This window comes from Triticum urartu, chromosome 6 (genome assembly GCF_003073215.2).
Source record: "Triticum urartu cultivar G1812 chromosome 6, Tu2.1, whole genome shotgun sequence".
Lineage (NCBI taxonomy): Eukaryota > Viridiplantae > Streptophyta > Magnoliopsida > Poales > Poaceae > Triticum > Triticum urartu.
The window spans coordinates 248,445,923-248,518,011 of record NC_053027.1 but is presented as its reverse complement, the minus strand read 5'-3'; positions in this window follow the sequence as shown (position 1 = coordinate 248,518,011).

Sequence of the window (72,089 nt, the reverse complement as noted above, 5' to 3'; positions counted from 1 at the left end):
AGGTGGCACTGAAGCTGCCGCTGCTGGTGGAGATGAAGTAGCTCTTGTATCTGATACTGGCACTGCAGCTAACCTCTGACTCCTTGGCACATGCTGAAAAGCATCCGTAGTTGCCTTCCCTCTCTTCTCCTCTGCTTCCTCCTGGAGCTGCTCAACTGAAGTTTGTACCTCAGTCACCTTGAGGTAAAGATCATAGAATTTTTTCCTAACAATCCTTTCCAAGCTCTCCTGATTCCGAGTCAGGGTGGCCAAGCCCTTCTCAATCCTTAATGTTGCTTGTATCAGATAACCTAGCTGATCTTGTTTGCTCTTTAAAAAAAACCTGAGATGCTTCCTCCGCACTTGGCATCCTTGCAGCCTTTTCCGCCTTTGCCTTAGCTCTCTTCTCTTGTGCTTGTGCTGATGAAGGTTCATTCTCATTCATCACAACTTCGTTATCTTCAAAATATGGGTGCAAGGGTAAATGCTCCTTGTCCAAAAAAGTAAGTACCTGTGCCCATCTTTGAGTTGATGAGCACCTGAATGTGTGGAGCATACACACAAGATCTTTTCTAGTCAGTAGCTGTCCTCTTGATTGTCTCCACAATCAGACTCATGACCTTGAATTTTTGTGGTACATCAAAGATTTGCAGCAAGTTGATGGAATGTCCTCTAATCATCTTGTTATCTCCAGATTTGGGTAATAGAGTATGCTTTAAGATGGTGTTGATAGTAGGCAGACCAGACAAAAAATAGTGCACAGATCCAAGCTTATGTGTCTCCAAAGCTTTGTTATGGATCTCCTTGTACATGTTTGCCATTGAGTTGTGGTATTTCTTCTTTTTGGCATAGACATCCAAATCATCCTCTTGCTCTTCTGGGGCATTGATCAACCTGGCCCACTCATCTACAGTTGATTGGTACCTTGTACCTTCAGATGTCCACACGATGCTGCCATCTGGATAGAAATGAGCAGTGGAGTAGATTCACATAATGAGCTCATCATTCCATTTGGTCAACTTTTGACCCACAAACTAATCAACTCCACAAGCTTTGAAGCTTTCATGTACACCTGGGAAGAAGTCTTCATTCTCATCAATGAATTCCCAATCGACCCATTTCATATCACAGACAATAGGTTTCTTGTCAAGAAGAATGGTATCATAGAAATCTTGATGTTCTTTGGTGTGGAACCTATAGTCCACTGAAGTTCTCCTTCTTATAGCATATGGATCAGACTGCCTCCAAAGTCTCAATCCAACATCCTTTCTGATGTTCATGTCCTCAGCCACTGGATGAGTGTCATTGTGTTCTAGAATCATCGGTTTCAGTTTTCTCAGCACTTGGGCTTTTGCATCTTCTTCTTCAGCTTCAGGCACTGCGGGCTTGTTATTTTCTTTAGCAGGAATGTTTCCGGTGCTTCTCTTGGGTTTAGAAGGCTTATGAGCTTGAGCTGTTGCTTTGGGAGCAGTTTTGGGCTTTGATGTTGCAGCCCCTGACTTGATTGCATCTCCCATGAGCTTTTGAGACTTGGGTGCTAGAGCAGCATTCTCTTCATCTTCTTTTAGATCTCTCATTATGGAGGATCTACCAAGCACTCTGGCAGTGGTCTTCTTGACCCTCTCCTTCCTCTTCGTGTAGCCTCTCCAGTTGGCTTAGAGGTTTTAGCAGTTGACGCTCTGACCTTTAAGGTTGGCACCCTCTTGGCAGGGGCCTTCTTGTGCAAACCAGGCTTTGTAGTTGCAACAGTACCATACTCTTTCTTTAGCACCTTCTTCTTGGAGCTGACTTCCTCCTCAGTGGCCACATAGTCCTCATCCTCAGAATTTGAGGTTTTCTTCTTCATTGACCTGGTGGCTGCCTTAGGAAAATTACTGGGAGTGCTCATGCTGCCCTCATCATAGCTGTTTGAGGGACTAGTGCCCTCACTCAATTGCATTTGCTCTTTAGATCTGTTTTGGCTGTCACTTTGGTCAGACATCTTGGCAAGCACACTGACAGCAGTCCCTGTGAATAGATATAGATGAGGTAGAATAGATGAGCATCACAAAGTGCAGAGTTTTGCAAAACAGATGAGTCAAAAACTTAGTTTTAGTTCTCCACAGAAAGCATTTCGGAACTACCGATTTGTAAAACTCGGTGATACCGAAGCAACTTTTGGAGCCTAAACTAGCGAACTCGGTCAGACCGAGTCACAGTTCGGTGGCACCGACATTGCCAGGATTTCACAGAGAGTCGAACTCGGTCGCGCCGATTTGCAATTTTCGGTCAGACCGAAAAACTCATGTGCAATGGCCTAAGCCAAATTGGTGAGACCGATTTCTACAACTCGGTTGGTTCGAGGTGAGTTTGGCGGAGACCTAACCCTAAATTTTCGAATCAAACCTAACCTAAAGGATGTTTTCTCTGGATAGATTGTTTTCATACGTGGAAAAGATCATGGCAAAGCAATGTGCTAGGAATCGGAGTAAGGAAATAGCACAAAGTATCGAACCCATACCCTAGTTTGGTGGGAGTTCGCTACGGCGACAATGGCGGAGCAGAATTCCGTTGATGGTGACGGAAACCAGTGGCGGGAGGTCGCTGGTGGCGAGGAGACGATCCGGGGACCCGAGGAGAAAGAGCAGGATACACGTGGGCTGAGGGCTCTTGAAGAAATTTCCAAAATCTCACCTCTGGAAATATATATCCCGACCCTGTCGGTGTGACCGAGTGGAACAACTCGGTGGCACCGAGATGCAGAATCGCAAGCGGTTACTGCAATTCGGTGTAACCGAAAAGTTCAAATTGGTTGCACCGAGATGGAAAACCTAGATCAAGTTGGTGAACTCGGTGTGACCGAAGTGAATGACTCAGTCATACCGAAATGCACAAAGAGGTTTTGGTAGTTTAATCCTATGACAAATCGGGAACTCCGAGTACTCCTCACATAGAGTGGTTCGAGTCTGACTTGATCAAACTTTGTGATGTAGCATGAATAGAGTTTGAGACGAGAAAAGCATAGATAGCTAGAGTTGTTCTTAGGCATTCTTGTCCATCCATTTGGCAAAAGAGAAAAAGCCAAACAATCAAGGCAACAAATGGATGTCCTCGAATGAGTAAAATATGCAATCAACATGCTCACTCAATAAAATGGCAAATGAAATATGTGGCAAAGCATGCACAAACATTCTAGCATCTATCAAGCAATTGGCGATGACTAGGTCATCTATATATGAGTATATTGACTTAGGAGTCAAATGAGAACATTTGATCGTAGGTCATACTCATCGTTGAAGCACGAGTGGTGTTACCACTTTTACATAAAGCATTATTGTGTTCACACCATTAGAGTTGCTTTAGCTCAATTGATTAGAGTAAAGCTCCCCCTAGATGTGATACCCCCTAAGAGGGATGAACTAACCTTGGGTTTTGTCGATGATGACTTCATGTAGACGTTGAAGATGTGGATGGTCAATGTTGATGTAGATCATTTGGAGAAATCCATGGGAGTGAGTTGCACTTTCAATACCTACACGGGTTAGTCTCACAAGGAACAAACAAGGATATCCATAGACATAGAGTGATGTACACACAAGATGATGTCCATGATAGCATTAGGTTACCTTGTCCCTCGTCTTCCCAAAAAGAGGGTTTGTGACTCCTTGAACTAGTGCAAGATGTGGAAGTTGTTTACACTTGTTCTCGCCAAAGTGATATAAGTGAAGTATGTTGGCGGAGTCACCCTCAAGAACTCTCTAGTTATTCTTCTTCGGGATCCACATCATCTTGATGGGAATCATTGGATTTGTAGTCATACTTGATGTAGTAGAACTTGATGTAGTCTTGGGAACCCACTTGACCAAGGCCTTAGGAGCTTCTTCAAATGCATCAATCTCCTCTTGGAGCTTGTCCTTGCCTTTTTGCTTGTGGTCTTGTGGTGGAAGATCATCTTGAGCTTGTGTCCCTTGGAAAGAAGTAGGATCATACTTATCTTGTTGAGGAACAAACTTCGTCGTGGGGTATTGATATTCTTCCCACTCAACTCCATCGGCATTGAACTTTCGTTCAAAACCAATACCTTGATTCTTCCGGTGCCTTCCTTGCTTGCGTACACTTTCCTCAAATTGCTTACTTCCGGCAAGACTCTTGTAGAGACCTTTCTCTATAATTCCCTTAAATAGGATATTTTCTTGCTCAAGTGTAACTTGGCTAAGAGAATCATTACTAGAATCAAGAGAACTACTAGAGGCAACAATATTGGATTTAACATGATTGTTGCTACTACTATAAGAAGAATCTTTCTTACTCTCGTTGCTAGATTTAACTTGTGGCATGTAAGTAGACAAGAGTAAACGCTTGGCAATTTAAGAAGAACTTTTCTTGCGAAGATCATCATTGATTGCCTTTAAGAACCCATGCTCTTGATCAAGGTTGAGCTTTTCAAATTGTAACTTCTCATGAGTATTTAAAAGTTCTCGATGATTTTCCAAGGTAGTTTCATGAGCTAACTTAAGAGTGTTTAGTTCTTTAGTTAGACGCTCAATATCCTTCATATCATCATCATTCATTTTATCTTGATTAGCATGATTAATAGCAAGTTCATCATAGTTTTCATCACTAGAGTTGTCAATGAGTAAATCATCATCACCTACCAAATCATCTTCATCACTATTGAAATCAACATACTCAGGGTGTGATACCTTTGGTCATTTAGCCATGAAGCATCTTCCAATTCCTTCATTTGGTGAGTCAAATATGTCATAGGAGTTGGTTGACACAAGTGCTAGACCAGCAACACCTTCATCTTGAGTATATGAGTCAGAGTGATAGCTTCTCTCAGAGTGATTGTCGAAGTCGAAGCCGAATACCCATTCACCAACATGATCTTGATGTCTTCGTTTTGTGTAGATCCTTGATGATTTGTCCTTCCTTTCCAAATCCTTGCTTCTCCGTGATGTTCTTCGTTCATAACAGTCATCTCTACTCCTTGTCTCTCTAGGTAGTGATTCTTCTCTTCTATTTCTCCTTTTGGGTGAATCTTCTCTTCTTTTGTAGGGAGCCATACACTCATTGGAGTAGTGTTCGGGTCTTCCACAATTGTAGCAATTACGTTCACGACTGGAAGATCTGTTGTCATTGTAGGACCTTGACTTCGAACTCCTTTCCTTGCTTCTACTCTTGAAGAACTTGTTAAAGTTATTCACCATTAGGCTCAATTCTTCATTGAAGGCTTGTTTCTCACTTGATGTAGGATCATCACATGAGGCTTTGTAAGCACCACTTGACTTGTTGTGAAGCTCTTCCTTATCCTTGAGTGACATCTCATGAGCAACAATTCTTCCAATGACGTTTGTTGGCTTGAGATGTTTGTAGTTGGGAATCATTTGGATCAATGTGCACACGATATCATATTTTCCATCCAAGGCTCTTAGGATCTTCTTGATGATGAATCTTTTGGTCATCTCTTCACTTCCTAAGCCGACAATCTCATTTGTGATGAGAGCGAGCCTAGAGTACATTTCAGCGACACCTTCACCATCCTTCATTTTGAACTTGTCAAGCTGACTTTGAAGCACATCCAATTTGGATTCTTGACGGAGTCGGTACCCTCATGCATATCAATCAAAGTATCCCAAATTTCCTTGGCATTCTCAGGATGGCTGATTTTGTTGAATTCTTCGGGGCACAATCCGTTGAAGAGAATATCACAAGCTTGAGCATTGTATTGTAGCATATTCAACTCTTCCGCGGTAGCTTCACGGTTTGGTTCTCTCCCATCAAAAATTCACCTTGCAAGTCAATATACACAATAGCCCAAACGGCGGGGTTATGTCCAAGAATATGCATTTTCATCTTATGCTTCCAACTAGCAAAATTAGTACCATCAAAGTAAGGACCTCTACGGTGGTAATTTCCCTCGCTAGACGCCATACTCTCCTAGGTTGTGAAACCAAGGCTATGATCACCAAAAGCTATGGAAATCAAGGCAAATGGAGACCAAAGCTCTGATACCACTTGTAGGATCGAAAGTATGTCTAGAGGGGGGGTGATTAGACTACTTGACCAGATAAAAATCTAGCCTTTTTTCCAATTTTAAGTCTTTGCAGATTTTAACAACTTAGCACAAGTCAAGCAATCAACCTACACATGCAAGTCTAAGAGTATAGCAGTGGAATGTAAAACACTGCACATGAAGGTAAAGGGAGGAGTTTGAAGGGAGCAAACACAATGTAGACACGGAGATTTTTGGCATGGTTCCGATAGGTGGTGCTATCGTACATCCACGTTGATGGAGACTTCAACCCATGAAGGGTAATGGTTGTGCGAGTCCACGGAGGGCTGCACCCACGAAGAAGCAACCTTGTCTATCCCACCATGGTCATCGCCCACGAAGGACTTGCCTCACTATGATAGATCTTCATGAAGTAGGCGATCTCCTTGCCCGTACAAACTCCTTGGTTCAACTCCACAATCTTGACGGAGGCTCCTAAGTGACACCTAACCAATCTAGGAGACACCACTCTCCAAAAGGTAATAGACGGTGTGTTGATGATGAACTCCTTGCTCTTATGCTTCAAATGATAGTCTCCCCAACACTCAACTCTCTCTCACAGATTTAGATTTGGTGGAAAGAAGATTTGAGTGGAAAGAAACTTGGGGAAGGCTATAGATCTTGATTCAAATGGTTGGAATGGAATATCTTGGTATCAACACACGAGTAGGTGGTTCTCTCTCACAAAATGAATGTTGAAGTGTAGGCACGTTCTGATGGATCTCCTTTCTAATGAAGGAAGGATGGAGGGGTATATATAGCCTCCACACAAAATCTAGCCGTTACACACAATTTACTAAACTCGATGGGACCGGATCAGAAAACTCGGTTGAACCGATTCAGTTAAAAATGTGAACGTTAGGCTTTTCGATGGGACCGACATGTCAACTCGGTGGGACCGATTTCATTAGGGTTAGGGCAGGTCGGATTTTGGGTTCTGACAAAACCTTTGAGGTTTGAACACTGGGGTGTGCACGAAGATCTCCCCCCCTCTCTAGCTCGCACACTCAATGATCTCACAGACTCAAAGAACACGAGACACAAGATTTATCCTAGTTCGGGCCACCGTTGTGGTGTAATACCCTACTCCATTGTGGTGTGGTGGATTGACTCTTGGGCTGAGAATGAATGGTTACAAGGGAAGGATAGCCTCCTGAGCAGAGGTGTTCTTGTGCTTAGTGAACTGGTGTGAGGCTAAGGATGGAATGGCTCTGATCCTTGATGCCGATCCCCAGCTATGGTGGTGGCTAGTCCTATTTATAGAGGCCCTGGTCCTCTTCCCAAATATTGAGCGGGAAGGGATCCCACAATGGCCAATTTGAAGGGAGAAAACTAGTACAAGTTATCCTGACAAAAGTAGTCTTCGCTTGCCAAAGGCTCTGGTGGTGACGCCGTCTTGGGCTCCATGGTGACCTCCGTCCTGCCGTCCTGCTGGTCTTGGTCTTGTTGCACCGATATGGAAAGCTTTGCGTGATGCCTTGGAACTCCTCCCCTACACTCGCCTCCTTAGCACCAAAGAGGAAGCGAGGACACTGCGCTTGCTGGCGCCCGCCTGGTCTTGATCGTCATGGCTTACGTTGATACGTCGCCAATGTATATATAATATTTGATTGCTTCATGCTATATTATCTACTGTTTTGGACATTATTGGGCTTTACTATCCACTTTTATATTATTTTTGGGACTAACCTATTAACCGGAGGCCCAACCCAGAATTGTTGTTTTTGGCTGTTTTAGGGTTTCGAAGAAAAGGAATATCAGACAGAGTCCAAACGGAATGAAACCTTCAGGAACGTGATTTTCTCAACAAAAAAGACCCGGGAGACTTGGACCCTACGTCAACAAACAAAAGAGGAGGCCACGAGGTAGGGGGGCGCGCCTACCCCCCCCCCCCCCCCCCCCCCCCCCCCCCCCCCCCCCCCCCCCCCCCCCCCCCCCCCCCCCCCCCCCCGGGGGGGGGGGGGGCCCCCCCCCCCCCCCCCCCCCAGGCGCGCCCTCCACCCTCATGGGCCCCCTGTTGCTCCATCGACGTACTCCTTCCTCCTATATATACCTACGTACCCCCAAACGATCAGATACGGAGCCAAAAGCCTAATTCCACCGCCGCACCTTTCTGTGTCCACGAGATCCCATCTTAGGGCCTGTTCCGGAGCTCCACCGGAGGGGGCATCGATCACGGAGGGCTTCTACATCAACACCATAGCCCCTCCGATGAAGTGTGAGTAGTTTACCTCAGACCTACGGGTCCATAGTTATTAGCTAGATGGCTTCTTCTCTCTTTTTGGATCTCAATACAATGTTCTCCCCCTATCTTGTGGAGAACTATTCGATGTAATCTTCTTTTTGCGGTGTGTTTGTTGAGACCGATGAATTGTGGGTTTATGCTCAAGTCTATCTATGAATAATATTTGAATCTTCTTTGAATTCTTTTATGTATGATTGGTTATCTTTGCATGTCTCTTTGAATTATCAGTTTGGTTTGGCCTACTAGATTGATCTTTCTTGCAATGGGAGAAGTGCTTAGCTTTGGGTTCAATCTTGCGGTGTCCTTTCCCAGTGACAGCAGGGGCAGCAAGGCACGTATTGTATTGTTGCCATCGAGGATAACAAGATGGGGTTTTCATCATATTGCATGAGTTTATCCCTCTACATCATGTCATATTGCATAAGGCATTACTCTGTTTTTAACTTAATACTCTAGATGCATGCTGGATAGTGGTCGATGGGTGGAGTAATAGTAGTAGATGCAGGCAGGAGTCGGTCTACTTGTCTCGGACGTGATGCCTATATACATGATCATGCCTAGATATTCTCATAATTATGCTCAATTCTGTCAATTGCTCAATGCTAATTTGTTCACCCACCATAGAATACTTATGCTCTCGAGAGAAGCCACTAGTGAGACCTATGGCCCCCGGTTCTATCTTTATCATATTAATCTCCTACTACTTAGTTATTTCCTTTGCTCTTTACTTTTCCTTTATTTTACTTTGCATCTTTATTACAAAAATACCAAAAATATTATCTTATCATATCTATCAGATCTCACTCTCGTAAGTGGCCGTGTAGGGATTGACAACCCCTATTCGCTTGGTTGCGAGGATTTATTTGTTTTGTGCACGTACGAGGGACTCGCGCGTAGCCTCCTACTGGATTGATACCTTGGTTCTCAAAAACTGAGGGAAATACTTACGATACTTTGCTGCATCATCCCTTCCTCTTCGGGGAAAACCAACATAGTGCTCAAGAGGTAGCAAGAAGGATTTCTGGCGCTGTTGCCGGGGAGGTCTATGCAAAAGTCAACATACCAAGTACCCATCACATACCCTTATCTCCCGCATTACATTATTTGCCATTTGCCTCTCGTTTTCCTCTCCCCCACTTCACCCTTGCCGTTTTATTCGCCCTCCCTCTCTTTATCTATTTGCCTCTTTTTGCCCGCTTGCTTTTTGTTTGCTTGTGTGTTAGTTTGCTTGCTTGTCGTTATGGCTAGTCCCTTATCTTCTTCGTTGTCTCCCGAGAGTGAAATCCTAAATTTTAAGCAAAGGGGGGGGAGAAAATCTAAAAGATGCTTGGTATAGAATTTGCAATGCTCAAAATAGATCCACTAGGAAGCAAGCTAATTCTGTTCTTCTTCGCAATTTTTATGTAGGCATTACTCCTTGGCACAGATATGTCCTTGATACTATTACTGGAGGGAACTTCTTGGGTAGCCATACTTTTGATTCTTACAATGCTATGATAGATTTGTTTGGCTCACCCCCTCTTTTGGTTAGTGGAACTGTATTCACTTTGGAGCATGTAATGCAAAGACTTTAAATTATTGAAAATAAGGTTGCTACCATAGAGTTAATTGAAAATTTGGATAAAAAGATCCACAACCAAATCTCTCAATATGTATCTAAAGTAGGAGTCACTTTGAAAAATATTAAAGAGAAGGAACCCATAGTTAATGAGAAAATAAATCACGATTCCACTAGAATTGATAAACTTGAGGATATTATTACCAACTTGGGAACCACTTTTTCTTCCGTAAAGAACACTCCAAGTCCTCCCGCTAAAATTTCCAAGCTTATGTATGTTCCTAAGAATAAGGGTGAATCCTCTAGTAAGGAAACTGCGGATCTCAAATCTATAAGTGTTCATCCCAATCTTTTTGCTATCATTAAGGAACCATTTGTTACAAAAGATTTTTTCGATCTTGTGCCTAAAAATTTGATAATAAATAAAAAGAAAGAAATTCCTAAATATGGTAGATGCCTCATTGAAGAATTTCCTACCAAATATGGCAATACCTAGATCTATCCTTGCTTGGTATGCCTATCTAGGGGCGTTAAACGATAGCGCTTGTTGGGAGGCAACCCAATTTTATTTTTATTCCTTGCTTTTTGCTCCTGTTTAGTAATAAATAATTTATCTAGCCTCTGTTTAGGTTGTGTTTTTTGTGTTTAATTAGTGTTTGTGCCAAGTAGAACCGTTGGGAAGACTTGGAGAAAGTCTTGTTACACTTGCTGTAAAAAACTGAAACTTTAGCGCTCACGAGAACTACTGCCATTTTTATTTGGAAAGTGCTATTTAGTCAATTATTTTTGCAGATGATTAACAGATAAATTACTCACGTCCAGCAATTTATTTTTATAATTTTTTTTGGAGTTCCAGATCTTGCGCTAGCTACAGATTACTACAGACTGTTCTGTTTTTGACAGATTCTGTTTTTCATGTGTTGTTTGCTTATTTTGATGAATCTATGGCTAGTAAAATAGTTTATAAACCATAGATAAGTTGGAATACAGTCGGTATAAAACCAATATAAATAAATAATGAGTTCATTACAGTACCTTGAAGTGGTCTTTTGTTTTCTTTCGCTAACGGAGCTGACGAGATTTTCTACTTTAAGTTTTGTGTTGTGAAGTTTTCAAATTTTGGGTAAAGATTTGATGGATTTGGAACAAGGAGTGGAAAGATCCTAAGCTTGGGGATGCCCATGGCACCCCCAAGATAATCTAAGGACACCTAAAATCCAAAGCTTGGGGATGCCCCGGAAGGCATCCCCTCTTTCGTCTACTTCTATCGGTAACTTTACTTGGAGCTATATTTTTATTCGCCACATGATATGTGTTTTGCTTGGAGTGTCTTGTATGATTTGAGTATTTCCTTTTTATTTTACCACAATCATCCTTGTTGTACACACCTTTTGAGAGAGCCATACAAGATTTTGAATTTGTTAGAATACTCTATGTGCTTCGCTTATATCTTTTGAGTTATGTAGTTTTGCTCTAGTACTTCACTTCTATCTTTTAGAGCATGGTGGTGGATTTGTTTTTTAGAAACTATTGATCTCTCATGATTCACTTAGATTATTTTTAGAGTCTTAAATATCATGGTAATTTGCTTAAAATCCTAATATGTTTGGTATACAAGATTAGTAATAAAACTTTCTTATGAGTTTGTTGAATACTATGAGAAGTTTGATGCTTGATAATTGTTTTGAGATATGAAGATGGTGATACTAAAGTTGTGCTAGTTGAGTAGTTGTGAATTTGAAGAATACTTGTGTTAAAGTTTGTGATTCCCGTAGAATGCACGTATGTTGAACCGTTATGTGATGAAGTCGGAGCATGATTTATTTTTTGATTGTCTTCCTTATGAGTGGCGGTCGGGGATGAGCGATGGTCTTTTCCTACCAATCTATCCCCTAGGAACATGCGCGTAATACTTTGCTTTGATAACTTGTAGATTTTTGCAATAAGTATATGAGTTCTTTATGACTAATGTTGAGTCCACGGATTATACGCACTCTCACCCTTCCACCATTCCTAGCCTCTCTAATACCGCACACCTTTCGCCTGTATCATACATCCACCATATACCTTCCTTAAAACAGCCACCATACCTAACTATTATGGCATTTCCATAGCCATTCCGAGATATATTGCCATGCAACTTTCCATCGTTCTGTTTATTATGACACACTCCATCATTGTCATATTGCTTAGCATGATCATGTAGTCGACGTCGTATTTGTGGCAAAGCCACCGTTCATAATTATTTCATACATGTCACTCATGAGTCATTGCATATCCCGGTACACCGCCAGAGGCATTCATATAGAGTCATATTTTGTTCTAAGTATTGAGTTGTAAGAAAAATAAAAGTGTGATGATCATCATTATTAGAGCATTGTCCCAGTGAGGAAAGGATGATGGAGACTATGATTCCCCCACAAGTTGGGATGAGACTCCGGACAAAAAAACAAAAAAAAGAGGCCATAAAAAAGAAGAGAAAAGGCCCAAATAAAAAAAAGAGAGAAAAAGAGAGAAGGGACAATGCTACTATCCTTTTACCACACTTGTGCTTCAAAGTAGCACCATGATATTCATGATAGAGAGTCTACTATGTTATCACTTTCATATACTAGTGGTAATTTTTCATTATAGAACTTGGCTTGTATATTCCAGTGATGGGCTTCCTCAAAATGCCCTAGGTCTTCATGAGCAAGCAAGTTGGATGCACACCCACTTAGTTTCTTTTTGAGCTTTCATATACTTCTAGCTCTAGTGCATCCGTTTCATGGCAATCCCTACTCACTCAGATTGATATCTATTGATGGGCATCTCCATAGCCCGTTGATACGCCTAGTTGATGTGAGACTATCTTCTCCCTTTTTGTCTTCTCCACAACCACCATTCTATTCCACCTATAAGTGCTATGTCCATGGCTCATGCTCATGTATTGCGTGAAGATTGAAAAAGTTAGAGAACACCAAAAGTATGAAACAATTGCTTGGCTTGTCATCAGGGTTGTGCATGATTTAAATATTTGGTGTGGTGAAGATGGAACATAGCCAGACTATATGATTTTGTATGGATAACTTTCTTTGGCCATGTTATTTTGAGAAGACATAATTGCTTTGTTAGTATGCTTGAAGTATTATTATTTTTATGTCAATATTAAACTTTTGTCTTGAACCTTTTGGATCTGAATATTCATACCACAGGTAAGAAGAATTACATTAAAATTATGCCAAGTAGCACTCCACATCAAAAATTCTTTTTTTATCATTTACCTACTCGAGGACTAGCAGGAATTAAGCTTGGGGATGCTTGATACGTCTCCAACGTATCTATAATTTTTGATTGCTCCATGCTATATTATCTACTGTTTTGGACATTATTGGGCTTTATTATCCACTTTTATATTATTTTTGGGACTAACTATTAACCGGAGGCCCAGCCCAGAATTGCTGTTTTTTACCTGTTTTAGGGTTTTGAAGAAAAGGAATATCCACGTGATTTTCTCAACAAACAAGACCCGGGAGACTTGGACCCTACGTCAAGACACAAAAGAGGAGGCCACGAGGTAGAGGGCGCGCCTACCCCCAGGCGCGCCCTCCACACTCATGGGCCCCCTGTTGCTCCACCGACGTACTCCTTCCTCCTATATATACCTACGTACCGCCAAACGATCAGATATGGAGCCAAAAACCTAATTCCACCGCCGCAACTTTCTGTATCCACGAGATCCCAGCTTGGGGCCTGTTCCGGAGCTCCGTCAGAGGGGGCATCGATCACGGAGGGCTTCTACATCAACACCATAGCCCCTCCAATGAAGTGTGAGTAGTTTACCTTAGACCTACGGGTCCATAGTTATTAGCTAGATGGTTTCTTCTCTCTTTTTGGATCTCAATACAATGTTCTCCCCCTCTCTTGTGGAGAACTATTCAATGTAATCTTCTTTTTGCGTTGTGTTTGTTGAGACTGATGAATTGTGGGTTTATGATCAAGTCTATCTATGAACAATATTTGAATCTTCTCTGAATTCTTTTATGTATAATTGGTTATCTTTGCAAGTCTTTTCGAATTATCAGTTTGGTTTGGCCTACTAGATTGATCTTTCTTACAATGGGAGAAGTGCTTAGCTTTGGGTTCAATCTTGCGGTGTCCTTTCCCAGTGATAGCAGGGGCAGCAAGGCACGTATTGTATTGTTGCCATCGAGGATAACAAGATGGGTTTCCATCACATTGCATGAGTTTATCTCTCTACATCATGTCATATTTCTTAAGGCGTTACTCTATTTTTAACTTAATACTCTAGATGCATGTTGGATAGCGGTCGATGAGTGGAGTAATAGTAGTAGATGCAGGCAGGAGTCGGTATACTTGTCTTGGACGTGATGCCTATATACATGATCATGCCTAGATGTTCTCATAATTATGTTCAATTCTGTCAATTGCTCAACAGTAATTTGTTCACCACCATAGAATACTTATGCTCTCGAGAGAAGCCACTAGTGAAACCTATGGCCCCCGGTTCTATCTTTATCATATTAATCTCCTACTACTTACTTATTTCCTTTGCTCTTTACTTTGCCTTTATTTTACTTTGCATCTTTATCACAAAAATACCAAAAATATTATCTTATCATATCTATCATATCTCACCTTCGTAAGTGGCCGTGTAGGGATTGACAACCCCTATTCGCGTTGGTTGCGAGGATTTATTTGTTTATGCAGGTACGAGGGACTCGCACATAGCCTCCTATTGGATTGATACCTTGGTTCTTAAAAACTGAGGGAAATACTTACACTACTTTGCTGCATCATCCCTTCCTCTTCGGGGAAAACCAACGCAATGCTCAAGAGGTAGCATACGTCATTGGAACCTCGCGAGGTTAGCCTTGCCTTGATCTCTCCGCCCCTCGCGAGCCTGCCTGGTAAGGACGCCCCTGAGGAGGTCTTGCGTCGTCCACCTCACGAGGCTTGGCCCCTCGCGAGGGTCTTGGGTGTTTGCTCATGAAGATGGGCCGTATGGGGCCGCCGTAGGAGCCACACCGCGGGCCGCAGGCAGGCACGTCTGGGGACCTGCATTCCCAGAACACCGATAGTAGCCCCCGGGCCCAAAGCACGCTCGGGCTTGGCTTCAAGGCGAAGCCAAAGGGCAAGTGCGGAGCGCCGTGGGCCCCAACAGCCTGCGGCCTTGGTCGACGTGTGGCGACTAACTAGACGTGGGCGTCTCCGCTTCCCCACGCAGCCTTGGCAACTGCCCGACTTGAAGGGTCCTTGCTGCATGCAGGAAAAAGATCATTATTACCTTAGATCGTGGAGGCTGGTGGTTGGCCTCCCCTTGGCTATAAATGGAGGTGGGGCGGAGCCTCCATCACCCGTCTCTCCTCTGCCTCTTCCGCTTCGTCTTCCTCCTTGCTCCATCGCCTGCAGCGACGCCCATGGCGCCTGCAAAGAGGCTCTCAGCCACAGAGAAGGGGAAAGCTCGCCAGGAGGGGCCTGGCTCGCTGCCACCCAAGAGGGGGCACGGTCGCCCTCGCAAGCACACTATGACCCCTGCCGCGGCACCTCGGAGCCGCGGTGGCGCCTCTTCGCGTGCTGCCAGCCGCCTAGGTCACGGCATCCCTGTTGCAGAGGTGAGGCGTTCCGTGGTTGCACGTCCTCCCCGGCCGCGCTTCCACTCGGCGGAGGTGATGCCATAGTTCATCGTGTGGTCGGAGAACCCGGCTAGCACATAGCTTTAGCTCCCGCAGTTCTTTGTTGGCGAACTGCCGTCCGCAGGTTCGGGCGGTCTCTGGCTGCAGGCGGACGGTTGCTGCAGCAGGGCTTCATGGGTCGCGGTGGAGGTCTTTGCCGCAGGGAATGCGGTCCTGGCCCGCGGCTGGCAGACATTCGCCCGCGCGCGTGGGCTGGGCAGGCGGTGTACCCTCCACTTCAAGTACGACGGCGATGTGACCCTCTTCGTGAGGGTGTTCAGGGAAGATGGTCGCCGTGCCGGGTGCTGCAGAGAGGACAAAGACGGTGACGAGGTGCTCGACCTTGGCGATGGTCGTGACGAGGAGGGAGGCGGGCCCGACCATGTCTCGTCTGGCTACAGCGACTCTTCTTCCGGTGGCAGCTCCAACAGCGGCGGCTACGGCCAACCGCCACGCCGCCGCGCCCGCTTCGAAGGTGGCAGCGGGTCGGCTCGTCGCCGCGCTCCGGTGAATCGCGAGGAGGGGTACGAATGAGCTCAGGAGAGTGCCGCGAGCCCGTCCTCGTGACCTGCCGCAGGAGCACGTCCTGCTTTTGTTTCGTTCTTCCTTTCCTTCCCGCATTAGAGAAAGACAAGTATGGGGCCCCGTGGGGGCGTGCAACAAACTATGATTTCCGGGTTGTTATGTTGTGTTTATCATTCATGTCATGTGTTGCAACATCAGGAGTTATGCATGTTCGTGTAGAATGACTTAGCTCGATGCACCTGAAGTAGATCCCGCTTCGCGAGGCACGCGTTTCTCCGTACCTGATGAGGGAGAACTGCGAAAATTTGATAGGAGACCCGTACCTGGTCCACGTTGATTCAGCCTGCTGGCTAGCGCGCGTCACCTGCACATGGCCACGTCCCACCGCCTCATGTCGTGATACCCGAGGGGCACGGATCGAGGGGGGTGCGCCAGCTTGCAGCCCGAACGAGGGTGCCTTGTGAAAAATAGACCAAACGCTCACGAGGGCCCGAGGGGCACCCGTCCAGCCCCCTCGCGAGGGACGCGAGAGAGGGTACAGGCCAAACAAAACAGGGGCAGAATCGAAGGAAAAAGATCAGCAAGCAACACCAGAAAGCGAATTTCGATTAAAGAGGGGCAAGCCAACTACAGAAAGAAAATGAAAAGCCGCGTCCGGCACCTAGTCTAGTCTTCTTGTCTTCTCACCAGCGCGGAGCTAAATGCTGCCACCAGTCGTGGGAGGGAGCCCCCGAGGCCCGAGGGCGGCACTCCTAAGACTCCGGGGCGTGTACAGCCCCACTCATTATTACATGAGAGTGTCACGATCGGAGATTCTTCATAGGCACTGGGCCTTGCTTCACAGGCACCGGGCCTTGCTTCATGGGTAGAACTTCCCGAGGTGCTGGATGTTCCAGGCGTTCTAGATGGGGACCCCGCCCTGCGTCTCCAGGCGCGCGGCGCCAGGCCTGGAGACGTGGGCGACCCGAAGCAGGCCCTCCCACATGGCTAGAGCTTGTGTAGCCCTTCCCTGGAGAGCACCCGCCTCAGGACAAGGTCACCCACCTCGAGCGTCCTGGAGCGGACGCTACGGCAGTGGTACCACCGCAGCGCCTGCTGGTGCCTCGCAGCTCAGAGCGAGGCTTCACGGCGGCGTTCCTCCCCCAGCACGAGATCCATCCCCCGCATGGTGTCCTGTCGCGTTTCATCAAACGCCAGGACCCGCGTAGAGCGATGGTTGACCTCGTGTGGGAGAACCGCTTCTGCTCCGTAGACGAGGAAGAATGGGGTTTCGCCTGTCGTCCTGGTGGCGGTGGTGTGGATGGACCACAGCACGGACTGGAGCTCGTCGTGCCAGCCCCTGCCACAGGCCTCGAGCTTCTTCTTGAAAGTCCTGGTCTTGAGACCGCTTGGATGCTCTTTTGGCGATATCATCGGCCTCTTGGTTAGTGCCACGTGGCAAATGCTGCAGCCCTAGGCCCAAGAACTGCTTCGCCATTTTGCGTACATCCTTGAGATGTGCCTCCATATGCTCGTCCTTTGGCTCGTACACCTTGTTGGAGAAGTTGACGAGGAGCCGCGAGTCTCCCTTGACGGTGAGGCTCTTCACTCCCAGGGCCGCCGCTGCCTTGAGGCCGGCGATGAGGCCCTCATACTCTGTGATGTTTTTGGAGACCTTCTCGCCTCGCTGGAAGCAGAGCTACACGGTGTAGTACAGTTTGTCCTAAGTGGGTGAGATGAGTACGGCTCCAGCCCCCGCGCCCTGGCACGTGAATGCGCCATCGAGGTACATGACCCACCCGTCTGGCGCTTAATTCCCTGGTGAGAGGGATCGGTTTTCGCTTTCTTCGAGCTCCGGTGTGTCGGTCCATTCTGCCACAAAACCAGTGAGCGCGGCCCCCTTCATGTCCCTGGTTGTGCTGAACTCCAACTCAAACGCTTGTAGCTCGATATTCCACTCCACGACTCTCCCCGCAGCATTGGGGCTCCCGAGTTCTCTCTCCAATGGGAAGGCTGAGACGACCTTGATGGGGTGACCTTGGAAGTAGTGGCGCAGCTTACGCGAGGACACCAGGAGCGTGAGCAAGAGCTTCTGAGGCATGGGGTACCGCGCTCTCGCATCTCGCAGCACTGTGCTGACAAAGTATACTGGGTGCTCGACAAGGGTGGAATAGCTGATGGAGTTTTTGGCTCTTGGGGACTGAGGTGTTTCCTGTGGATCTCCAGCTCCTGTGGCTTGACAACTAGCCAGCCCAGCCGTTGCCTCAGGAACATCGTCTTGGTGTCGTGCAGCCTTATCCGGCTCGGTGGCCTCATTTGGCGAGCCCTTGACTTGGGGCTCCTCTTTAAGGGCCACCAGCGCCGCGCTAGCGGAATGGGGTGCAGCAGACAGGTAGAGTACCAAGGGCTCACGAGGACGAGGCGCCACCATCACCGGCGGGCTGGTCAAGTATCTCTTCAGGTCTTGAAATGCTAGGTCGGCCTCTGGGGTCCACTCGAACGGACCCTTCTTCTTCATCAGCTTGAAAAATGGCAAGGCGCGCTAAGCGCCCCAACGAAGTCATGCAGCCTGCAAGCTTCTGCATCTCTCTAAGGTTTTGTGGTGGACTCATGTCTTCGATTGCCTTGACCTTCTCCGGGTTGGCCTAGATCCCTCTGTTGGATATGAGGAAGCCCAGTAGCTTGTTGGAAGGGACATCAAACACGCACTTCTTTGGATTGAGCCGCAGCTCCACCTGGCGCAGGCTCGCGAAGGTCTCCTCCAGGTCCTGAATCAAAGTTCTTGCCTCCCGAGATTTCACCAGAATGTCGTCGACGCAGGCCTCAGCGTTCCTCCCGAGCTGCCACCCCAAGGCGATGTGCATCAGCCGCTGGAAGGTTGCTCCTGTGTTGCGTAGTCCGAATGGCATACAAGTGTAGCAGTATACCCCGCATGGGGTTAAGAAAGCTGTCTTTTCCACATCTTCCACTGCCATCTTGATCTGGTTGTATCCTGAGAACGCATCCAGGAAGCACAGCAGGTCACACTCCGCAGTGGAGTCAACAATCTGGTCGATGCGCGGTAGCAGAAACGGGTCCTATGGGCAGGCCTTGTTGAGGTTGGGGAAGTTGACACACATGTGTTCCTTTCCTCCTTTCTTTGGCACAACGACTGGATTCGCCAGTCACTCTGGGTACAGGACATAGCGAATGACGTCTGCTGCCTCTAGCTTACGGGTGTCTTGAACGATGAAAGACTGCTTCTCTGTGGATGTCGCCTCGCCTACTGCTTCACAGGGCGCACATTGGGGCACACCATCTGATGATGTTCGATTACTCTTCTTGGGACCCCAACTAGCTGCTTGGGCTCCCAGGCGAGTACTTCCTTGTTCGCTCGAAGGAAGTCCACCAACTCCTTCTCTTGAGCTGGGGCATGGTTGGCGCATATGATAAAGGTAGCGCCAGAGGCCTCGTCCACGTCGACTGGTATCTGCTTCGTCTTGGCATGACCTTGAGTGAATGGCTGCTTCTTCTTGGTCGACGCAGCCCCCTTAGCCTTGGGCATGGCCTTGTCAGTCGGGCAAGCTACCGCCGTGGCCCTGAAGGCTAGCTTGAGGGCCGCCATAGCTTCCTTGGTATCCCCGTCCACGGTAAGGACGCCATTGCTTCCTCACATCTTCATGAGGTTGTAGGCAGGATGGGTCGCCGCCATGAACTGGGCCAGCACCGGGTATCCGAGTATGGCATTATACGGCAAACCGATGCGGGCGATGTCGAAGTCGATTAGCTCGGTGCGGTAGTTGTCGCACGTGCCGGAAGTCACGGGGAGGCGGATCTTCCCCAGGGGGTTGGAGGAGCCACCACCGACTCCGGAGAAGGACCGGTTGGGGCGGAGCTGCTCGAGCGGTACGTGAAGGAGACTAAAGGCCTCCGTAGAGAGCACGTTGAGGCTAGCGCCGTCGTCGATGAGGGTCTTGGTGATGGTTACACTGCATATGGTCGGCGTGCAAAGCATTGGAAGCACACCCGAACCGACGGTGTTGACTGGGTGATCTCCTAAGTCGAAGATCAGGTTGGCCTTTGGCGCCTCCCACCCCGGGGGAGCCCTCTGCCGCGTGGAGGCAACGCTGATCTGGCGAATGAACGAATTGATGTAACGGTCCGAGGGTGGCGCTTGCGAGCCACTGAGGAGAGCCGCGACGACCGGGGGTGCTGGTCCCCTGAAGTGCACGATGAAGAGGTTGCGCAGCTCCTCCCAAGAGGCCACGGAAGATTCTGGCAGATGGAGTAGCCAGGCGCGTGGCATGCCAGCGAGGGCCATCGGGAACCAGTTGGCCATGATCTTGTCGTCGCCTCGGGCCTCCAGGACAGCCTCCTCGTACGCCAGCAGAAAGGCCGCCGGATCCGCCGCACCATCATAGTGGGGAGGCATCTCTGGCTTGAACTTGTGTGGCCACTGCACTTGCTGCAAGATGGGGGTGAAGACCCGGAGCCCCCCGGCGCTGCGGAGGGCGCCCGTCGATCCAGTCGGGGAAGAGGCGGCATCCATGGGAGCCGGTCGGAGAGGCGAGGTCGTCGAGGGGCGACGCTCCAGCACACCCATACCTGGCGCACCAAATGTCAAATTTCGGGTTCTGGCAAAACCCTTTAGGTTCGAACACTGGGTGCGCACGAAGATCTCCCCCCCCCTCTCTAGCTCGCACACTCAACGATCTCACGGCCTAGCTTCGACGGACTCAAAGAACACGAGACACTAGATTTATCCTGGTTTGGGCCACCGTTGTGGTGTAATACCCTACTCCGGTGTGGTGTGGTGGATTGCTTCTTGGGCTGAGGATGAATGGTTACAAGGGAAGAAAAACCTCCTGATGAGAGGTGCTCTTGTGCTTAGTGAACTGGTGTGAGGATAAGAATTGAATGGCTCTGATCCTCGATGAGATCGATCCCCAGCTATGGTGGTGGCTATTCCTATTTATAGAGGCCCTGGTCCTCTTCCCAAATATTGAGCGTTAAGGGATCCCACAATGGCCAATTTGATGGGAGAAAACTAGTACAAGTTATCCTGACAAAAGTAGTCTTCGCCTACCAAAGGCTCTGGTGGTGACGCTGTCTTGGGCTCCACGGTGACCTCCGTCCTGCCGTACTGCTGGTCTTGGTCTTGTTGCACCGATATGGAAACCTTTGCCTGATGCCTTTCAACTCCTCGCCTGCGCTCGCCTGCTTAGCACCAAAGACGAAGCAAGGACACTGCGCTTGCTGGCGCCCGCCTGACACCCGCCTGGTCTTGATCATCATGGCTTACGCCATTGGAACCTTGCGAGGTTCTCCTTGCCTTGATCTCTCTGCCCCTCGCGAGCCTGCCTGGTGAGGCCGCCCCTGAGGAGGTCTTGCGTCGTCCGCCTCGCGAGGCTTGGCCCCTCGCGAGGGTCTTGGGTGTTTGCTTATGAAGATGGGCCATACGGGGCCGCCGGAGGAGCCACGCCGCGGGCCGCAGGCCGCAGGCAGGCAAGTCTGGGACCCCCATTCCCAGAATGCCGAAAGGGCATAACATACTCTCGGTGAGATCGATTACACAAACTTGGTGGGACCAATTTTGGTAATGATCTAACCAGAGATTGGTCAAGCAAACTCGATGGGACCAAATCGCTCATTTCAGTGAGACCGAAATGTTACGAAAGGGAAACAGAGAGTTTGCATTGTGAACTCGGTGGGACCGATCGCTCATCTAGGTTGGACCAAGACGTTACGAAGGGAAACAGAGAGTTTGTAATCCCATCTCGGTGAGACCAAAGTGACTAGGGTTTGTGGCAGTGGCTATGTCAAGTGAACTCGGTGTGGCCGGATAGAACATTTCGGTGGGGCTGAGTTTGAGTTTTGATTTGGGACATATGTGGATATGTGAAAGTGGTTGAGGATTTTTGGAGCATATCACTAAGCATTTTGAGAAAGCAAGCCATTAAGAAAGACTTCATCCCCTTTTAATAGTATTGGCTTTTCCTACGGACTCAATGTGATCTTGGATCACTGGAAGTAAACTGTAGACACTGGTGCGCGTCGGTCCTAAACAAATGGTTTTTAACCCCTTTCCGCGATGGCATTGGGAACCGTCGCCAAGTGAGTGTTGGCGATAAGGGGGTCGTTCCCACACGACCCAGAAACCGTCGGTGATATGCCCTCCTGGCACACACGTTCAGCAAAATGAGGTCTTGTGCGACCGGCGAGCACTGAAATACAGAAATACATACAATAGAGCTAAAAAAAAACAATTATACAGCAAAATTGTTTCCAGTCGCAAGTACATCCCACACAGTCAGTGCCCGCTAAACGTTTATGTTCATATGCACATCCCACACAGTCGCTCCTAGGAAAACGTTTCCGTTCACAGGTACATCGCACACTTTCCCGTTAAATCGTTTGCGTTATTGAATGTATCACACACGGTACATAGAAGAAATTGTGTGGCGAAGGCTGTCCATCACACAAAGTTTTTATGTGGAAAACGTTTGCGCAAGGTGGCCTAACGCAGACAGTTTTCAAGAGAAAGTCGTGTGTGATTGTTCATTGATCCAACACGGTTTATTCCTAGAAACTGCGTGCGTTGCCTGACGTCATCGCCCATGGTATTATTTCAACAACCGTTTGCAATAGCAAAATCCAATTAGCAGGCTAATTATCTTATTATTCATAATCCATTTATTAATCTAATTGACATTTCATATTAAGCACACAATATATTTCATATCCATATTAAGGAAGCAGAATTTCATAATTGAAATACATCAGAGTACAACATGATATAGCTTCAGCACTCAGCTACCCCATTAAACAACCGCACCACTAGCAAGTTCCACATGCAATATGTAGAACCTTTCGAAATTAGCACCATAGACGGTATATAGACAGATGCATCTCATCTGGAAAACTGCTGAAGCAGAAGGCGAATATTGAGCCTTCATTCATGTTGAAGGTCTTTGCAACTTTAGGCCAGTGCCTGTGGATGATTGACCGTCCGTCATTCGTCCTCTTCAGGAACACTTCAATATTGAACCGTTGGTGTTGTATGAAAACCTTCCTCGCCTCCTGACCATAGAGGTGGTTTGAGAGGTAATCATCAATGAACTGCTTTGGAAAGACCTGAAAACAAGGATGTGCATAAATATCTTCTCTATATTGAAAATGGGGCAAAGGAATAAAAAAGGCAAGGTATAATAGTTAGTACCATCTTGTGGTGAACTGATGTCCTCTTCATTGTGCAGACAAATATCTTGTTGTTTTTTGTCGCAAATTTCTTTATCCTAACCATCTTTCTGAGTTTCTTGATTTGATTGATATTCATGGACAACTCATTTCCCCATATGCAAAAGGGTTAAATAGTGGGTCAAAACCTCTAACAGCAGGACCTACGTGTGTAAGACCAAATTGTTAAAAACCTAAATATTAGAATGGTTCTTACAATTGCACAATAATGTGCTATTAGACAACGGACCATGCACGTGCTAACCTCGATTTTAAACCTCGGTGCTTCCCATTGTTTCCGGCAACACATATAAGGTAGTTAGTCATCAGGTTAAGTAAGGGTTCGCATGCTATCAGTAAAATATGTTGATGACAAATAAGCACATTGCAGATTCATCAGATTAATTCAAGCCACACGGAAAACCCATTTACCCAAACCAAGCATGATTAAGAATTAGGAAATATAACACTTGTATATGTTTCTCATGTATTAAGTGCAACCAAATTCGATTTATTCCTCACATGCACAACAATACAAAATTCTACCCACGATAATTGGACATTGCATTGCAGAATTGACCCAAGCAGTTAACTAAACACCACAACAAATGAACCAAACATTAATTGAGCACCACATTGTACAATATAACATACTCCTAATAGAAGATCAGACAGTTAACCAAACAGTTAACTACATCCAATTGTAGCAATTGTATTTGTTTCTCATGTATTTACTACAACCAAATTCAATTTATTCCTCACATGTTATACAATAACAGAATGCACTCACAATTTTGTAAAGATAAATTTGATTTATTTCTCACACGGAAGACAATACAAAATTGAAGCCTGAAGAATTGAACATCCCATTTGCAGAATTGAACCAAACAGTTGACTGAAGACGACAACTAATTAACAAAACAGTTAATAAGTGAGCACCACACTGCACGACATATAGAACATATACACTTGAGCAACAGATTGCATGGTAAAATTAGATAGCACAATGCACTAGAATTTGTGATGGAAAGGCAGGAGCAGCACACGCAATGGGTAAACCGAGCATGCTTAACCGGCGTAGCTAGCAAATGGCAAGGTGCTCCTTCAAGATCTGGGGGTCAGTACGAACGGCAGCTGACGGTGTCCTGGACTAGGGGGTACTCACCACGTCGTCTCCCGATCTATTAGATTGGGCCGAGGACCCCCGTGGCCGTATACTCATGGGCCAGTTCGGATGGCTACCGCATACAAGGAAGATTCCACAAGACTTGGCGATCAAGACAAGGACTTCTTCCCACCGGCGTATTCGGCTAGGACTCTTGCTATCCTAGGCCTCCGGTGCATTATATAAACTGAGCCAGGCTAGTCGATAGATATACAATATACAACATACAATCATACCATAGGCTAGCTTCTAGGGTTTAGCCTCCTTGATCTCGTGGTAGATCTACTCTTGTACTACCCATATCATCAATATTAATCAAGCAGGAGTAGGGTTTTACCTCCATCGAGAGGGCCCAAACCTGGGTAAACAAAGTGTCCCCTGTCTCCTGTTACCATCCGGCCTAGAAGCACAGTTCGGGACCCCCTACCCGAGATCCGCCGGTTTTGACACCGACATTGGTGCTTTCATTGAGGGTTCCGCTGTGTGATCAACAAAAGGATCGATGGCTCGCCTGCAGATCAACTGCGACTTCGGCATCTTCGTCACCAGCTCGACTGGTTACCTTGGTTCAACCAAGAATTGCGCCCCGTGTTCGGATCACCATGTCCGGACAAGGGCCTTCATCAAACATCAACTCCGATCTCTATCAAGATCACGGAGGAATCATCTATGGAGCTTCGGGGCTCAACGTCAACATTGCCCTCAAGCGACCATGCTGTTTTTCTAGACAGCGAACTCGTATCTGCCACCACCACCTCCTCGAGTATCTCTTTGACAATCACTTTGGTGGAATTGTGCGGAATTGAGTCTACAACAACCCTGGAAAATTTCGTCGAGTTCCGATGGAGGAATCTCTGGCAATCCACGATATACCGGAGCCCTGTCAAATCTGAACGGGAATCTGGACGAGTTTAGGGCGTGGTTTCCAGCTTCTAACTCGGACGTCCTTTGAAAGATCCAACCGTTGATCGGCTGCGGAATTCCTATATCTAGCACCTCTCAAAATTTCAGCTAGATCCGATCGTCCAAACTCCGGGAACCTTCCGATTGGTGCATCACTTTTTGGATCTGTTTTCTGAGCGAAAACGAATCTGACCCGAGTTCGTCTTTTTTATGAACAGGATTTCGGACATCCCTTTTGAAGGAAGTTTTGTATGGGGTATTGTGTTTTGTTCCCGAACACATCCCACTAACTTTAAGATCATTTTAACATGATCTTCAACATCATGCTGGTGTCAAACCAGTTTGGCAATATTGCTCCACGGCTGCCGACCTGCGCTATACACGTCGTCACTTTGTTGAGCCGAGCTCAACTTTTTCGGATCATCATCTCGGCAAGCCGAACAAGAGTCCGGCATCGCGAAGGATAAATCATCACCAACATCGCCGCCCACGGATTACACGGAGCGGGCATACCGGCATCACCGCACGGTCGCTTCATCAAGCCGGCATCAACCATGTCACGACCTGCATCGGCAGGGCCGAACTATTGCTTCTTCAAGCTGGTGTCCATCACGCCGACCTACTTCGACTCATCGGCTGAGATCGAGGCTTCGCCATCTCTTCATCAACCTACTCCGGTAATGGGTGTGCGGATCGAGTCCCAATTTTGGGAATCACCTTCCTTCGGATTGCTACAACAAATAAACCAGGTGCTATTAATCCTACTATTTTTTGCTTGTTTGGGTTCAATTTTTCCCAAGGAATTATTACTCTGATTTGTCCATCATATGTACACAGGTCTATGAAATGGTGGCTGCATTAACGATGGTCGCATGGTGGTCCGGTCAGTCTCCGTACATAGTCCGGCGAATGCCGCGTCCGGAACTCGGACCGACCTGTGAATTCAGGCTTTGCCACGCCTTTACCGCATCACGCCGATGCCCTGCATCGACATTGACTTCGACGCCGGGCCATATTTCTTTTATTACTCACTTTGCATAAATTATTTATTATGCAACACTTTTTTAATTATCATTATTACTATTATCTCCGGTTTGCACTATTTTTTGTGCACAGGAAAACGATCCGGGGACTTCGGCGTCACTCCGCCGGTCTGCATTAACCGTGCTATGTCACCACTTCATCGTATCGAGCTCTCCGCTCCGCCACCTCGGGACCGGCTTGGGGGATGGAACCTTGCCCCGCATCAAGCTCGGACCGCGTCATCAATACCGAACACATTAACCAGCTAAGTCGCTTTCATGCTCAAAGCTTTAATTTCTAACTTGTGTTCGGTTCGACCAAGCATTATACTTTTTTGGAAAAAGTTGCTTGTAAATTTTTTTCGTTGTCCAAACTTTGTTTGTGAGACACAAATTCAAGGGCCCAATTCACTTGGGGGTTTCCTTTATGAAGCTTTTCCTCTTGCATGTGATTATACTTGTACGGCTTCGTTCCTTGTTCGTTTATTATGCCACAATATGCACCACATTGACTTAAGCGATTTGCAAGCTGGGTTGCCTCGCTCCTGTGTTTACCCCTACGTTCCCGATTGTTCGGCTAGGGAGTAAAGGGAGCAACTCTGCGATTGTCACGATTGGGTCACCCGAGCCGGACCTCAGACTGAGTGAAGCCGAAAGCTAGCACTCTTATAGTTATTCAATGATGGTCGGCACACAACGGAACTCATGAGTACAAAAAATCTATTGCACAAGTCTCATAATAACAGTGAGCACTGTAGAAAGGTATCGGTGGGGGTACTATTTTCTTCGAAGATGCTTCTTACTCTTCGCAGTAATATAGCATAAGTTCCCTGAGCGCGCTTTGTCTGTTACAGCCTTATGGCCTGATTGCCTGGTTATTGGAAACACCGTCGATATTCTCGACCGATGGAGTACATAACACTTTTCGGTCCATAACCGAAGAGGGAGAAGCCGACGGTCGGTTAAGACGCGTTTAAAGTTCGGTTGAACATAGATATGATATAAGTACTTCGGTACATGCAATCATTCTTCTACCCAAGTCACTTGGGGGCTCTTAAGTTTATTTGAGCCGTTTTATAATAAGTGCTCTTCTTCTCAGTCGTTGCAAAGTTCTATTATTATTATTATTATTAGTAGTAGTAGTATTTATCACTCCTTTTTTCGACGCGAGTGTGCGGTCACTAGCCGGGGAGCCTAATTTCTCTCTCAAAGCTGCTAGAGTTTAGTTTGCTAAACTGGCCTAATGAGAAGTACTCCGCCCTCGGGATAGGAGGTTGAAGCCGTAGGATGACCCGCTCGAAGTCTTGAGATAGGATGTGTCATGTTAAAGCACGACAGAAGCACTTCTTTTTTCTAAGACCAATTTTCGGATTGGTACCGAACACTTGATCTTGTTCGGACGTCATGTTTTTACTGACGTTTCTTGGTTTTCCAAGCTTTTTGGCACTTTTAAACTATTTGTGCTTTTCCAGCATTAGTCTCGCAGTGCAACACCGGACACCTTTAGGGATTCGGCAAAAACATTCTCAGATATTGCTATATATGCATCGGTTTCGAATTGTGTCTTCGGTCAATAGTTGGGTTGCCCGGCTCCTGCACTTGCTTCCTACGTTCCGTTTTGTTTGGCTAGGCGTGCAAAGGGAGAACCACTGCGATTGTGCTTCCAGCTCACATGGTTAAGCACCTTAGTGGAGAAAGCCAAAAACTGACTGTCACAATAAGCGTAAACTGGTCAGCGATCCGATGACTATGACGGGCCATTCATAACATTGGCCGAAGTGTTTACGGCTTGACCTCGACTGTCGCCGAACACTACCGGGGGCTATTAACTGGCCTCGCAAACTAAATCCTTGATATTTTGCTCTTACATTCGAGCTGAGGTTTCATGATCATGCTTAGCATGACAACCCAAAGAAAGGAACCGATAGCGGGACTATTTTCTTTGGAATACATTTCTTCTGTTAAACAGTAATATAACATATCTCTCTGCGTACCTTTGTTTATAAAACCGTGTGGCCAGATTGCCTTGTTTGTCGTAAATCTTTGCCCTCATAAAGGCTTTATAAAGTAGGACAAACACTTCTCGGCTACTGGCCAAGGAGGTGGAAGCCGATGGTCGGTTAACAAAGTTTTGTACAATGCGGATCTGAGCATTAATGATGTAAAGTACTTATATACATAGAGTCATTACACAAAATTTGTGATTTTACTATGGATATTGATCCTTAATTCGGCCACCCGTGCCCGCATTAAGGCTCGGGGGCTACTGGGCTTCAGGCTTATTATTTACAAATATTAAAGGGGCACATCGATCCCCTGATCTGGTGTTGCCACCCGACTAGTATCTCAGGGGCTACTGCATTGCTTGTCCAATGCAGAAAATTTTATGTGCAATATAGTTTCCGAGGAGATTTTGATCCTCAGGTTGGTCGGCCGCACCCAACCTGAGTCTTGAGGACTGAGCACGCCGCTTTTGTGTCCCGAAGTATTCTGCCGAGCTAGGACTTGATCCTCAGGCCGATTTTGCAAATCAACCTGAGTCTCAGCGGCTACTGGGATCAGCGGTCTTATGTCATCCTTCATGTGCATCTCGGGTTTTAGACCGACACACACCTTGAGGGCTACTGGCTATATATCTCGGCAGAGAATAAATTGCACCAATAAAAAATATTGACAAAAAATCGGCCCATAGTTGGGGTGGTGCACCACCTCGGAAGAAGTCCGGCATAAAGCTCGGGCCCTAGTGGCTGGCTCCATAGAGGGCATTTCCGGCATTAAGCTCGGCTAAACTCCTTCAACGTGTTTGAACCAAGGTGATATGACACCTCGGATATAGTCCGGCATTGGAGCCTGGACACAGTCCGGCGTTGGAGCTCGAATATATTTCGGTGTTGGAGGTCGGATATACAGTCTGGCGTTGGAGCTCGGATACATTCTGGTGCTAGAGCTGGGAAGCGGTCCTGCGTTGGTGCTCGGTTGCAAAAGATACCTCAAATGCAGTCCGTCGTTGGAGCTCGGATGCAAGAGGACCCTGCCTCCCGGGAACAACTTCAAACCCGAGGTGTGGCATAAAAATAAACAAGGCATTGATAAAGGCCGGAAACTTAAAGTGGCTCCTCGGATACCCGACGTGTAAACTCGTCGAATGCATTTCAGCGATCCTCAAGATCGAAGATAAAGAAGATTTGTTGAACCAGTTTTCAAGACCGGCAACCGAAGATGAAGAACAGTTTGGAAGAATCAAGGAGCGTCCCTAACTTAAAAGACCGGTTCAGGGGGCTACTGACGGTGTCCTGGACTAGGGGGTACTCACCACGTCGTCTCCCGATCTATTAGATTGGGCCGAGGACCCCCGTGGCCGTATACTCATGGGCCAGTTCGGATGGCTACCGCATACAAGGAAGATTCCACAAGACTTGGCGATCAAGACAAGGACTTCTCCCCACCGGCGTATTCGGCTAGGACTCTTGTTATCCTAGGCCTCCAGTGCATTATATAAACCGAGGCCAGGCTAGTCGATAGATATACAATATACAACATACAATCATACCATAGGCTAGCTTCTAGGGTTTAGCCTCCTTGATCTCGTGGTAGATCTACTCTTGTACTACCCATATCATCAATATTAATCAAGCAGGAGTAGGGTTTTATCTCCATCAAGAGGGCCCGAACCTGGGTAAAACAAAGTGTCCCCTGTCTCCTGTTACCATCCGGCCTCGACACACAGTTTGGGACCCCCTACCCGAGATCCGCCGGTTTTGACACCGAGAGCAGCCATCACAAACTCATCCGCACGTGCGGCCCCGATTTTCTTCTCCGCTGCCAAATGCTCCTTGAGGTCCTGGCTATACTACGTGCACCATGGCTTAGGCCGGCACTTATTTGGTGAAGGGGTCGGTGATTTGGGTGGAAGGTGTCGCGCTCGCGCCGACGGTCGGGGCATGTGGGATGTGGAAGGAGGAGGATGGGGGTCGGGTGTGGATTACCTGCCTGGATAGAGGAGGCCGAGCAGCGTGAAGGAGGGTCGCCGACGAGGAGGCGGCGCTGCAAGCAAGGAGTGAAGGTTTTAATTTGTAAAGAAAGGCGGAAAGAGGGGAAATGTGGCTTTTTGTAGGGGGGAGGGGGTGGGGAGTTAGATATTTCTGCGGAAGCCAAAAATTTGGAATCGTTTCAGTGAAAAAACAGGCGTGCAAAGTGTCATTAGACACTGTCCCTTATTCAGAACTTTGTACGATATATGGACATCACAAACGATTCAGATAGCTTAACCCGTGTGTGATGAGTTTTGACGTCAAAAGTTTTGGTTCGAATTTCCATGGTTACAGTGGTCATCCATGTCATTGCATAATTTGGGTACACAAAGGAGACTACAGCACACCCACACTTCTTAATCGAGCAAGTTGAGCAATTAAACAGAGCTAGCTGACCTAAACATTACTCTAACAAATTAAAGACCGACGCTCATAATTAAACAAAACAAAGAGTACTACTACAGCTGGTGCTCCTCGATCTCCACTGCCGCCTCCATGTCCAGCTCACGCTGGACGGTCTCCTGGGGAAGGGGATCCATGTCATCCATCGCACCATACTCGGCAAGCATCTCGCCATCCGCGTCCGCCATCTCTTTGGAAAAGGCCGCCATGAGCTGGGCGTGGGTAGAGGCGATCTGGGCTCGGACGGGCTCCGTCGTCGCAAGGTATGTGGCGGAGGAACGGACGGCTGCTCGAACACTCTCGGCGATTGCCAGCTCTTCGGCCGTGGGTTGCCGAACATTGTCGGAGAAGCTTCGTTCGATTTGTGCGGTGACCGCCGGGAGCTGGGCGTGGGCGGCCTCGACATGGTCATGGGCGGCCTCCATCATGGCTAAGGCCGCCGCTGCGGAACGAACAGTTGCTATGCCGCTCTCGCTAGTTGCTATCCCTGAGGCAGATATTGCCGCCGCCACCTGAGAAGCAATAGCGGCCGTTTGGGCTGCTTTTGCCGCCCGGGCACAGATTGCGGCCGCACTCATGCACCTTTTTAGCACGCGCATGGCGGCTGCGACCGTGCTCTCGTCGTAGTGGGCCACCAAAGTTGCCCTCACGACGTGGGTCCACGTGCCCATCTTTTACCAGCGACGATTGAACAGTGAAATGATATTTGGGGACCGAGCTAGTGTGCTTGAGACACCGGCTATGGACTTTAGCCGACGCACCTTCTTGCGTAAGCCATAGGCGTACTATACACCGACGGTGCTCCAGGATATTTTGTGCTGCATCTCACACGGTTGTTGATAATAAACTGTGTGCGATCTACTTGATTTTTCATCTTGATTTGAATTACATAATGGGGTCACAGCGGCAATGGACGGTATTTGAATTTCTAGACCTTTTATCTGGAGTGAACATGCAACTATATGTGTGTCGTAAAAGAATTGGAATTATTCAGGGTTTGTTTGAACATTTAATACATTAAATTAGATTTCTAGCCATTTCAGGTGAACAATTCAAATTTGAAATACACGCACATGCTCCAGTGCATATAAATTGGTCGAAAAATCAAATATGTGTCCTTTGGTGCATGCTTAGGTCCCATGCAAGAAATGGGAATGAATTTCAAACACCAGGGCACCGTTGAATGCCAGCAAAACATTAAGATGCCTGATTTTGAAATTCTAGTAAATCAAAAACTCGTCTGAAATTCATGAAACTTGGCATGCTATCATGGAGCGACATCAACATCCCGTTGAGGGAGTCCTGGATTAGGGGGTCCTCGGACAGCCGGACTATATACTTCGGCCGGACTGTTGGACTATGAAGATACAAGATTGAAGACTTCGTCCCGTGTCCGGGTGGGACTCTCCTTTGCGTGGAAGGCAAGCTTGGCAATTCAGATATGTAGATCTCCTCCCTTGTAACCGACTCTGTGTAACCCTAGACCCCTCCGGTGTCTATATAAACCGGAGGATTTAGTCCGTAGGAAAACGACAATCATAATCATATGCTTGCTTCTAGGGTTTAGCCTCTACGATCTCGTGGTAGATGAACTCTTGTATTACCTCCATTGAGAGGGCCCGAACCTGGGTAAACATCGTGTCCCTCACCTCCTGTTACCATAAGCCTTAGACGCACAGTTCGGGAACCCCTACCCGAGATCCGCCGGTTTTGACACCGACATTTGTGCTTTCATTGAGAGTTCCACTGTGTCGTCACGATAAAGGCTTGATGGCTCCTTCGATCACCGGCAACGATGCGATCTAGGGTGAGGTTTTTCTCCCTGGATAGATCTACGTATTCGGCGGCTTCGTACTGCGGGCAAACTCGCTTGGCCATCTGGAGCAGATCGAGAGCTACGCCCCTGGCCATCAGGTCAGGTTTGGAAGCTTGAACTATACTGCCGACATCCGCGGAGACTTGATCTTCGACAGATTCGAGCCCATGTCAGGTGCGCCACACAGTCATGACGAGCATGACTTGGCTCTGCCGTCGGACGGTGTTAGGGAGATCACACTTGTGGCTACATCGGCCCTCAATCCGGAGCAGATCGTGCCGTCCAAGAACGGGTGGATGGACCCTGCCACGGAGGCCGCACACTTAGCGGTGATAGAGCCGAATACTGACTTCACCTCCTATGAGACCTGTGTTACCGGACCCTTGGATTTGTCCCCGGCCATAGGCTCCGAACCGCCTGCGTCTGTGCCTATCCAATCTGATTGGGCACCGATCATGGAGTTTACCCCCGCGGATATTTTTCAGCACTCGCCCTTGGGCGATGTGCTAGATTCATTGAGGTCTCTCTCCTTGTCAGGAGATCCTTGGCCGAACTATGTCCGGGTTGAGTGGGAAGCGGACGACAGACAAATTAGTTCCCCACCCACCACCCACTTAATAGCCACTGTCGACGACTTAACTGACATGCGTGATTTCGGATCCAAAGACATCGACGGTATGGACGACGATGCAGGAGAAGAACAGGAACCACCGCCCACAGGGCGCTGGACAGCCACCTCATCATATGATATATATATATATATATATATATGGTGGACACCCCCAAAGAAAAGCGATGGCAATAAGGCAACGGAGGATAATCCCCTCGAGAAGCAATCTAAGCACCGGCGTCATCGGCGTCGCTCTGAGCCCCGCCATAGCAAAAGCAGCGATACTGGCACAAGAGACAATAACACTGTAGATAGTGTCGAAGACGAAGACAATACCCTCTAGCCAGGCTTCGAGCGGGAGGATGGGCAAGCTAGCCCTAAGGAACAGGCGACAGACGGAAAATCAGAGGATGACAATTACATGCCCCTCTCCGAAGACGAGGTGAGCCTCGGCGATGAAGAATTCATCGTGCCTGAGGATCCCGTCGAGCAGGAGCACTTCAAGCGCCGGCTTAAAGCCACAGCAAAAAGCCTGAAGAAAAAGCAGCAGCAGCTTCAAGCTAATCAAGATCTACTAGCGGATAGATGGACCGAAGTCCTGGCAGCCGAGGAATACAAACTCGAGCGCCCAACCAAAAGTTACCCAAAGCGTTGGTTGATACCCCAACTCGAGGAGGAACCAACTCGAGGAGGAAGCATTAAAGCCTAAACTACCAGCGTATGATACGGCTCACCGGCCACTTCGTGGCCGAGATAAAGCGACACATCTTCCCGAAGTCCAGCCCGCACCCCGTCGCCAGTCAAACAAAAACACCAAGGACCGGGGCTACATGTAGGACCTGCGAGACGTATTGGAAAACAAAGCAGGACATGCAAGATCGATCTACAGATCACGGGGGTGTGCCCCAATGCGTGACGGCGACCGTCATGCCAGATATACTAAAAGCAAATCCGCCCTCACCGAATACAGCAGATAAGATTTATTTGAACTACGTCGCGATGTAGCCCGGCATAGAGGCGCCGCACACCCCCTATGCTTCACTAATGAAGTAATGGACCATGAATTGCCAGAAGGGTTTAAACCCATGAACATTGAATCATATGATGGTACTACAGACCCCGCGGTATGGATAGAGGATTTCTTCCTCCACATTCACATGGCCCGCGGGGATGATCTACATGCCATCAAGTATCTCCCACTAAAACTCAAAGGGCTGGCTTGGCATTGGCTAAATAGCTTGCCGCAAACTCCATCGGAAGTTGGGAGAACCTGGCAGATGCATTCCTAGACAACTTCCAGGGCGCTTATGTGCGACCACCGGATGCTGATGATTTAAGTCACATAACCCAACAGCTCGGAGAGTCAGCCAGGAAATTCTGGACTCGGTTCCTAACTAAAAAGAACCAGATGTCGACTGTCCGGATGCCGAAGCCCTAGCGGCCTTTAAACATAACATACGTGACGAGTGGCTTGCCCGACATCTCGGCCAGGAGAAGCCAAAATCTATGCCAGCCCTCACGACACTCATCACCCGCTTTTGCGCGGGCGAGGATAGCTTGTTGGCCCATAGCAACAACACAGCAAGCAATCCTGGCACATCAGAGGCCAGAGATAGCAATGGCAAACCCCGATGCAACAAACACAAGCGTCACAAAAATGGTGGTAATGCCGAAGATACGAATGTCAATGCCGGATTTAGTGGCTCTATGTCTGGTCAGCAGAAAAGGCCATTCAAAAATGACAATTCGGGCCCGTCCAGTCTGGACCGCATACTCGACCATCCATGCCAAATTCATGGCACCCCAGGAACACCAGCTAATCATACCAACAGAGCATGCTGGGTCTTCAAACAAGCCGGCAGGTCAGGTGCTGAAAACAAGGAGAAGGGGTCTCAAAGCGATGATGGCGACGAGGAGCCCAGATCACCGAATACAGGAGGGCCACAGAAATTTCCCTCGCAAATCCAAACGGTGAACGTGGTAAATGACACCCACACTCCCAACCCGGACCGGATGCACACCCCCAGGGATGTCGACTTAACGGGACCAGTCGCCCCATAATATAAACTAGGGCCGATCACCTTCAACTGCACGGATCGTCCGGTTAAGACCAATCAGGGCAATTCAGCCGCACTAGTCCTTGACCCAATAATTGATGGGTGCCACCTCACACAAGTCCTTATGGACGGAGGCAGCAGTCAAAACCTGCTTTATTAGGACACAGTGTGCAAGATGGGCATCGATCATTTGATCATCAAGCCCACTAAAGCCACCTTTAAAGGTATTATACCAGGTGTGGAGGCCAACTATACAGGCTCCATCGCCCTTGAGGTAGTCTTCGGATCACCGGGCAATTACCATGCCGAAGAGTTAATCTTCAACATCGTCCCCTTTCATATGATTATCAGGCACTGCTCGGACGAACTGCGTTCGCTCGATTCAACGTGGTGCCACATTATGCCTACCGTAAGCTCAAGATGCCCGGTCCGCACGGTATCACGGTTAGTGGCAAGGCCGAACTCCCCCTCGGTACCAAAAAGTATACCGCTGCTTTAACAGCAGAAGCAACGAGTGGCACCCTTCAATTGGACCTCGAGTCGATGGCCAGGCTCCCGGACACCGCCAAAGGACTCCGAACTACTTCGCAGCAGGATTGCCCGGCTCGTCCAGAGCTCAATTAAACACTCCGGCGAAAGCCAGGACAAGCCACATACTGCGGCTCAACCGCTCTGCGGCACACAAACACATCTTGCATTTTCTTTATAGGTTCATTTTTTCCCAGGCAAGGACCGGCGATATGGAAACAGCTCGAACGCGCAAGGGAACCCTTAGATATTCCCCTCAATGACCATCCGGCTGCACTCCTGATCCGCACACAGCTTCTTCCCGCCTGGTCTCAGTATGTTCCGCAGTCACATTCTCTTTTTATTACTTTACATGTACTCATACGTGTCGAAGTATTATTCAAATACAACATGTGGATTTATATGACGCTTATCTGCCGTTATCTCTTATTGAAATTCTTTTGTCAAATGGCATCCGTATACCGCGATATGCTTTAATATGCCAGGGGCTTCATTTTACCCATAATACGGCAATAAAGTCTGAACACCATCATGGTAGTTCGGCACCCCGAACTTATAGCATTATATGCATCAGCTTCGAATCATGTCTTGGGTCAAATGTTGGGTTTGCCCGGCTCCCATGTTTTGCTGCCTTATGTTCCGCTATATCGGCTAATGCGGCACAGGGAGAACTATTGCAATTGTGTCCTGGTTCTTCCGGACGAGCACCTCAGTAGAGAAAGCCGAAAACTGAATGTCATGATACGGCGAGAGCTGGTCAGCTGTTCGAAAGGTTGTAAAATCTTTAAGGATTCCTCCCGCATAATTCCATAACCAATGCAACATGCGATGGATCGGCTTTTCTTCCGATCAGGTGCTTATAGAGCCCCTCATGCGGTCTTCCAAACACCAGGGCTGCGCCTACCTTCCTTTTCTAAAGCTCCTATGGCTAAGTGAGAGTGATAAAGCCCTATAGTCTGAACCTGGGCATCGCGGCTTCGTGGAGAAACATTAGGGTGAACGGTTCGAATATCCTGCACATGTGTTACTTTTCCACATGTACCTTTTCTTCGCCATTATATGCATCGATATGACTTAAGTTTTGGCCAAGTTGGGTTGCCTGGCTCTTGTATTTATGCCCTACATTCCCGTTAATTCGGCTAGGGCATAAGGGGAGCACCTCTGCGATTGTTACCGCCGGGTCAGCCGGATGTGCACCTCAGACTGGGTGAAGCCGAAAGATAGCATTCTTAAGGGAATATTCGATCAGTGAACAAAAGATGACTTTTACTTATTGCAATACATGCCCCCAGATGTTTATATCCGGCGTCTCTTTTCGTAGTTCGAACATGCACATTAATGCATGTGTACCTAGGGAAAGGAACCCTTAACGGAACTATTCTCCTTGGAAGATGTTTTGTACTATCCATGTAATATAACATAGCTAGTTGGGTACTTGTCTGTTCAAGCACTTATGACCCATACGCCTGGTTTCCACGCGTACCCTGGTTTTTACATAACTGAGCGGGTATTGGGATACACTCCAGACTGTCGGGTCCAGAGGTCGAAGCGAAAAGGTCCGCCATGACAAATGATTTACAATCCGGCTAGGGACAAAATATGTCAGCTGAAGTACACAGTCACTTAGACTGACTAAATTCTTCTTCTATACCATCCAACAGTTTGTCTAGCCTACAATCCTATTGGGAATACTTTGCGGCTAATTTTACCTGGTCATATACCAGACTAACGGGGATCTCTTTCCCATCAGACCCTACAGGTCCAACCTCGGCCATGTGGTTCGGGTCATCCTTGGTATATCGCATCTTCACCATGGCCCAGGCTTACCTTGCACCTTGTCGGCAGGCAGATATCTTCCATAATCAGAAGCGCCGTCACGCTCCCTTGAGCATCTCTACGAGCTCCCCCATGCCTCCTGGCAGGGAGGCGGATGGCCACAAGGCCTGGGCAATACCCTGCATCACCTGCCGAACTTGTTCGTGCAGTTGTGAGAGTTCTGGTAGAAGATCGCCCGCAGATCCGGGCATCTCCTCTTCGGGATGACCCGTTAGCATACCTACAGATATAACTCTGTTTGCTGGTTTCTTCACTGAACTATATAAAAGTTCGTTCAACCACTTACTACAAATGCCGCGTCGAAGCCTCTTATTCTCCTTTACGGAGTCAGCTAGCTGGGCTCGAACATCTTTCAGTTCAACGCCCAGCCGGGTATTGGCATCTTGGAGATCGTTTTTCTCCTGCCTAACCCGCGTAAGCACGCGCTCGCCAGCCTCTAGCTGTCGTTGAGCATGTTGCTCATCCCCTTGCACGATCTTCGGATTCACTCCGGAATCATCTGCAGAATCTATTGTTCGATTTGCATGAATGCCGAATACTAACTGGTACATGTCATTTCATTATTTTTGATTAGAACGGTGGTACCAGATGGGGCCTTCTTGGACTCCTTCATTTCGGCAACTGCGGCCCGTAGCTGGGCTTTGCACTCCTCCAGCTCTTCAGACAACTGGGTATTCTTCTCCGTAAGAACCTATGCATATAATGATCCTTAAACCAGTTGTGCCAACTGTTTCAAGTCTCAGGGGCTACTGATATACATAATTATCAGATTTTCTTACCCGTATATCCTTTACATACTGGTCCGTGGCTCTGGCAAGATCATTTTGAGCAGCTTGGATGTATGCGTCTCCTGAGCTGAAGGCATCAAACGCCTCTTCGGAGAAACCAGGGTCGCGGAGTACGGCCCGCCGACGCCTGTGATTCATGGCACTCTCCACTTCGAAATTCGTAGCGGACAGCCTATCCGCATACTCTGTAGGAGGAACATCCGGTGTTGTCCCCACGTTAGTATCTGCCTCTAAGTCCGGCTCTCGAGTCCGGCTGGTGGAGGCGTGGCCGGCGGGCTCTCCGGACATGGTCCGGTGAGTGTTTTTTCTGCCAGGAACCATGGACGTTATTATATTTGAAAGACGACAACCACGAAGAAGGGTTTTCTTTTCATACCTCTGAGACGGCGTCTCAGTCGTGACCGCCTTCCTTTTAAGCCTACCCGGCTTCGGTGCCCCTTGTTGGTGAGTCACCGCGGGTTCGGCATGGTGTTCCGAGGGCCTTGCCTGTAAGACACCATATGTGTGCGGTGGGTGAAGTGCAAAAAAGGGATCCTTCTCGGAAGTTGGGACTCTGGTTTTACTTACATGCGATGCAGGGAGCAGGCCAGGATAATCGGCTATGATGGCCACCAATGCACCGTCGCAGCTTAACTGATAGAACGTCCTGTCGATGAGCTCCACAAATATGTCCGGATCTTCTTCGAGTCCGGGATCGAGGGCCCGGTCAGGGTCCTCTGGCTGTGGAGACGGGCTGTGGACCTCGCTCACAGCTTTTTGTAGTTCCTGCTATGAAATAGCAAGGCAAGTATTTATGATGAAGAATGCGGGAAGGTCTGGAGTAAAAGGTAGCAGCTCACCCAGTTTGGGGGTTGTACATGGAGAATCCATCCCGTGGCTTAATGCAGATGAACTCCTCTTCCTATGCTTTGTATAAATCGGACTGTATTTTCGCTAGAGCAGCAGCGGAGTCCAGACCTTTATGGCCGCAGCGGGTGGCATCGTCTTCTCCATTGAAGTGCCACATGGGTTTACCCCGATACTGAAGTGGTTGCACCCCCCGCATTATACATATTGACATAACCTCGATTATTGTCAGTCCTGATTTGGCCAACGTTTTTATCTTGCCCATCAGGTAAAGGACCTCTTTGTTATCTTCCTCATGGGGGCTCCGAGGGCGCCAGCTGCGGCGTTTCTTCAAAGGGGCATTATTAAACTCAGGAAGGTCCATCCAAATAGGGTCCGGAAAAGGGACGTCCTCCATATAAAACCACTCCGAAGGCCAGTCTTCGGATGTCTTCTTCGGAGTACCGGACAGGTATCCAGTCCCGGCGATGCGCCATATTTCGGCTCTGCCCACTTGATATATTGACCCCTCCTGTGTACGGGGTACGAGGCAGAATAGCCTCTTCCATAGCTCGAAATGAGCTTCGCAGCCCAGAAATAGCTCGCAAAAGGCAACGTAGCCGGCGATGTGTAATATGGAGGCGGGAGTAAAGTTATGCAGCTGGAAGCCGTAGAACTCCAGGAGCCCGCGAAGGAACGGATGGATTGGAAATCCGAGTCCCCTCAATAAGTAAGGGACAAGGCATACCCGCTCCCCCATGGATGAGTTGGGAAAGCTCTCCGTTTGCTCCCCGCCATTATAAGTGGCTAGTCCGGCTCAGACAGGGACCATATACGCAGGAGGGAGAAACCCCTGGGTCTATAACTCTACTAATTGGCTGTGGGGGACAGAACACTTCTCCCAATTGCCTGGCTTAGTGCTATGGGAGCGAGAGGAGGAGCTGTGATGGCCGGCCATGATGGGATGGACTTTTCTGGGCGCGCTCCGATGGATACTCGCTGTGGGAGGATGGTGTGATCTGGATCTGAGGATCCTCGACTCTTTAAATAGACGATTTACCTACGTGGTTAGGTTGACAAATGTAAAAATGCCCCGACTTCTCGCATTCGCTCGACACATGGAAGATAGCCATTATTAAAGCATAGAAGCCAAGGAGTGCAACATTCATGGGAAGCCGGACACTGCTCGTCACGACAGGTACTTGGGATTTGGAGAAGAACCCGCCTTGCAATGTCGAAGACAATCTGTGCACCGGACTCATCGTCATTGAAGCCTGGTTCAGGGGCTACTGAGGGAGTCTTGGATTAGGGGGTCCTTGGACAGCCAGGCTATATACTTTGGCCGGACTATTGGACTATGAAGATACAAGATTGAAGACTTCGTCCCGTGTCCAGGTGGGACTCTCCTTTGCGTGCAAGGCAAGCTTGGCAATTCGGATATGTAGATCTCCTCCCTTGTAACCGACTCTGTGTCACCCTAGACCCCTCCGGAGTCTATATGTAACGCCCTCGATGTGGCTATATCTCCCCCGTGTCGAAGCATGACTTAGAGGCATAACCGCATTGAAAGCAATGTCGCAAGTGAGGTAATCTTCACACAACCCATGTAATACATAAGGGAAAGAGTTACATAGTTGGCTTACAATCGCCACTTCACACAATTACATGAATAAAGCATTACATCATCCAGATACAATCAAGGTCCGACTACGGAACCAAAATAAAAGAAGACTACCCCAAATGCTACACAGATCCCCGATCGTCCCAACTGGGCTCCACTACTGATCGACTAGAATGAAACAACACAAAGGACAAGATCTTCATAGAGCTCCTCTTTGATCTTGGTTGCGTCATCTGCCCAGTATCCTCGGTACCTGCAAGCTGGTTTTGGAAGTATCCGTGAGCCACGGGGACTCAACAATCTCACACCCTCGCGATCAAGACTATTTAAGCTTATGGGTAAGGTAAAGGTATGAGGTGGAGCTGCAGCAAGCGACTAGCATATATGGTGGCTAACATACGCAAATGAGAGCGAGAAGAGAAGGCAAAAGCACGGTCGAACAACTATGATCAAGAAGTGATCCTAGAACAACCTACGTCAAGCATAACTCCAACACCGTGTTCACTTCCCGGACTCCGCCGAGAAGAGACCATCACGGTTACACACGCGGTTGATGTATTTTAATTAAGGTCAACTTCAGGTTTTCTACAACCGGTCATTAACAAATTCCCATCTGCCCATAACCGCGGGCACGGCTTTCGAAAGAACATATCCCTGCAGGGGTGTCCCCACTTAGCCCATCACAAGCTCTCACGGTCAACGAAGGATATTCCTTCTAGCAGGAAGACCCGATCAGACTCGGAATCCCGGTTACAAGACATTTCGACAATGGTAAAACAAGACCAGCAACACCGCCCGAATGTGCCGACAAATCCCGATAGGAGCTGCACATATCTCGTTCTCAGGGCACACTCAGATGAGCCAGACGTCGGGTAGGCCAGCCCAGAGTTGCCCCTGGTAGCTCCGGACATCGCTCAGTTGGACCAACACTTAGAGAAGCACTGGCCCGGGGGGGTTTAAATAAAGATGACCCTTGAGTCTGCAGAACCCAAGGGAAAGAAAAAGGCTAGGTGGCGAATGGTAAAACCAATGTTGGGCATTGCTGGAGGAGTTTTATTCAAGGCGAACAGTCAAGGGGTTCCCATTATAACCCAACCGCGTAAGGAATGCAAAATCTGGGAACAAAACACCGATAGATGGAAACTAGGGCGGCAAGAGTGGAACAAAACACCAGGCATAAGGCTGAGCCTTCCACCCTTTACCAAGTATATAGATGCATTAATTAAATGAGAGATATTGTGATATCCCAACAAGTAAACATGTTCCAACAAGGAACCACATCTCCATGTTCCAACAAGGAACAAACTTCATCTTCACCTGCAACTAACAACGCTATAAGAGGGGCTGAGCAAAGCGATAACATAGCCAATCAACGGTTTGCTAGGACAAGGTGGGTTAGAGGTTTGACATGGCAATTTGGGAGGCATGATAAGCAAGTGGTAGGTAACGTAGCATAGGCATAGCAAAAGAGTGAGCATCTAGCAAGCAAAGATAGAAGTGATTTCGAGGGTATGATCATCTTGCCTGCAAAGTTGTCAGAGTTGACTTGATCCTCGTAAGCAAACTCAACGGGATCCTCGTTCGCGAACTCGTCTCCCGGCTCTACCCAAGCAAGAACAACAAGCAAACGGAACACAATCAACCACGTGCAATGCTCAAACAACATGATGCAAACATGGTATGCTATGCGGGATGCGGTGTGTGATGCATATGCAAGATTTGACAAGGAATGATTGAAACTGGCCTCAACTTGGAAATCCAAGAGTGCCACTGGAAAGGTGAGGTGATTTCGGTTGAAAACGATATAAATATCACCGGAATCGGATGCACGGTTTGGAAATGGCAAGCAAAATAAATATGGCACCGGTCTGCGATAATCAGCAAGTAGCCATCTAAATGAATCAAGATAAATATGCTACAACATTCGAACATGACAACAAAATACATGGCAGGGATCGACTCATGATGCTTGACAAAAGATGAACACTGAGCTATGGCCAATTCATCCATTAACAGGTTCAAACAAGCATGGCAAAAATGCAAATGGTAACAGGTTTCAGACTTAGTGAAATTAACACAAGTCTGGAATTTAACATCAGGAAGCACACTTTAGAGCATGAAAACTACATGCTGCAGGAACTTAACATGGCAAAACAAGGAATGGCATGAAGATACTCAAAGCACTTAAGAAAAGTCCCTTAGTGACCTTGAGCCAAAAGGGATCAGAAAATACAATTGCAAGCATGTGAACATGGCAAAAACATAAACAGATCTCAGACTTTGTGAAAAACTGGAGCATGCAAATCAGTTAACGAGTAGGCATGTTCACGAGCTCGATGCACTCGCTAAAGAGCATGGCATGACAAACTAAGCATACACCCATCAAGAATACATAGCATAGAAGCTAGACATGGCAAGAACAACAACATAGCATGCACGGATCAATAGCAACATCCTCGGCAAAATCGCTAACAAGTCAACAATCTGCCAGGATTCACGAAATAGCAAAAGTAGAGCTCGATTGACTCAAGCTAGGGTGATCCATAAATGAAGACAAAGACATGGATGGATATAGTACCACAAGGTTAACAAATCATCCTTACTGATCATCCTCAAAAGAGGCACGGATCACTAGGAAACAACATGAACATATGGCATACCGACAAAACCAGGACAAAGACTTGGTGAAATACTAAGTCCCTGAAATCAGCATTACCGATTGCGCTACTTTGCAAGATTGTGCTAGTCACCAAAAATATCAAAAAAATACATGGTAAGCACCTCTGTAAATATGACATGGCATATAACAAAACTCATGTAGAGCTCAGGAGCATATCATGCACACATTAATCATGGCAAAAATGTCAAATAGCTATTTGATGAAACAGATCTGACAAGTTTATCACATAGCCCTCTTCCAATAGCATTTCGGGCATCAATATGAGATCAAATGAAAATGATGCAATGAGATGAAATGATGTACTCGTCGAGACGAACATTTTGATATGCTACATGCGCAAATCGGAGCTACGGGCGCGGAGTTACGACATGATGAAAATCGCAAAAAAACTATGTTTTGGGGGATAAAAGTCAACCGTCTCCCAGATCTGGATCCGGCCCGAATGTACTGTAGCAGCGCGGCGCGATTCCCGAGGTTGAACACCGCCGGAGTTTGAGGCCGTCGTCGATGGAGATCCGGCGGAGGAGGAGATCGTCGTCGCCGGAGCTTGACGCCGGCGATGGGCGAGGGCGGCGCTGACCGCGGTCGGTGGGGCGCGTGGAGGTCTCGGCACCCGAGGTGACGGGGTCGCGGGGCCGCCGTGTCTGGGCGCGGTGAGGTGGTGGCCGCCGGCGAGAGAGGAGAAGGGCAGCGCGGCGAGGAGCTAGGCGGCGGGGCGCGCTGCGGCGAGGAAGAACACCACGAGCGACGGCGGCGGAGATCCGGGCCTCGGGGGCCGGCCTCGGGCCCAGGCGGGCCCACGCGTGATCGGCGGCGAAGTGGGGCTGCCCCTGGACAGGTGGCGGATCGCGAGTGGGTGGCGGCGGTGTGTCCGGCCGGATCGGACGTGTCCGGCCACGCAGAGGAGCTGGGAGCTAGGTTAGGGGTGGAGGAGACGCGGGATTTTTGGAGGAGGAGCTATTTATAGGCATAGAGGGAGCTAGGAAGCTCCAAATGGAGTGCGGTTTTCGGCCATGCGATCGTGATTGAACGCTCTAGAAGATGGAAGGGTTTTAGGTGGGTTTTGGGCCAAATTTGAAGGGTGTTGGGCTGCAACACAAATGAGGTCTTCTCGGTACCTCGGTTAACCGTTGGAGTATCAAACGAAGTCCAAATGGTACGAAACTTGACAGGCAGTCTACCGGTAGTAAACCAAGGCCGCATGATAAGTCTTGGTCCAATACGGAAATGTTTAACCCCCACACACGAAAAGAGGTAGAAAGGGGCACCGGAGGAGATAGGAGCGCCGGAATGCAAAACGGACAACAGGGAAAATGCTCGGATGCATGAGACGAACACGTATGCAAATGCAATGCACATGATGACATGATATGAGATGCATGACAAAGGCAACAACACACGGAGACAAAAACCCGAACCCGAGGAAAATAAAATAACTTAGCACCGGAAACGGCAAGAGTTGGGATACATATAAGGTAAATTACATCCGGGGTGTTACAACTGCCTTGCTCGCATTCTCTCCATTAATGGCTCCCAAGCCGGAGTTTAATTCTCTTCTTAAATATAAAACACTCATCACAAATGTTTTACTTAGAACACCCATATGCAAACCGACAGCTTCCCCAGGAAGCCAAGAGAAAATGTGCCGAGCAGGATTTCTATAGCTCTTGATCGCAAACGTATTAGATAGAACACCCATATGCAAAGTGAGAGCAGCACAAGATTTGTGCATCCCTTCAACACAAACGGTTGTTTTGGATGACCCGTGTGCAACCACGTGCAAACAATTTGGTAAGATTTTTCAATCCTTGTAACACTACTATTTGTCAAAATTCAGTAATTAAGCATATATTAAGCAGTCGTTCTTAATTGATACAAACAATTCAACTCGATAGCTGAACCGACCAAACTTTTCCCCAATTGTTGCCAACCACGTACTGAAATAGCTAGTTCAACTATATATACTAGCTAATTTTAAGTACATTACACAGTTCCACCACATCTATAGTCAGATGAACCAAACAAAATAGCCCCTAAATACTACTACTACTGCGGACAGGTTTTGTACTACTTCCGGCTGCCTCTCGTCTGCCGAGCGTGCTCAGTAAGAGGCGGAGGAGGAGGAGCCTACCGACGAGCTAGGAAACCGCAATGCGGTGCCTACCGCTAATGCAGCTTCAACGACGCTCACCTCAAACACCCTCTACCGCTCCAGACGACCCCTCTCGAAGCGGTGGTTCTCCTCGTAGATCTCCTGATTCCTTGCCTCTGAGGCGGCGTGGGCTGTGGACACGGCGGTGGTATGGCTCTTTGCATGCTCGAAGAGGCGCTCCTCCTCCTCCCACAGGAACTCGGTGTAGCGTACAAGGTTGCTGACGCATGCGCGGGCATCCACCTCCGCCTCCCGCCTTCGGGCGTCAGTGGCGGAGTGGGTGATGACCCTGTCAATCGACGATGGGCTGGCGGCCATAGCGGCCGACGACGAGGTGGCGACCACGACCACCACCTCCCGCCTTCGGGCCGTGGTGGCAGAGCGGGTGATGGCCATAGTAGCCGGCAGTGGGGTGGCGGCCACGACGGCCACCTCCCGCCTTTGGGCCGCGGCGGTGGAGCGGGCGATGGCCCTGGCTTTCGATGGTGGTGTGGCGGCAACGGCGGCCGGCAACAACTGCCTACGGGCACCGGCGGTGGAGCGTGTGGTGGGTGTTCCACGCACACCCAACAAGGACGCCACACGCACTACACTAAGTCGGGGACTGCGCCACCACCGCGATGTAGCCTCCCAGCTGGAGGTGTCCTCTGATGACGGCGGAGTGGCTGCACGATGACGACGGACTGGTGCCATTGGCGATTGTGGGAGAAGTAGACGAGAGAAGCTACAGGGATGGAGGGGAAAATGCGACGCATGACTCGCCGGCTGTGAGGGTTTTTATAGCAAGCTGATAAGCATTGGGATTTTGGGGGATTTCATCGAGTCGGGCGGGAAGCTTGCGCGGGAACGGGCTCACCGACGATTCATGGGCGCCATCGTTTGGCAAAAAGAACGCCCCAACGCGCTGTACAAGCTTGCGCTGTAAGCCGTCTGCGGTAGTGGATTGACAAGACGTGCGAGAGGAGGACGAAAGGCCACATACACATACAGTTATTAAAAAAATGTTTGCGATTTAATTACCTACTATACCACCGTCCTGGTTTATAAGTATGATTTAACTAATAAAATACGAATGCATGTCGCCAAAGATTATATAGTTGGATTTGTATTTGAACATAGTTTCCAATTATATAATTTTGAAAACATGCATTAACATTTGGTTGGTTAAATTTGATGGCAAAGTATGGCACAGAATATAAAGGATACTATAGACTATATGGAGGTGGTACCACACGGCCGCTCTTTACGCAGCGAGGCAACTGTCGGCCGGCTTCTAGGCGACCATTTCCTGCGTGTTCAACTACTCTATGGGTGTGGTTGCTTGCGGTTCAGGAGGCCATAGCGCGCTCTGCTCGAGTCCCGCCACATGTGCTCTGCTCTCACATCCCTTTGGGTGCTTGGGGCATGATCATGCACGTTCATGTGCAAGCGGTTGCGCCGGGCGCGGCGCAACGAGGCAGTTACCGGCTGCAAAAACTGCCATGCGGACGCGCCGAGAATCCGCCCGGCCCCCTTTTATTCCTGTAGACATTTACCTTCATATCTCGCCTCACATGACACAATAAGCACACCCACGAGGACACATACAGAGAGGACATCCATCGGTTCCAATGGCGCTCCCCGTGGCTTCAATGGCGTTCCCAGCAGCCGCCGACGATAACGGCGGGCGGTTCACCACGCATCACGTAGTGGACACCCACGTGATGGGGAAGGCCCTCTCGGTGGTGTACACGAACGATCCGGTCTTTGTGGAGAGCTCCGTCCAATCTATGGAGCAGTTCCTTGCCGAGGACAAGTACCGAGTGGTTGGCTTCGACCTCGAGTACACCATCGGTCATGCCGGGCACAATCAAAAGGTTGCCATCGCCCAGTTGTGCGTGCGACATGATGTCCTCATCTACCACTTCTACCTTGCCACAAGGCCTTGCGAGTGTTTCTCTAGGTTTATCAAGAGCTCCGACTACAGTGTCGCTACGGTGGACACCACCAACAATCTAAAAGCGCTCAAGGTTTCGGTATTGAAATGCCCAAATCTTGTCAACATCCAGCACCACTACAAGGTCTTGGGCAGCAACAAAAGCAAACTGAACTCCCTGGTTGACCTCGCCTCGTCCATCATCGACCCCCACTACGCGAAGATGAAGCAAGAGAGCAATAAGGACAAGAACGCCTAGCAAAGTGTGTGGCATAAGAGACTGGATGAACAACATGTCAAGTACGAAACCATGGACGCGTACACAAGCTACGAGATGTACAGGAGGATCATTGACATGAGGAACTGTCTTCTTCCTGACCCAGACAAGGGATCGAGCCACATAGTAGTGGCGGGAGCGTCACAAGAAGTAGATGACTAGACGGTCGTTTCTCCTACTTTAGAATGCATGCAATTGTTTATTGAGGTGTGTGTGAATGATCTGTATAGTCACTTATGTAATTGGATGTTTATTTTAGTTATATATACATGTTATTCTACTATAGACAGAGCAATTCACACAGCTTATTAGCAGCAACCATTTGTGTTATTATTGGTCTTCGCACACATTTCAGATTACGGACCAGTTTGTCACATATCACACACATCTTGTTCAGTTGAACCGTTTCCATTGTGTCGCCTAATCACACACAGTTCATCCCAGTGAACCATCTGTTGTATATCACACACGCCTTCATCTGGCTGCCCGTTTCTTTTGTGCCTCCTCATCCCAAAGAGTGAATTGAGCTGAACCGCATGCCCTGCATCGCACATGCCACTAAATTCGGAACCGTGTTTGATGCATCTGTCATCGCAAACGTTTTGCACCGGGTTTTTTACACCACCATTTGCGATTATGGCATCACACATAGTTTCGTCGAAGGGTCTCTGATCATAGTGTCACGTTTGGACGATCCTGCAGTAGTGAGAGTCTTGAGCTTGAGCCAATATGTGTCCTTAGCATTTTGAGGGGTCCACAATCCTAATCCATGCCATGCCAATCATTGAACTTTCCTGAAATATTTATCTTTAAATAGCATTAGCTCAATGAGCCATATGTTGTTCATAATTACCAAAACCACCCAGGGATAGTTGCACTTTTAAGGGGTCAGTGATTTGGGTGGAAGGTGTCGCGCTGGCGGTCAGGGCATGTGGGATGTGGAAGTAGGAGGAGGATGGCGGCCGGGTGTGGATTACCTGCCTAGATAGACAAGGCCGAGCAGCATTAAGGAGGGTCACCGGCAAGGAGGCAGCGCTGCAAGCAAGGAGTGAAGGTTTCAACTTGGAAAGGAAAGAGGAAATAGGGGAAATGTGCCTTTTGGTAAGGGGAAAACTTGGAAAGGAAGCCAAAATTTTTGGAATCGGTTCAGCAAAAAAACTGGCGCGCAAAGTGTCATCAGACACGGTCCCTTATTCAGAACTATGTACGATATGTGAACATCACAGACGATTCAGATAGCTTAGCCCATGTGTGATGAGTTTCAACATCAAAAATTTTGGTTCGAATTTCCCTGGTTACAGTGGTCATCCACGTCATTGCATAATGTTCGTACACAAAGGAGACTACAGCACACCCACACTTCTTAATCGAGCAAGTTCAACAATTAAACAGAGCTAGCTGACCTAAACATTACTCTAAAAAATTAAAGACCAGTGCTCTTAATTAAGTAAAACAAAGAGTACAACTAGGGCTGGTGCTCGTCGATCTCCATCGCCGCCTCCATGTCCAGCTCGTGCCCGACGATCTCTTGGGGAAGGGGCTCCATGGCATCCATCGCACCATACTCGGCAAGCATCTCACCATCTGCATCCGCCATATCTTCGGAATAGGCCGCCACGAGCTGGGCATGGGTGGTGGCGATCTGGGCTTTGTCGGGCTCCATCGTGGGAATGTATGCCGGGCAGGAACGGACGGCTGCTCGAATGCTCTCGGCGATTGCCAACTCTTCGGCCCTGGGTTGCCAACCGTTGTAGGAGAAGCTTCTTTCGATTTTTGCGGTGACCGCCATGAGCTGGGCATGGGCAGCCTCGACATATTCATGGGCGGCCTCCATCAGGGTTAAGGCCGCCGCTGCGGAATGGACAATTGTTGTGCCACTCTAGCCAGTTGCTATCCCCGAGGCAGATGTTGCTGCCGCCTCCTGAGAGGCAACAGTGGCCGTTTGGGCTGCCTTGGCCGCTCGGTCGCATATTGCAATCGCCCTCGCGAAGCTTGTTAGCACGTGCCCGGCGGCTACGGCCGCGCTCTCACCAAACTGGGCCGCCAAAGTTTCCCTCACGACGCGGGTCCATGTCCCCATCTTTCACCAGCGATGATTGAACAGTGAAATGATATTTGAGGAGCGAGCTAGTGTGCTTTACACGCTGGCTGTGGACTATAGCCGTCGCACCTTCTCGCGTAAGCCGTATGCATACTATACTCCGATAGTGCTCCAAGATATTTTGAGCTACATCTCACACGATTGGTGATAATAAACTGTGTGTGATCTACTTGATTTTCTGTCTTGATTTGAATTACATAATGGGGTCACAGCTGCAATGGATGGTTTTTGGATTGCTAGAACTTTTATATGCAGTGAACATGCAACTATAGGTGTGTCGTCAAAAAAATGGAATTATTTAGGGTTCACTTGGACATTTTTATACATTAACCTGGTTTTGTAGGCATTTCAGGTGCAGAATTCAAATTTAAACTACATGCACATGCTCCGGTGCTACAACATGGCTTGTAAAATCATATATGTGTCCATGGGTTTATGCTAATGTCCCATGCGAGAAATGGGGATAAATTTCGAGCACCACGGCAAACATTGAGGTACCTGCTTTTGTAATTCTAGTAAATCCAAAACTCGTCTGAAATTCATGAAACTAGGCATGCTATCATGGAGCAGCGTCAACATGCCGTGGTAAAATTTTTGTCCCATTTGGGGTAGGTTTGGGTATAAGCTTCTCACAAACCAGAGATTCTCACAACAAGCCTGATGGTTTCGGTATGGAATGTGCCACCTTTGGGGACGAAACGATATCCATTGCCTCTTATTGCTTTCAAAAAAATTCTAGTGTCAACATAGAACAACAGGAGTGTTTTGTTAAATTTTGGAATTTTTCAGGGTTCATTTGGACATTTTTATACATTAACTAGGTTTTCTAGGCATTTTATGTGCATAATTCAAATTTGAACTACATGCACATGCTCCAGTCCATATAAATTGGTTGAAAAATAAAATATGTGTCCTTGGGTGCATGCTTAGGTCCCATGCAAGATATGGGAATGAATTTCAAACACCAGGGCACTGTTGATTGTGGGCAAAACGTTGAGATACTTTGTTTTCAAATTCTAGTAAATTCAAAACTCGTCTGAAATTCATGAAACTTGGCATGCTATCATGGAATGGCACCCGACATGCTGTGGTATTTTTCTTGTAAATTTTTAGAGAAGGTGTACTCGAATAACAACAAAGGTATTTTGAAAAAAAATTGCTTGCAATTTAATATCTCAAACGTTTGTATAATTCAAATCGTGTGCATTCTGTTAACCATTCACGTGACAGCTTCTTGACTGAACGGGAGGTGTGCGAGCGCAGTCCGATGCGCGGGCTAACCGAGAAGCGTACAAGCTGTCCTCCAATGTGCAGGCTCACCGGAAAGCATGCGAGTTGTATGTTGCGTAACCTCACTGGGAAATGAGGCCTTTGACTTTCATGGCCGTGCGCCTTCCTCTCCGTTAATGGTGCCCGAGCTGCTGTTTAATATCGGCGGCCTTATTGTTCACCTCCCATTCTGCTCCCTCCTGCAGACCTCTACCAACGCCATGGCGCAGAATGATCATCTTCCACTAGTCTTCAACTTTGGTGAAGTCGACTCCGAGCCGGAGGAGATAGAACAGAAGCAGGAATGGGGCCTCATGGACATGGCCCAGAATGAGATGGCCGCGGTGGTTGCTACCCCCGCTCCCGTCCCAGCTCCCATCCCAGCGCCCGCGCCAGCGACCATCCACGTAGCATTGATGGGATGGTCGCCGAGCACTATCGCAGACCTGTAAGCCACGGGCGTCAGCGAGGTCTCCGCGGACCCGCCTGAGCTCGTGTACATGCCAGCGCCAGCGCCCGTGCCTGTGCCCGTGCGAGCCCCCACCCACCGTGGCACCGGTCCCTGTGCGTTTGCCTGCACCCTCCGCGCTCGTGCCCGTGCCCCCCCCTCAGCAGCATGGGATGCCGCTATAGACCGCTACCTCTCAGTGGCGCCAGTTGTCGTCCTCCCGCGCCCCGCCTGTCGATCGCGCGATGACATGATGTTTGATTTACAAGTGAAGAACATTATGTGCTGCCTTGAAGACTTCAAGAACTGCATCCCGGAGGACGACAACGACAGCGCGACACGCCACCTCCGCCGCCGCCGGAAATAGTTTTTTTTGGGGGTTTAATACTGTATCTCGAATTCTCGATCATATGAATATAAATTTGTAGTGTGACTGAATGAAAGATAAGGTTTGAACGAACTTGCGTTTTTATCTCTTAATGTACAGACTTACCAAATGAATTTCTTTTGAAAATAACATCAATGGTTTTTAAATATAAAACACTCATCACAAACGTTTAGTTAGAACACCTGTATGCAAACCGACAACTTCCCCAAGAAGCCAAGGGAAAATGTGCCAAGCAGGATTTGTGCAGCTCTTGATCACAAACGTTTTAGATTGAACACTCGTATGAAAAGTGAGAGCTATGGTCTTCCCCCTTAAGTCAAGGGAAAATTCGTAGCACAGGATTTGTGCATCCCTTCAACGCAAACGGTTGTTTTGGATGACCCGTGTGCAACCACGTAGAAACAATTGGGTAAGATTTGCATCTGTCATATTGGGTATGTTGCCATTTGTCAAACTGGAAAGATTGCCATTTGTTTATCTAGTAACATCGCCGTTTTTCAACCTTGTAACACTGCGATTTGTCAAAATATGCAGCTAAAAATCACTAGCACTATCTAATTTTTGCAACTAAAATCACTAGCACTGTTCATATGGACACCAATACAAAGTGGAATTATACTTTTTTTGTCAAATTTGAGACCAGTTTTGATGTAATGTTTATCTAATTACAAATGGGAGATTATTAATAATTGGGAGCCAATATCCCAAACGGATTATTTATTCGAACCGTGAGCGTTAGACCAACAATGGATACGTGCCATGCTTCGGTTAAGCAATAAAGCGCATCATTAATCATCCAAATAGAAAAATAATATACGTGCCGCCACGCGACCCGTGTGCCGTGAGAGTAGGCGTGAGTTGACGGGACGCATATGCAAATGTACCATTCATTACATAGAACAAGTCATCAACACACAATGACAACGAGGATACATGTTGGATTATAGATTATTTCCAACAAAACTTTCTAGTAAAGTAAAGTTTTTCTCACACAAAAAATAACAAAGCGATGAAATGAACTTCAGCTCAACCAATCCTCGGCATTGGAAACGCTTTCTTTGAACCATAACTGGTTCTCTGGGAAGGGCCAGCTATTGTCAATCTTGAGATCAACGCATGACTGATCATCCAGGCTGAAGCGGCCTATATTAGGACGCATATTTTGATAGCAAAGGTAGGGAACCATAGCAATGTCTGAGGTATAGATACAGTTGCTTCTCATAAATGGTAGTGATGTTGTGTCAAAAGCAGCTGGATCACCTTTGACCATCATTGGATAGCTTTTTCCAAGAAAGAGCGAGTTTTCTCCAAGACTATCAATACTGAACCGGGGAGAAGGTGTTGGCACTAGCACACCAGTATCCATCATAAATACCCTGTAACGTATGTTGGAATAGGTTTGGAGAGTGCCACCATGGGAGACAACACCTACTTCGTTAGTAACATTAGCAGTGCCCTGTATACATACAAGAAGAGGTGATCCATCGGAATAAGTTGTCAGGCGACACTAAGTATATAGGTCCTGCTCGTCCTCATGCTCGTGATCATCACCATCGTCATCTCCCCCTTGGTTATAAAAATTTTCAAGTATAGGTGGTGGAATGTTCACAGGACCTTGGAAACACAACAAGGTTAATTAGTAAAGGGAAACTAGCTAACCCGCATGCATGTGGACGAAACAATTATAATTACGGTGGAAGACAAATGTACCGAAACCATAAGGATTCCATGCAAAAACAGTGCCACGAGTGGTGGCAGCAAACACAAGACCCTCGTATTGAATTGCATCAAAGTACTCATCCGTGTACAAAAAATGATTTTTTGAGCAATATCCATCGAGGCGTGGAAGTAAGGACGACAAAAAGCTTGTCGAAGATAGCAACAACATCATAGTTCTTGTAATCCCAAGAGCGGTTGGGAACTCGACAAATTGCTATCTTCCGTAGATGACGGTCACCATGATCGTATTTGAACATATGTAGATCATTTGTGTGCTCAGCCTCAGGTCAGTCTGTGATTTTTGGAAGTGGTACCCGATGACGAGTGTACACATTCAGAAGTTCCCACTCATAGTTATACCCAATATAAACAACCCAATCTCCATTTGTGCCTGCCCAAGCCTTACCCTCAAGCGATGGCGTCTTAACATCACATGTATCATTATCAAGTGGCATCAACTTGCAGAAGGCGATGCTTCCGTCATCCCCACGCCGGCGACCAGCGTCATGGCGAAGAAGATAGGGGAGATCAAACTACTCTAGAACCCTTGGGTTCTTTGCAATGATGTTATTTGTTGAGTCGAGAATGGACTTGAACAAACCTGCCGTGCTAGCCGAGGTGATGATGTCGCACCGATCAATGAGTTCCTCCACCATGTCATCTTTTAGATCGGGGCAAGAATAACAAGATCATTTTCAGGTTGTTCCCTCCATGGAGAAGACGATCAAACAATGGCAGAAGGAAGGGTGAAGACAAATGGAGGGAGGAAGTGCATGTGACAACAGTTCCAAATCGAGAGGGAAAGGCCAAGAGGCAGTGGATGGTTGCCACGGTACAAGAAGAGGCTAGTGGAGAGCGAATGGTTTCCACAGAGGTCACACACTGACGAGAAGGCTAAGTGAACCACATGCCGTATATCACACACACCTTGATTTGGCTGACCGTTTCTTTTGTGTTGCCTAATCATAAACAGTTCATCCGAGTGAACCGTTTGTTGTATATCGCACACACCTTAATCTGGCTGCCTGTTTCTTTTCTTCCTCCTCATCGCAAATAGTTAATTGAACTGAACTGTATGCCCTGCATCGCACATGCAACTAAAATCCGAACCGTGTTTGATGCATCCGTCATCACAAACATTTTGAACCTTTTTTGACGGTGTTTTACACCACCATTTGCGATTATTTCATGGCACACAATTTTGTTGAAGGGTCTCTGATCATAGTGTCGCGTTAGCAGCATCCTGCAGTAGTGAGGGTCCATCAAGAAACTGTCAAATAGAAATAAAATAAAAGAAACCATAATCACAAACCCAAAAGAAGAACAGAGAGGGAGTTATAGGATTAGTCTCGGGGTTGCAAGACCGGGCCTTGGCTAGAATCAACACCATTGATGCGCTCACCTTTCCTTCTTTGGGAGAGAAGAACAATGGCAGAAGCAGGTCACGGTTTTCTTGAAGAAATGAGGAACAAGATGAGGGAGAAGAGAGTTGGTGTTTTCTTCAAGAGAGGAAGCTGAGGGAGAAGAGTGAAATGATGGTTGCTTCGTCCATCCAACTTACTGCTGGAAAGGTGGGGGTTTTGTGATTTGACAGCTCATTGGGCATTACTGCGGCGCTCTAGTATGGAGTAATTTAGTGCATGGCTAGTGGACCCCGATTTTGGTTGTCCCACACGTCGCTGAAAGTGAGTAGCAAGGTTCCCGACGGCCGTTGAGGAGGATCCACATGGTAGAGTGTGTCCACTGTTTCTGAAGAAAAAATGATTACAACAAGCGTTTCCACTATTACGACGAAGGAGTGCGAAACACGGCAGCCACTTGAACTTACCCATTGCTCCTACTACTAGGCATGTGCAGTGGTTCATATGTCAGTACTACATAATCTTTTTGCTAGTGTAGTAAGATATGACAATAACAAATGATGTTGTGCGCATGTCAACTATATGAACAGTAATGTAACATAGTACCCCCTTTTTTGACTGCCTAGTCGAGAATGAACGGTGAGATCAATGTTAACAGAACTAGGTCTATAGCGCACGGAGAGTACGGTGCTATACTACTCCACGGAACATGAACCATATGAAGCAAGAATTAGTGTTAGGCAGGGTATATGAAGGGTGCATGGGATGGGAGCAAAAGTTCCCTTCTCAACCCACTTTTGGGTGCTTGGCAGAGTGCATGAAGGGTGCATGAGTCCACCCTAGTAGGTTAACACAAATACACTAGGAGCATGCATGAATAGGGGTGCTGAGATTAGCATGCACAAAGAGGGAACAACTATATTGAGATGAGAATGCAACCAAACACACCCACACGCTTTGCGCTACAGTGACTGATCTGCACCGTTTGAGTTTGATCCAACGGTCATATTGTGCCGGGACATGGACATGCCCATGCAGAGTACGCCTAAACACCACTGAAGTCCCTCTACTTCTCGAGGTGCACGAAGTTGGTGATGTAGGGTGCCACCGCCCGTAGATCCCGCTCCCGGTTGATGGGAGCCAGCTCGCCAAAGACGGCGTCCAATGGCACGAATAGATTCCGGTGACGGAGCCCTGAGAGGATTCGCCTGGCAATGGCGATGGCAGCCCGCAACCCCTCCTTGTCTAGCTCCGCCCCCATCATCGCATGGAGACGGCTCAGCTCCTCGGAGATATAGGTGAAGAAGGAGACCAGGTCAGGAAGCCGCAGCTCGCTGAAATCGACGGGGTGGTCGAACGGGTTTAGCCTGACGCCTGGCATGGCTGCACTGGCATGATGGTAGGCATCACGCAGCCGCAACACGTGTGTGGTAACATGGTCCACCAAGTGGTTGAGGTGATCCTGGACCTCGTCACGATTGGCCCGCTCGCGCTCTAGCCGGCTTGCCTGCTCGCCTATCATATCTCCCGCTTTCTGTAGCAACACTGTCGATGCCTCAAGCATATTTTTCGTGGACGCTTGCCGCTTTCGAAGCTCGGTGAGCTCCCACACATAAAGGAGGAGCATGGCACTCCTCTCCTCCTTGAGCTCACGGAGCTCCATGTCCTTGGCCCTGAGCTCCGCATCCTTAGCCTGGAGCTCCTATGTCAGGCGCCTCACCTCAAACTCCGTGATCTGGTGCACCGCCATGGAACCAAGTAGAAGATATGGGGAGAGGAAGCAAAGGGGGCGAAACGGCTGAAAGGCAAGGCAATCTATGGGAAGGCAGAGTGAGCCAGCTGAGGAGCGGGGTGAATCTTTTGGTTTTCACCATGGGAAAACACCAATCGGTGACTGTTCACATCAGGGAGCAGTGGGTTTTACAGGCCGAGTCATCGTGACTAATTGTTGCCACGCCTGCTCCTGTCAATCAAAAAATTAAAAATCCTACCGCGCCTGCCGCACCCAAAACTAGCGCAACGTCACGGTGGATATTTAAATTTACCTGCCAGCAAGGAGATAAAAAAGGGTGAAAAAACAAATGTGGCGGTGGCCTAGCTAATCGGTCGCACTAGCCCAACTAGCTACCCACCATGCTTCACGGATGTACATGGCGGGAAAGGTGGTCTTTCGTGATTTGATGACTCATTTACTTGCTTCGTGTAACATCCCAAATTTTCAATTTGGAATGTTATACATTAGATCATCAATGCATATCATATTTGTTTTGCATTTTGGTTGATCCTAGAAATTCTATGCAACTCAATGACCCACGGAGAGAGTTGGGGATTTCGATATTTTCATATTTGAGTTCTCTCAAATTTTGAGAATAGGATCATTTGATTTTATTTATTTTATCATCAATTATTTCTAATACAGAAATATGAGAGAGGGAATAAAATGACTTTCCCAAAATAAAGAAATATTGAGGATTTAATAATAAAATCAAATAAGATTTTATTTCGGAGTTTTTCGGTGTTTTATTTGAAATTAGGAAAAAAATGCATTTTTCAAAATTGCATTTAGGTCCGAAATAAATGTTCACCTTGTGAGGCTTGATTTTAGAAACCCGTGAAAATTAATTTCGGAAATTTTGGAGTTCGTTTAGTATTTCTTTTTTTCTTTTCTTCCGAGCGGAATATATATAAAAAAATGCGCCGTGCGCCGACTGGGCCAAGGCCCAGCTGACGGCCCACCCCGCCGCCTGCGTCTCCCTCCAGGAGACCGGAGCCGCGCCGCCGCCCGAGTCCGGCTCGGGGCCGCCGCCGTGCCCCCTCCCCCAAGGCAGCACCCCCTCCCTCTCTTAAATGCCGAGCCGCCCCGCCGCCCTCACCTCACCCCGCCCCGCCGCCCGCCAAGCCGCAGCCGCCCCGCCGCCTGCGCTGCTGCCGCCGCTGCCGCGCGCCACACGTCGCCGCTGCTGCACCGCCCCGCCGCCGAAGCCCCGCCCCGCCTGCCGGAGTACCTCGCCGGAGGTATAGCCGCTGTTCGCCGTTCGGTTTTTTTTTTAAAATAATTTTATTCGAAACCCTAGATCGGTTTATTTCTCTGGTTTATTTAATTAGTGAACGTTCACCGATTCGTTCATTTTAATGAACGCGTTCATCATTTAGTTTCAGATAACGAACGTTCGCTCGTTAATCTGTTCTTCATTTTTCTTTTCTCGGATTAAATCCGCGATTTTTCTGATCGCGATTCCTCATCCGATTTTCGATTTAGTTTAACTTTCCGCTCGTTTATCGGAATCAGGCGATTCAAGCGCCTAGGGATTCGTCTCGAAACCCTCTATCCGTTTAACCAACCTAAACAAGATTTTGCTACTGTAAAATTTGCCCTAGATCCAGATTGCTAGAATGAAGTTGTTTTCTTTCGCTATTTGTCTTTCGTTGATTTGTTCGATTTGATTCTTTTGCCAACCGGAGTTCTTAAGTTTAACCTTCTGGTTAGATCTCTTATTTGAGTTTTACCTGTGCATTAGATGAGTACTTATTGTATGCTCATTTGTTTGTTTGCGATAGAGTATCCGGAGTGCGCCGCCTGTTACTTCGAATCGCTAGGTTTCCCGGATCATCAGCAAGGCAAGTAACACTTTGATCATACCTTCTCTACTACCCAGTTTTACTGCATTAGATCAATCCGCACACATTGCATGATTAGGATCTAATTAAATTGTGGGATGGGAAGTAGATGAGGTAGTACCTATTACCAGTTTATTTTTCAAACCTTTGGGAGTTACTTCTACGTTTGCTTATCATGCCATGCTATGCTAGTAGACGTGGATTGGGTGAGTGAAATCCATTGACAGATGTGAGATTGTTAATTAATGGTTTATCTAAGGTGGCAACTTAAACACACATCTGGGTGGATTGAGGCATCTGGGTATTCCAGGACTTGCCTGTTTTCTTTTGGACCGCCACCCAGGCTCAAAGGGATCATAAGACTATTCATACTAGAAACTTCCGTGTGCAGCCACAAGCTATTATGGGCTCTAGCATAGTTGACTAAGTTGTGCGAACTCTTACAGTGGTAGACTAGCAGATGTAGGGGATGTAGGTGGTACGGTCTACCCGATCGTAAGGTGCTAGTGCTTCTGAAAGACTATGTCTCGGTCATCCGTCTTCTCAAACACCCTGTAGTGCGAGAAACCAAACGGAGGCGATCGAGTCTTGTGGGGAAAAGTGCGCAAACCTCTGCAGAGTGTAACAAACTAATCATGATTAGCCGTGTCCCTGGTTATGGACATCTTGAGTATCTAGTACTTGGATGATCATGTGAATCTCAACATGTTACTCTAAATTAATTTTGTTGGGTTATGTTTAATGATGATGATTAATTGGGATTGAGAATGCTGTCAACCATTCTCAATGTTTAACAACTACCATGATAGGTAAATAAAATTATTCCTTTCAAGTACAGAAAAATTGGCTTTACGCAAAAACTATAACCATAGAGCTTTCCACCAGCCAAATATGCATATAGTATAGCTGTTTCATTCCATTACTCTCTATGTGTTACCTTGCAAGCATATTCCATGTGATGTCCCGTTTTCGGGCTGCAACGTTAATGTTGCAGACTTTTCAGACGACGATTAAGGAGTTTTTAGGTCGTGGTTCTATACTCAGTGATGCCGTTGGAGTTGATGGACTCACTTGTCTTCCAAGCCTTCCGCTGTTATCGTTATTAGATGTCCTTAAGCCATATTTATTGTAATAAGTTCTCTTCTGAGACACTCGATGTAATAAGTGTGTGATTGCTACTCTGCTATAAATCCTCCGAGTACTGTGTGGTGTCAGCATTACTGATCCAAGGATGACACCGGAGCACAGAGATCAGACTGTTTGAGGTCTGGTCTCTACAGAGATGGTATCAGAGCCAGGTTGACTGTAGGACACGGCCACTAAGCTAAAAGACCTAGATCACTATTCACTCTCTTCTCTTCTGACTCCTCATCTTTTCTACTCTTTAGGATGGCGGATGCAAGGAACAAGTTCACACAACCGGATGAAGATACACCCTTTGGACGACACTTGAAGGAAGTCACTAGATACCTGAACATAGGAGTACCAAGCTTCACGGGAACCTACAACACCACTTTACCTGAAGAAGAGCGCTGGATGATTCAAGTTCAAGTTCCAGGAAGGACGTTCATGCCGGTCACTGAGCCCATAGAGTTTTCTTTTGATGCACCAACTTGGAGTCTAGGAAAGAGCATGGCAGCTCACATCGCCATGGGACGCATTGGAGAAGTCTACCACAAGGATCTCAAGGATACTATCTACCAGATTTGTGGGCGCTGAGATGAACACTGGGAGATGATCAGCACCAGGAAGGATAGATCAATCGCAGCTTTTATCCAGGAATTAAACCAGCACATTCGACGCCAGGAGAACCAGATGTGTGCCGACATGATAGATCTGAAGAAGGCTAAGACTAGAATCAAGGAACTGGAGGAAGAACTCAAGGCTACACGTGAAGATTATGAAGAAGAAATTGAAGTATTGGTGGAGAAGAATGACGACCTGATCAAGAAGATTGGAATATTTATGGGAGGCCTGACACCAGTAGCTGAAGACGAAGAACCCAAGGCAATTAACCCAGAAGACTACATCATCATCGACGGCATCGACTCGGAACCAGACAGTAGCGATGATGACTATGTTGATGAAGCTGGAGCAGATATCATGGAGTCAACGACTGAAGTATATTTCTAGTAGACCACCTCCTCAGTAGTAGTAGTCCACCATGTAAATATATTAGCCCGAGCACTTTTGCGATAGTTAGATCGATTGTATGCCCTTGTTTGATTGAATGAAGTGAATTGTTTGCTTTTGCCTCATGTGCATATGGGTAGTGTTTTCTCTATAGACCCCCTCTATTCTTATATCGCATCTTTTCTAAACCCTCAGATGCCTCCGAGACGTGACCCCGGATTTGCCTTCCCACCGGAGCTCGCCTAGTTGATACAGCAGCAGAACACATTGATGCAGTTGCTAGTCCAGAATCAGAATCAGGGGAACAACAACAACAACCCACCACCACCACCACCTGTTGACCACTTAGCCCGTTTTCTTAGGCTGAATCCGCCGGTGTTTTCCAGTAGCACCGAGCCGATAGTAGCAGATGATTGGCTCCGCAAGACAGCTAGGGAGTTGACCACAGCAGGATGCACAGATGCGTAGAAGGTGAAGTTTGCCGCACATTAGTTAGAAGGACCCGCAGCATCATGGTGGGAGAATTTCACAGCCACTTTCCCAGTAGACACTGTCACATGGGACCAATTTCAGCAGGCTTTCCGTACTGCCCATGTTTCAGCAGGAGCTATGGCCATGAAGAAGCGTGAGTTTCGTAACTTGCACCAAGGAGGACGGACAGTTGGCCGGTATGTGGAGGAATTTAGTAAGTTAGCACGTTATGCCCCAGATGACGTCGCTACGGATGCAGCTAAGCAAGAGAAGTTTCTAGAAGGACTGAATGATGAGTTGAGCATGCAGTTGATGGTAGCCACCTTCAACAACTACCAGGAGTTGGTAGATCGTGCTCTTATGATTGAAGGGAAGCAACAGCAAATTGAGAATCACAAGAGGTAGAATGGACAAGGAAAGTACAATTCAGGAGCTCAGCAGAAGCCACGTTTTACCCCTAGACCAGGAGGACATTTTTAGCATACCCATGGAGGAGGTAGCTCGCACAATCACAATGGCACCAAAAATGGTAATGGCAATGGAGGAAGCAACGGCCAGAATCGCACCAACCCCTCAACCCCAGCCAAGAAGGACTTGAGCCAAGTCACTTGCTATAAGTGTTCGAAGACCGTACATTATGCCAATGAATGTCCTGAAGGCCAAAATGGCAATGGAAGTTCTGGGAAGAAGCCGAACCCTTTCAATAGGGGACAGGTGAACCACGTTAGCATGGAGGAGGTTGAAGCTCAGCCCGATGCAGTAATAGGTAAGTTTTTGGTTAAGTCATTTACCGCACTAGTTCTTTTTGATACCGGTGCATCGCATTCATACATCTCAAGGGGATTTGTGGATAAGTATAACCTACCAACCCAAGCCCTTAGGTCACCCATGTTAGTAACCTCGCCCGGAGCAGAATATGTGGCTAGTCTATGGTGTGATCGGTTACCATTAAGGATTGGTAACTATGTTCTTCCCTCAGACCTAATAGTATTGGAATCTCAAGGATTGGATGTGATATTAGGCATGGATTGGTTATCAAAGTATGAAGGAAATATTGAATGTGCTAGTAAGTCAATTTTGCTTACTACCCCAGAAGGGAGAAGGATCAAGTATGTATCCCTGCATGTGCCAAAGAGGGCCCAGGTAAATTGCCTAACAGGAGTTGTGCAGGAGGAAGTACCAGTGGTAAGGGATTTCCCTGATGTATTCCCAGAAGAGTTACCAGGCATGCCACCGGATAGAGATATTGAGTTTTTAATTGAGCTATTGCCAGGCACAGGGCCAATATCAAAGAGACCATATAGGATGCCAGCAAAGGATTTGGTGGAAATTAAGAAGCAGATTAAGGAGTTACTGGATAAGGGATATATTCGCCCAAGTTCTTCACCTTGGGGATCGCCGGTACTTCTAGTGGAGAAGAAGGATGGATCGTTAAGGATGGTTGTTGATTATCGAGGATTGAATGAAGTAACGATCAAGAACAAGTACCCACTACCAATGATCAATGATTTGTTTGATCGATTGCAAGGAGCTAAGGTATTTTCCAAGATTGATCTGCGATCAGGATACCACTAGTTGAAGATTCGAGAACAGGATATTCCGAAGACAGCTTTTACTACCAGATATGGGCTGTATGAGTATACCGTTATGTCATTTGGTCTGACTAACGCACCTGCCTATTTTATGAACATGATGAACAAAGTGTTTATGGAGTTCTTGGATAAGTTCGTCGTAGTGTTCATTGATGATATCCTGGTTTATTCGAAGATTGAAGAGGAATATAAGGAGCATTTGCGTTTGGTACTTGGAAAACTCAGAGAACATCAATTATATGCCAAGTTCAGCAAATGTGAGTTTTGGTTGAAGGAAGTAGGATTCCTCGGACATGTTATATCTGGAGAAGGTATAGCAGTAGATCCCGCTAAAGTTGAAACCGTGACCACATGGGAAGCCCCAACAACAGTTGGAGAGATCCGGAGTTTTCTTGGACACGCAGGATACTACCAGAGATTTATTGAGAATTTCTCAAAGATTACGAAGACTATGACTAAGTTGTTGAAGAAGGATACCAAGTTCATATGGATAGAGGAGTGTGAGGCTAGTTTCCAGGAGTTGAAGAAACGTTTGGTTACCTCACCAGTGTTGATTTTGCCAGACCAGACCAAAGATTATGAGGTGTACTGTGACGCTTCATGTCGAGGACTTGGAGCAGTGCTTATGCAGGAAGGGAGAGTTGTTTCATATGCCTCAAGACAACTGAAGCCTCATGAGTTGAATTATGCCACGCATGATTTGGAGTTAGCAGCCGTAGTGCATGCGTTGAAAACATGGAGACATTTTCTCATTGGTAATCATTATGAGGTGTACACGGATCATAAGAGTTTGAAGTACATTTTCACCCAGAAGGAGTTGAATCTCAGACTAAGGAGATAGTTGGAGCTTATCAAGGATTATGATATGAAATTGCATTACCACCCCGGAAAGGCTAATGCAGTAGCTGACGCATTAAGCCGCAAGAGCCATGTCAATACATTAATGACGGGAGAAATACCCAAGGAGTTAGCAGAAAATCTTCGTGAACTATGTTTGGAAATAGTTCCGAGAGGCTATGTAGCAGCATTGGAGATTCAGTCAACTTTGATGGATAGAATCAGAGAAGCTCAAAAAGCTGACAAAGAGATTGCCGCTATAAAGGAGAAACTGAGCAAAGGAAAAGCTAAAGGATTTCGTGAGGATGAACACGACACCCTATGGTTTGAAGACCGTGTTTACGTGCCCAATGACTCAGAGATCAAGAAGTTGATACTGCAAGAGGCACATGACTCACCATATTCAAATCACCCAGGAAACACCAAGATGTATTTGGATTTGAAGGATATTTTCTGGTGGACCGGAATGAAGAAGGATATTGCGGAGTATGTAGCAGTTTGTGATGTATGCCAGAGAGTAAAGGCAGAGCATCAGAAAGCCAGCAGGATTGTTACAACCATTGCCGATACCCGAATGGAAGTGGGATAAGCTAGGCATGGATTTTATCACGGGATTGCCCAGGACTCGTTCAGGCTATGACTCAATTTGGGTTGTAGTCGATCGATTGACAAAAGTAGCTCATTTCATCCCAGTAAAGACCACTTACACCAGTGCTAAGTTGGCAAAGATATACATGACCAGGATCGTATATCTGCATGGAGTTCCAAGGAGTACCGTATCAGATAGAGGAACCCAGTTTACCTCAAAGTTCTGGAAGCAGTTGCATGAAACTTTGGGAACCAGGCTAGAATTCAGTACAACTTTTCATCCACAAACAGATGGACAGACCGAGAGAGTCAATCAAATTTTGGAGGATATGCTGAGAGCTTGTGCGCTAGATTATGGATCTAGTTGGGACGACAATTTGCCATATGCAGAGTTCTCTTACAACAACAGTTACCAAACCAGTTTAAAGATGGCCCCTTTCGAAGCCTTGTACGGAAGGAGGTGCTGGACACCGTTGTCATGGGACGAAGTTGGAGAACGTCAGTTGTTTGGTCCTGACTTGATTAAAGAGTCTGAATAGAAGGTGAAGTTGATTCGCGATAGGCTCAAGGTAGACCAGTCCAGACAGAAGAGTTATGCGGATTCTAAACGCAAGGAGACAGTTTACGAAGTTGGAGATAGAGCTTATCTTCGAGTATCTCCACTTCGGGGAACAAAGCGTTTTGGAGTTAAAGGAAAGTTAGCACCACGATTTGTAGGACCATATCGAGTACTGGAACGTATGGGGGAAGTAGCCTACAAGTTGGAATTGCCCGAAGGATTGTCAGGAGTTCATGATGTGTTCCACGTTTCTCAGCTGAAGAAGTGTCACGCGGAGATGGCTGAGATACCGTTGAGAGATACAGTACCTTTGGAAACTATTCAGTTGGATAACGATTTAACCTATGAGGAGAAGCCAGTTAAGATCCTCGAGTTTGCCAACCGAGTTACTCGCAGCAAGGTTATCAAGTTTTGCAAAGTTCAGTGGAGCCACCACTCAGAGGATGAAGCCACCTGGGAGCGAGAGGAAGATTTGTTCAAGGACCACCCTCACCTATTTTCTAGCCAACCCGAATCTTGAGGGCGAGATTCATCTTAAGGGGGGTAGGTTTGTAACATCCCAAATTTTCAATTTGGAATGTTATACATTAGATCATCAATGCATATCATATTTCTTTTGCATTGTGGTTGATCCTAGAAATTCTACGCAACTCAATGACCCACGGAGAGAGTTGGGGATTTCGATATTTTCATATTTGAGTTCTCTCAAATTTTGAGAATAGGATCATTTGATTTTATTTATTTTATCATCAATTATTTCTAATACAGAAATATGAGAGAGGGAATAAAATTACTTTCCCAAAATAAAGAAATATTGAGGATTTAATAATAAAATCAAATAAGATTTTATTTCGGAGTTTTTCGGTGTTTTATTTGAAATTAGGAGAAAAAAATGCGTTTTTCAAATTTGCATTTAGGTCCCAAATAAATGTTCACCTTGAGCCTTGATTTTAGAAGCCCGTGAAAATTTATTTCGGAAATTTTGGAGTCCGTTTAGTATTTCTTTTTTCTTTTCTTCCGAGCGGAATATATAAAAAAACGCGTCGCGCGCCGACTGGGCCAAGGCCCAGCCGATGGCCTACCCCGCCGCCTGCGTCTCACTCCAGGTGACCGGAGCCGCGCCGCCGCCCGAGTCCGGCTCGGGGTCGCCGCCGTGCCCCCTCCCCCATGGCAGCACCCCCTCCCTCTCTTAAATACCGAGCCGCCCCGCCGCCCTCACCACACCCCGGCCCGCCGCCCGCCAAGCCGCAGCCGCCCCGCCGCCTGCGCTGCTGCCGCCACCGCCGCGCGCCGCACGCCGCCGCCGCCGCTGCTGTGCCGCCCCGCCGCCCCACATAGCGGCCGCCGCCGCCGGAGCCCCGCCCCGCCCGCCAGAGTACCTCGCCGGAGGTATAGCCGCCGCCGTTCGCCGTTCGGTTTTTTTTAAATAATAACCGCCTCGGTTTTTTTTCGAAACCCTAGATCGGTTTATTTCTCTGGTTTATTTCATTAGTGAACGTTCACCGATTCGTTCGTTTTAACGAACGCGTTCATTGTTTAGTTTCAGATAACGAACGTTCGTTCATTAATCTGTTCTTCATTTTTCTTTTCTCGGATTAAATCCGCAATTTTTCTGATCGCGATTCCTGATCCGATTTTCGTTTTAGTTTAACTTTTCGCTCGTTTATCGGAATCAGGTGATTCAAGCGCCTAGGGATTCGTCTCGAAACCCTCTATCCGTTTAACCAACCTAAACAAGATTTTGCTACTGTAAAATTTGCCCTAGATCCAGATTGCTAGAACGAAGTTGTTTTCTTTCGCCGTTTGTCTTTCGTTGCTTCGTTCGATTTGATTCTTTTGCCAACCGGAATTCTTAAGTTGAACCTTCTAGTTAGATCTCTTATTTGAGTTTTACCTGTGCATTAGATGAGTACATATTGTATGCTCGTTTGTTTGTTTGCGATAAAGTATCTGGAGTGCGCCGCCTGTTACTTCGAATCGCTAGGTTTCCCGGATCATCAGCAAGGCAAGTAACACTTTGATCATACCTTCTCTACGACCCAGTTTTATTGCATTAGATCAATCCACACACATTGCACGATTAGGATCTAATTAAATTGTGGGATGGGAAGTAGATGAGGTAGTACCTATTACCAGTTTATTTTTCAAACCTTTGGGAGTTACTTCTATGTTTGCTTATCATGCCATGCTATGCTAGTAGACGTGGATTGGGTGAGTGAAATCCATTGACAGATGTGAGATTGTTATTTAATGGTTTATCTAAGGTGGCAACTTAAACACACATCTAGGTGGATTGAGGCACCTGGGTAATCCAGGACTTGCCTGTTTTCTTTTGGACCGCCACCCAGGCTCAAAGGGATCATAAGACTATTCATACTAGAAACTTCCGTGTGCAGCCACAAGCTATTATGGGCTCTAGCATAGTTGACTAAGTTGTGCGAACTCTTACAATGGTAGACTAGCAGATGTAGGGGATGTAGGTGGTACGGTCTACCCGATCGTAAGGTGCTAGTGCTTCTGAAAGACTATGTCTCGGTCATCCGTCTTCTCAAACACCCTGTAGTGCGAGAAACCAAACGGAGGCGATCGAGTCTTGTGGGGAAAAGTGCGCAAACCTCTGCAGAGTGTAACAAACTAATCATGATTAGCCGTGTCCCCGGTTATGGACATCTTGAGTATCTAGTACTTGGATTATCATGTGAATCTCAACATGTTACTCTAAATTAATTTTGTTGGGTTATGTTTAATGATGATGCTTAATTGGGATTGAGAATGCTGTCAACCATTCTCATTGTTTAACAACTACCATGATAGTTAAATAAAATTATTCCTTTGAAGTAGGGAAAAATTGGCTTTATGCAAAAACTGTAACCATAGAGCTTTCCACCAGCCAAATATGCATATAGTATAGTTGTTTCATTCCATTACTCTCTATGTGTTACCTTGCCAGCATATTCCATGTGCTGACCCGTTTTTGGGCTGCAACGTTAATGTTGCAGACTTTTCAGACGACGATTAAGGAGTTTTCAGGTCGTGGTTCTATACTCAGTGATGCCGTTGGAGTTGATGGACTCACTTATCTTCCAAGCCTTCCGCTGTTCTCATTATTAGATGGCCTTAAGCCATATTTATTGTAATAAGTTCTCTTCTGAGACACTCGATGTAATAAGTGTATCACCATAGAATCTGCAGTGAGGGAGCACCTCATATTCTCCCGTGCGAGAAAACATCAGGTGCTCTCGCAGCTTGGATGCTACGGTGATACGAGCTTCGAGGTCATGAACATTCGAACCACCGAGGAGTTGTTGGATCACAGATCCAACGGCTCCGAAGAGCTTGTATCACCAAAGCATCTATGGTGTAGTAGCACATGATATTCTTACATACCGGAGAATATGAGGTCGTCCTTCATCTTAGATGCTACGGTGATACGATCTTCGAGGTTGTTGGATATGGGATATAAGGGCATCTGAGTAGTTTTTGTACAAATTGTGTGAAATTCTCAAACTCATTAAGGTTTCTTGTAAAAATATTAAGACATCATGTGAGCTGTTATATCTCAGATCTACAAGCTCCAAGCAACTCGTATCAGCATATAACATCTAAGGTGTGGGAGCACATTATATTCTCATGGGGAGGGGGGTGCAAAAGCAATCGGTGTTTGGGAGGGTGGTGACAAATATAATGTCCAAATAATATAATCTAAGCAATCCTAATTAGATCTTCACAATTTTATCTAAGGTCGAGGGGTTAACCCCTGACAATCTACATAGCTCTGCCTAAACACAACATTTGCGTGTATGTAGTACTAGACTTAATATTCATATTTTAGTTTCTTGTTCATTTTAAATATTGTATTGAGGACCATGCATGTCTTACATTTTAATCCCTTCGTTCATAAATATTAGTATTTTTAGAGATTTCAAATGGACTGCCACATAAGGATGTATATAGACATATTTTAGAGTGTAGATTCACTCATTTTGCTTCGTATGTAGTCACTTGTTGAAATCTCTAAAAGACAAATATTTAGGAACAAAGGGGGTATTTTTGAATTCGTGCCATACATGCATGGTTTGGAAAAATAGATGCACTATACTTACTGGATTGTTGTTGTATTCGTGTGTGTGTGTGTGGTCATATACTTGATACATACAAAGTATTCTCACCACCATACCGTTCATCTTTTAAATTTGAATTTGCAATGAAAAACTTACTAGGAATACCATGAAACATGAAATCCATGTTGAGATCACTATATCACAAACTCACTCTAATTCAAGAACTCATCATAAATCAATTACCACGTTGACATTACTATTTGCAAGGAAAATATGGGCATTGTAATACATATAGAGTCGTTTGGAAATTTAAAATATTCCTTTCGTATTTTCGAATGGTAACACCCAACAGTGTACTAGCCAGACCTTGCCTCGTGTTGATCCTTAAAATATCGAGGTCGTGTCATTTTGGTGGCGTGCGTGGTCTGCACATTAGCCAACCCCAACCAGTCGAGCCTCCGCATTTCGAGTCGAAATATCTGGCGGCCAGAATTCCAGCCCTAGGAAATTCCCCTCATGTCCCCGGTCCATAATGACTACCGGTGAACAATGGAGGGATCCTTTAGTAACTAGACAACGTTACCTACCGTGTTGAGCATGGTTCAATTCCCTCGGTCGCCGCCACCCAAGGTCACCCGTGAACTCCATTTCCTAGTACTAATAGGAGTACTTGTCAGGACCCCGATCCTAAGTCACACCAATCTAGCCTGTAACACATCATATCACTTTGCGGCCTCACGCACGGTATTGATGACCCACAAGTATAGGGGATCAATTGTAGATCTTTTAGATAAGTAAGAGTGTGGAACCCAACGAGGAGCAGAAGTAATTGACAAGTGGTTTTCAGCAAGGTAATGTCTGCAAGTGCTGAAATTGTAAGTAGCAGAGTAGTTTGATAGCATTGCCCCTTGTGATAGCGACCTTTATTATGAAGTCTGTCGCTTTTATTCTTCACCATCACAAGTTCATGCAACGCTCAATTTTCTCTTACACTAAATGATCTCACACTTTTAGAAGCAATTTTTTTTGCCTTTTTGCACCGATGACAACTTACTTGAGGGATCTTGTTCAATCCCTAGGTATGTATGGTGGACACTTGAAGATAAGATTTGGGTTTAAAGGTTTTTGGATGCACAAGTAGTATCTCTACTTAGTGCGGAACTTTTGGCTAGCAAAGATAGGGGCAAGCACCACATGTTAAAGAATCTATGACAATATGACTTCTATGTGAATATAAACAAACATAAACCATTAAGTTGTCTTCCTTGTCCAATGTCAATAATTTTGGCATATAATTTTTTGATGAGGGCTCACAATCACAAAAGATTTCTAGGATAGTACATTTATATGTGAATCTTCTCTTCCCTTATTAATTCTTTCATGAGTTGCATCATTGACGAATGATATGTTTGTTAATGTCTAATAAAATTTTCTACTTATACTACTCTTTATGTGGTGTCATCACCTACCATAGGATTAGTATATGATCTTTTCATTATTTATTTCCTTTCTCTTTTTCTTTCTTATTTCTCCTCTTTAATTGCAACATGAAAGTAAAGAAAGCAAAAACTCAAATTAAACTTTATTATAAAACTTGCACACGATTAGAAGGATAGATCACTAAGCAAACTGTCAAGGAAGAAAGGATCGAACTAACTTTTATTCATCTAAAGCAAAAGATCAAACTAATATAAATAAAAGCAAAAAGATAGTGGGATGATACGATACCGGGGCACCTCCCCTAAGCTTGGTGGAAGCCAAGGGGAGTGCCCATACCCGATACTCAATTCTCCTTCGGTGGTGGAGAAGATGATGATGGTAAGGAAGCGATCCTATCCTTAAGGATCAAGAGATTCTCCAATCGATGGATGAGGCTCTAGAGTTGGGTGATGTGCTCTTGATGCATAGTATTCTCATGAGTGAGATACTTATTTTGTATGCAAACTATTTCAATGATGTGAAAGGCTTCAATCTCAATAGGAGTAAGATGAGTAAGGTAAGGTTTAAGGATATCTTCCTCCTCCTCCTCAGCTGGCAGTGCTTGTTCGAAGACTGGAGGCTGATCTAGGGTAACCTCCTTGCTCTCATCTCCTCCGACGGCTTCCGCGGGATCTTCTCTCTTCAGCTCGATCTTCATGAGCCAAGCATCTTCTTCCATGTTGTTGGAGGAAGAAGAATACATGATGCCTGGCCCTGGTGTCGTGTGCCCACTAGGGTATGCTTCCTAGAAGTTTCTTTATTTCCTAATTTTCTAAATATTCCAAAACTGAATAAAAATATGTTTGCAGATTTTTCGGAGTCTGTTTACTTACCGTATCACGTACCTCCTTATTTTCACGATTATGAAGTGTTTCGGAAGGACTCTTTTATGTGTTCTTCCGGTGTCAAATTTTGGATAATATTACTTTCAACATTAATGGGCGTACCTGAGATATAATGTTTTATTCATTGCCCATTGACAACTTTCGGGTTAGTACCTCCGGAATTATTTATTTTGATGGCTCCAGACCGATAAATCTCCTCGATGACATATGGGCCTTCCCATTTTGAGAGGTGTTTTCCTGCAAAGAATCTAAAACGAGAGTTGTACAAAATAACATATTCCGCGACTTTAAACTCACGCTTTTGGATTCTTTTGTCATGCCATCTTTAACTTTTTCTTTGAATAATTTTGCATTTTCATAAGCTTGGGTTCTCCATTCATCTAATGAGCTAATATCAAATAACCTCTTTTCATCGGCAAGTTTGAAATCATAATTGAGTTCTATGATTGCCCAATATGCTTTATGTTCTAACTCAAGAGGCAAATGACAAGTTTTTTCATAAACCATTTTATAAGGAAAGATACCCATAGGATTTTTATATGTTGTTCTATAAGCTCAAAGTGCATCATCTAATTTCTTAGACCAATTCTTCCTGGACCTATTGACAGTCTTTTGCAAAATTAATTTTATTTTTCTATTGCTAAGTTCAACTTAACCACTAGACTAGGGATGATAAGGTGATACAATTCTATGGTTAACATCATACTTGGCAAGCATTTTACAGAAAGCACCATGAATAAAGTGTGAACCACCATCAGTCATTAAATATCTAGGGACTTCAA